This window comes from Nipponia nippon, unplaced genomic scaffold (assembly GCF_047370975.1).
Source record: "Nipponia nippon isolate SJK-2023a ecotype South Korea unplaced genomic scaffold, ASM4737097v1 scaffold_29, whole genome shotgun sequence".
NCBI lineage: Eukaryota > Metazoa > Chordata > Aves > Pelecaniformes > Threskiornithidae > Nipponia > Nipponia nippon.
The window spans coordinates 1,943,188-2,015,276 of NW_028262346.1; positions in this window are offsets into that span (position 1 = coordinate 1,943,188).

A 72,089-nucleotide genomic window follows, 5' to 3' on the forward strand; every position below is an offset into this window, starting at 1 on the left:
AAAAAGGGAGATAACTATTGAATGGTGTTAATTTAGTTTTGGCTTATTTATGGAAGGAAGTTGTGGACTACTATGGGATCTCTCAAATCAGGCAGTATCATATGGAAAAACTCTCTTCACGGCTTTAAATACAGTTCAGTCTCAGTTACTGAGTAATCCAATGTAACTTAAAAACTAAACACAGAGTCAATAGAACAATGTGAGGAGAGGAAACGAGAGCAAAAGTTAACAAAGGCATGGGGTTTTTTTTGGGTTGTTTCCACCCCCGGCTGTGCCACACATTTCTTAGACATGTCGTCTAGGTCCAGAAACATCCAATCTATTGCAGAGGGGTCTAATTCACATTGTAATTAATTCCTCCTGGTAGCTGATGAAGAAAACAGCACTTCCAGAGAGTGATTCACCCCATCTCTGAGCTAAATAACTGTCTGGAGACACCTATCCATGTTTTGTCCTGAAGACAGAGCTCAAAGGGACTGGACTTTTGTTTTAGTCTCTCAACTAAATGCATAAAATTAGGTAGAATAAATCTAGGCCACAGTTTCTTGGAGCCTCTTGGAACCGTTGTGGAGATGAATATCTAAAACTATACACTTATGGAAGCCATATAATTACTTTAGATGATGGCTAAATGTCATCTGAACAAGTTAATTGATGTCTGTGACAAAATAAGATCTTTAGTTTCTTTGAAGTGTTTAACATGCAAGACAACATTGCCTTACCTAAGTTATTGAGAATTCAGATATGATTAAACTTCCATGTGCATTTTGATCCCAGACAGTGCACAGGAAGCAGATAGATTAGAATCTGCACAATTAGAATTTGGTATAGCCGAGGTGTTGCGTGATGGATGCTGTAAGAAAATACTCCCTGACAGCTTCAACAATGAGCCATGCTTAAGGTAGTTTAGCGTGTTTCAGATATGCAAATATGTGTCCAGGCAGGTCTTGGGAGGCAAATTATAGCACAAAAGGGAAGTGTGGATGGGATTTAAATATCATACCAAGTTCTGGAGCCTCAAAACTGTACATATTCTGCAGAACATGAATGTTTGATTTACAGCAAGTTAATGGCTACAAATTTGTAGCAAACACTACACATCAAGGTTATCCCACCAGATCTCCAGCCAACACGGGCTTTATACCCCCAGCAGTAGGTGTGTCATTTTATAAGGGGCGGAGACAAGGGAGGGTCGACCCTTAACTCTTTCCGTACAGCACGTGATCTTCCGGTCGCCAGCCCTTATCTTTACTACATTTCCCCCTCCCTTAGCTCCAGTAGTTCTGGATCTTGCTGGGGAAGCTGCGTGTAAAATAATCGATATATGGTAAGACTTATACAGACACGCATCCATTACGTTCATAGATTTTGCCCAGTCCAGCCAGTAGTTCGTCGCGGCTCCCTCATTACTCCCCCACACCATCAGGATGCATAGGGAAACGGTAACCTGTCAAGATAAGACTCAATAAATTGATTAATGTCTATACGGTCGAATATTTCGACTGGGTACCCATTCTAGCGTCCCTTTCTCGGTTTGCACACACGCATACCCACGTCCCAAGCAACGGAGGGAATAAGGCCCCCCCCATTCACGGGTTTGCAGGTCCCGTACTTGAACCAAAGGGTAAGGCCCTTCGTTCTCATCGAGCCGGAAATGTGCCTGGGTTGCAGTCTGGGTTTTATAGGTGTTCCCTCGAATGGTATGATTTAAGGTAATTAGTGCCGTCGTCAACAGACGCTGTGCCCGAAATAAGGGAGGGTCAAGGGGAGGGGGAACCCCTGTTCCTGGGCTTATATTCTCCCCCTCCCTAAGTCGGTCGAGTAACCCTTTTAATGTGCGGTGCGCGCGTTCTACAATGCTTTGGCCCGTACTGTTGTAGGGAATGCCATGACTCAACTGAATATCCCAGCGCGCGCAGAAGTCCTTTGTCTTCTTGCTGACATATGCCGCTCCATTATCTGTTTTAATTTTTTGTGGGATGCCAAGTTGCGCCATACAGTCCTGCCAATGTAAAATAACTGCGAGAGCATTTTGTTTAGCATGCATAGTCGCTAAAATAACTCCACTGCAGGTATCAACTGTGACATGCAGATACTTACGTGGATTAAAGGGTTCATAAATCGTAACATCAGACTGCCATATTTGGTTGGGCTGCAACCCTCGAGGGTTTACCCCTGCCTCCCAGAGGGGACCTTTGGAACACACAGGACAAGCAGCAATCACAGAGCGAGCATCTTGCAACGTAATGCCAGCGAGCCTAGCTAAACCGCGAGCTCCACAGTGGAGCAGCTCATGCAGGCGGAAAGCTCGCCTTAGGTTAGAAGTTTCTTCAACCGCCAGTACGCTCTTTGCTAAGCTGTCCGCTATTTCATTCCCAGCAGAAAGAAAACTCGGTATGGAACTATGACTATTAACATGGATAGGACAGACAGGAGCGGTTCTCATTTGCAGTGCGGTGAGCAACATTCCGGCAATCTCTGACGTTGCCCCAAGTGCCCATCGGCACTTCTTCAGTAACTTATATACATAGCAAGAGTCTGTGATTAGATCCAAGGCCTCTTCGGGCCATTGAGTGAGAGCCATCCATACCGCTTTGGCCTCAAGATACTGCACGGATTGCCCTTGATCTTGATAACTAATGTGGGTCCACTGACCATCCTCCTGCCATGTAACGACAGCTTTCCCAGTAATCGATGACGCGTCGGTAAAAACCATGCGGCCTCCGGTGGGTTGTTCAACTATGGCACTAGCTGGCAAAAAATGGAGTACCTGGATTATCTCCCCACAGGGGTGTGGTCTTAGACCTTCAATACGACCCGTAAATTCAGCTATCGCCGCTTGCAGGAGCCCCACTTGTGGAAGTACCAACTCCCACTGTGCCAAAGAACAGGGCAATGCAATGACCTCCGGGTCCTTCCCTGTTAAGTGTTGAGTTTGCCTCCGACAGCGGAGAATAAGCTGGGATAATAATGTTGGCCAAGAAATTAAAGCCGTCTTTGGTTTGCCTTGATACAACCAAGCAAAAGGCCAGCCTTTTTCACCATTATTTTGAATTAGTAAACCATGGCCAGCGGTATCGGTCATGTAAATCAGGGCAGTGACCGGTTGTTCAGGTGTAAATCGAGCGAGACCCCAATGCTGGGCTCGCTCCATAATTGTCCTAAGAATCTCCTGATGGTTTCTTGAAAGAGTCCTTGGAGCTAGCAGGGAATCTCCTCCTTTCAGGAGTTGATATAAGGTAGTCATTTCTGCCTCAGATATTGGAATAAAGTTTCTAAGCCACAATAGTTGTCCAATTAATTTTTGTGCCTCATGGAGTGTTGTCACTGTAGCCCGAATTTCAAATGATTGTGCTGTCACACTTAGTCTCAGAGGGGACACAGGCTGGCTGGGAAGGAGTGGCCTGTGGGACACAGACGGAACCGTCGTTACTGGGGGCTGAGCCAGCGGAGGAAGGGGAGGCGCAGGGAGACTATGACGTAGCGGGAACAAAGGAGTTGGGAAAGGTGTTCCCGTTACAAGTGGGAAGTCTAGAGCAGTCGCCCACGGAACCTTCGGCGCCCCCTGCACCGGCGGATCTGCCACTTCCCCAATACCCCTGGGGCGAGTTGCAACAATATGCGGAAAGGGAGCTGACTGATAGGTTGCTGGATTGGGTCCCGGGGGCCAATGTGGGATCCCAGCGGTATTGCAAACTACGTGAAGGAAGATGGCGGGAAGGAGAAAAGGAGGGCAAGGCACCATCACCTTCTGAGGACGCCCCGTTGCATCCCAGTGATAGACGGGTACTGGACGCACAGAGAGCGGAGTGCAGGAAAGGATTTGAGGAACAAGGAGAACCGGTGTCATGGCTGACAACATCGGGGGGGGGGTGGTAGGGCTCCCCCAGCACTGCCAGTGATACCTGAGCCACCAGAGGGAACCCCTATCCCTGGGGAAATGGGAAAGCAAACTGGTATTCCCTCACAGTGGAGGGAGCCTGTACACGATTACCCCATGAGCTCTGATAGCAGTGAGGGCGAAGGGGGTGACGAGGGATCCTCGATTGTTGCTCATCCGCCCCCGCTTCCGAGACGGACTAATGAGGTTTCAAGGGAACTCGAGGCATTGATCAGCTGATTGAGAGGGGTGGTGGCAAATGTAGAAAGTCTTATGCCAGGGGGAATGCCGAAAGAGAGGGCAAACGGGACGGATTGGCGGATGATTGCAAAAAATTGTGTCTTGGAAGGAGTGCGATTCCAGGCCCTTCTGATTCAAGCATTTCCTATCCGAGCAGCCCCAGGTGGAGGATATGAGTGACAACCGTTAGATATGAAGTTGGTGAAAGAATTGGTCACAGCGGTGAAAAGTCATGGATTAAATTCCCCAGAAACCCAAGTCCTACTAGACTGTGTTTTTGCAACGCCGCTTGCACCTTTTGATATCATTCAGTTGATGCGGGCCGTATTGACCCCCTCGATGATGGTATTGTTTAGGGAGGAGTGGAGGAATCGGTGCACCCAAATTGTTTTTGAGGTGCAGCAGGCCGGCCATCCCATGGCAGGAGTGACTTTAGAGCAGTTGATGGGTGAAGGGCAGTTCGCAACTCCTCAGGCACAGGCTCAGCGAATGCGGGGGCACGATTTTGCTGCATCTTCGAAAGCTGCTCAGGAAGCGATACGCATCATCGCGGCTCTTGATAAAAGGGAGCCTCCATGGGTCCAAATACGGCAATCATTAAGTGAGCCCTTCACAGAGTTTTTAGACCGGCTGCAAGCGGCACTCCAGGTTGCTCGACTTCCTGAGCAGGCTAAGGAGGCAATATTGCTTGACTGTGCACGTACGCAAGCAAACCCACAAACTGCAGTGTTGCTAAGACAGTTACCCATAGGGACCATGCTTTCACAGATGATTTGTTACGTGCTGGAACAGGAACAGGCGCAAAGTATGCAACCGGTAGTGGCTGCGGTCCATGCGGCCTGCCGAGACGCACGACTTACGTGCCATAAGTGTGGGGGGCAAGGACACATGGCGCGACAATGCCCTTCAAAAATAAACACCCCCGGAACAGGGGAAGGAGAGAGAGACCTACGATGCCGGCGTTGCAGGCGACTAGGCCACAGAGCTCGACAGTGCAAATCGGGGAATCAGCAAAGGAGACCGGGCTGGGGAAACGAGAAGAGGGGATGGCCGAGGGCCATGCCATCCCCACCTGCCCCAGTGATCAGCTCAACAGGCCCGACGACAGCAGCGCAATGTGTGGCACAGGGAGTCTCTCCTTCCCTGGGACCAGCACAGTCGCCTGCGGTCCCAATGATGCAATATCCAACTCAGCTGCCTTGGGGAGATGGGAGTGCGCAATAGAGGAGGCTGGGGATAGAGCCTCGCCGTATGTGGCACTCACCCTAAACATGACCACACGACCAGAAGTAGATATTATAGTTACCCCATGGCTCCCAGAGTTGGGGGGAACACCACGCCTTGTATTAAGAGCCCTTTTGGATACAGGGGTGGACGTTACGGTAATCCCATCGCATCTATGGCCAGATGATTGGCCATTCGAACCGAGAGGTTTGCTGCAAGGCATGGGAGGCATGCAGACCTCTCATCAAAGCAGGAGCCCAATGCAATTTATGTTGAAGGATCCGGAATCCGGACAAGCTAGGGTAGCATGGTGTAACCCCGTCATTGCTGAGTTACCCATTGTCATCTTGGGACGATGTTGCTTGCAGAAGATGAATATAGTGCTGCGTACAAATTTATCATAATGGCCACTGCCTGTGTCCGCCCATTAAAACTCACCTGGTTGACAGATAAGCCAGTGTGGGTAGAGCAGTGGCCATTGACAGAGGAAAAGGGGGCGGCGGCTGTTCGACAATTGGTACAACGCGAACTTGACGCAGGACACATCGAACCCTCTACAAGTCCCTGGAACACCCCCATTTTCGTGATAAAGAAAAAATCGGGAGCGTGGCGACTGCTACATGATCTACGCGCAGTTAATGCATGTATACAAGACATGGGCCCGCTACAAGCGGGCCTCCCTTCTCCGGCCATGATTCCACCTGACTATCAGTAGTGGTTGTGGATATTAGAGATTGCTTTTTTAGTGTTCCCTTGCATGAAGAAGATAGAGTACGCTTTGCCTTTACTGTTCCTGAGCCTAACACTCAACACCCGTGCGCCAGATATCAATGGAAAGTGTTACCCCAGGGCATGAAAAACTCACCAGTCTTGTGTCAAATTGCTGTAGCCGCTGCGATACGCCCCATTCGAGAAAATTTCCCTACGGTCATCATTTTCCATTACATGGATGACGTGTTATTGGCGTCCAACCAAGAGGAGTTACTGGAAAAGGCACGTGTGCAGCTGATGGTCAGTTTGGAGCAGCATGAGTTACACATTGAGCCTTGGAAAACACAGGTAGGGCGTGCAGTAAAGTATTTAGGTACTCAACTGAGGCCACAAAGTGTGACAGCACAATCATTTGAAATTCGGACCACAGTGAACAACACTCCATGAGGTGCAAAAATTAATTGGACAACTATTGTGGCTTAGAAACGTTATTCCAATATCTGAGGCAGAAATGACTACCTTATATCAACTCCTGAAAGGAGGAGATTCCCTGCTAGCTCCAAGGACTCTTTCAAGAAACCATCAGGAGATTCTTAGGATAATTATGGAGCGGGCCCAGCATTGGGGTCTCGCTCGATTTACACCTGAACAACCGGTCACTGCCCTGATTTACATGACCGATACCACTGGCCATGGTTTACTAATTCAAAATAATGGTGAAAAAGGCTGGCCTTTTGCTTGGTTGTATCAAGGCAAACCAAAGACGGCTTTAATTTCTTGGCCAACATTATTATCCCAGCTTATTCTCCGCTGTCGGAGGCAAACTCAACACTTAACAGGGAAGGACCCGGAGGTCATTGCATTGCCCTGTTCTTTGGCACAGTGGGAGTTGGTACTTCCACAAGTGGGGCTCCTGCAAGCGGCGATAGCTGAATTTACGGGTCGTATTGAAGGTCTAAGACCACACCCCTGTGGGGAGATAATCCAGGTACTCCATTTTTTGCCAGCTAGTGCCATAGTTGAACAACCCACCGGAGGCCGCATGGTTTTTACCGACGCGTCATCGATTACTGGGAAAGCTGTCGTTACATGGCAGGAGGATGGTCAGTGGACCCACATTAGTTATCAAGATCAAGGGCAATCCGTGCAGTATCTTGAGGCCAAAGCGGTATGGATGGCTCTCACTCAATGGCCCGAAGAGGCCTTGGATCTAATCACAGACTCTTGCTATGTATATAAGTTACTGAAGAAGTGCCGATGGGCACTTGGGGCAACGTCAGAGATTGCCGGAATGTTGCTCACCGCACTGCAAATGAGAACCGCTCCTGTCTGTCCTATCCATGTTAATAGTCATAGTTCCATACCGAGTTTTCTTTCTGCTGGGAATGAAATAGCGGACAGCTTAGCAAAGAGCGTACTGGCGGTTGAAGAAACTTCTAACCTAAGGCGAGCTTTCCGCCTGCATGAGCTGCTCCACTGTGGAGCTCGCGGTTTAGCTAGGCTCGCTGGCATTACGTTGCAAGATGCTCGCTCTGTGATTGCTGCTTGTCCTGTGTGTTCCAAAGGTCCCCTCTGGGAGGCAGGGGTAAACCCTCGAGGGTTGCAGCCCAACCAAATATGGCAGTCTGATGTTACGATTTATGAACCCTTTAATCCACGTAAGTATCTGCATGTCACAGTTGATACCTGCAGTGGAGTTATTTTAGCGACTATGCATGCTAAACAAAATGCTCTCGCAGTTATTTTACATTGGCAGGACTGTATGGCGCAACTTGGCATCCCACAAAAAATTAAAACAGATAATGGAGCGGCATATGTCAGCAAGAAGACAAAGGACTTTTGCGCGCGCTGGGATATTCAGTTGAGTCATGGCATTCCCTACAACAGTACAGGCCAAAGCATTGTAGAACGCGCGCACCGCACATTAAAAGGGTTACTCGACTGACTTAGGGAGGGGGAGAATATAAGCCCAGGAACAGGGGTTCCCCCTCCCCTTGACCCTCCCTTATTTCGGGCACAGCGTCTGTTGACGACGGCACTAATTACCTTAAATCATACCATTCGAGGGAACACCTATAAAACCCAGACTGCAACCCAGGCACATTTCTGGCTCGATGAGAACGAAGGGCCTTACCCTTTGGTTCAAGTACGGGACCTGCAAACCCGTGAATGGAGGGGCCCTTATTCCCTCCGTTGCCTGGGGCGTGGGTATGCATGTGTGCAAACCGAGAAAGGGACGCTAGAATGGGTACCCAGTCGAAATATTCGACTGTGTAGACATTAATCAATCTATTGAGTCTTATCTTGACAGGTTACCATTTCCCTATGCATCCTGATGGTGTGGGGGAGCAATGAGGGAGCCGCGACGAACTGCTGGCTGGACTGGACGATTTTACGCGCAGCTTCCCCAGTGAGATCCAGAACTACTGGAGCTAAGGGAGGGGGAAATGTAGTAAAGATAAGGGCTGGCGACCGGAAGATCACGTGCTGTACGGAAAGAGTTAAGGGTCGACCCTCCCTTGTCTCCGCCCCTTATAAAATGACATGCCTACTGCTGGGGGTATAAAGCCCGGGTCAGCTGGAGATCCGGGGGGATAACCTTGATATCTAACAAATGCTAACCAGCGCTACGCAGTGGGGTCTGTCAACCTCTTTTGGAACAGTTTTCATAAGCATAGACAGCCATTGGGATTTATAGAACTAAACGGCTTGGTGAAATACAAGGATCCATGCCATGCAAGCTGAGAAAGAGTGATTCCTCATCTGTGAGCAGAGCTTGCTTTCTGTGAGTCCCAAAATATATCGCTGGAGCTGTGGCTCCAGCACAAGCTAACATCTGTGAAAGGATATGGAGTAAAGTATGGCCCCTTATGTCACTGCCAAAGCTGGACTTCCAGCATCTTAATTTGCCCTCTCAGCATGTTGCACTGATTATAAATACAATGCTGCGCTTGTTGCCAGAGGCCATGACATATCACTTGGCACTCTGCAACCCTCACAACAAATTTTTCCCTTTCCCTGTTCACCTCAGTCAATCACAGCTTCAGAAAGCAGCCCTCTGCCACCCAGCATAAAATTACACATCATTTACAATTTTACTCGCTTCCAAAAGCTAATGCTTAAGTTAATAAAGTGGAAAGATAGCGAGTACGGTGTCCTGACCAGGAAGAGGCAGATTGAAGTTGTTTTTGTTATTATTTGGGTTGTGGGGCATGGTAGGGGTGAGAAAAAAGGAGACATAAAAATAAAGAGCTAATAGCCTCTCTGGTGTCAAGAAGAAAGAGAAAAGGAAGCAGCTCTTGAGCGAGACATAAAATATTAATAGCTCTCATTGGAAAAAAGCTGCTTCTTCTTTTATTCATTTTAAAATATATATACATTTCTAAGTATAAAGTTTATGCAAGTGGAAGCTTTCTGCTGGGTGTTTTAATCACGAGAATTCAGAGAATTTCCTGTATTTGCTGGTAATTTACCTAATGGACAAAATGGTTGCATAAACTTTAAAAAGAATAGACACTTCTCTAATTTCAATCTGATTGAACTGAGAAACTTACAATTTGTGTGTGCATATGTTGTAGGGACTGGGGTTTTAGTAAATTTGCTGAAATATCCTTTCTTCACAAATTAGGTTAACAGAGATAAGATGCTGTAATTCAATCACTGACAATACCTGAAATTCAAATGTTTGGAGGCAAGGGGAATTGCTTTCAGTAGTACATGGAAAGAAAAAGTCTTTTCCAAACCATTTTAAATACCCCTGGATCAGGTTCACAATGAACTGAAAATTAGCAAAACTATTAATCGTATATCAAGACAAATATCTTATTGAAGCAGTAAACTTTATTGGGCAACTGAGATAGGATCTTAAATACAGCAGTAGAAGATGCAAATAGCATTTATAAGCAAACAAAACAATTAACCCTTGAAAATACATTCTTATTTTGCCTGCTAGCCAAAAGTACAGAGGAACTTACTTTCTTTTTTGATTTTTTTTTTTAAAAATCTATTTCTGTACATGCTTTAATTCATAGTGGGTCTAAAATGCCTGAATGTCAATGGACTGTAAATATGTGGTTAGAGTAGGTATGTACTTCAGTGGTTTTAACATCAAGATCTATGCTTAAGTGCATTGCTGATGTGACAAACCAGATCATGTCAACATATCATTTATTTGCTGATGCAGACCTAGCAAAAATATGAAATAAACTGTGTTTGCACTAACTTACCAAAGGAACAGAAAGCAAATTACTCCATATTTTGTCCATAGTGAATCTCCTTATTCACATATATTATTTTTGACTAATGAATAAAAGATATGTGAACGTATGCTTGGAAAATTGTAAAGACTGCATATTGAGTTCATAAATGTTGTACAAAAGTTTGTTTCAATGGTAACATCTATCCAAATTTAAATATATATCTTTATATGCAACATGTAGTAACAAATTATTATTTGTACTGCACAGCCACTGACAAAAATGCTATGTGACTAAATGAAGCAGAGTGTCCAGGGCACTGTTTAGAAGAAAACACAGAGATTCAACATATGGCTTTCTGAGGAAAAATAAGTTAATGGAAGTCTTGTTCAAGACTCCTGGAATTCCAGCTAGGTAATTTTGATTGGGGTATTCAGAAGGGAAGGATAGCTGATATGGAAGGCAAATCTCAGCAGAGTTTCACTCTGCTATGGGCTACTACAATAGAAACATCAGGAAAAACAGTAACCTGTTCCTCATCTAGATATTTGGTGTGAGTGAATCAGAGTAACTAAACAGACCGGTCCATTCATGCCATTGCATAAGTTTTGAGTACCCATCGCTGACATTTAGTGTTACAAAACTTGGAGAATTGTAATCTATAGTTACATGTGCTGCAAAGGTGGCTAATGGTTTCAGTTTGCACATTTCAGATTTAGTTAACTAATTGTCCTAATTTTTTAACGTATAGAATCATAGAATCGTTAAGGTTGGAAAACACCCTTAAGATCATCGAGTCCAACCGTTAACCTATCACTGCCAAGTCTTCACTATACCATGTCCTCGAGCACCACATCTATCCGTTCTTTAAATACCTTCAGGGATGGACACTCAACCACTTCCCTGGGTAGCCTGTTCCAATGCTTGACCACCCTTTTGGTGAAGACATTTTTCCTAATATCCAACCTAAACTTCCCCTGGCGCAGCTTGAGGCCATTTCCTCTCGTCCTATCGCTTATTACTTGGGAGAAGAGACCGACCCCCACCTCGCTACAGCCTCCTTTCAGGTAGCTGTAGAGAGCAGTAAGGTCTCCCCTCAGCCTCCTCTTCTCCAGACTAAACAACCCCAGCTGCCTCAGCTGCTCCTTGGAAGACTTGTTCTCTAGACCCTTCACCACCTTCGTTGCCCTTCTCTGGACACGCTCCAGCACCTCAATGTCCTTCTTGTAGTGAGGGGCCCAAAACTGAACACAATACTTGAGGTGCGGCCTCACCAGTGCCGAGTACAGGGGCACTATCACCTCCCTGGTCCTGCTGGCCACACTATTCCTGATACAAGCCAGGATGTCATTGGCCTTCTTGGCCACCTGAGCACACTGCTGGCTCATGTTCAGGTGGCTGTCAACCAACACCCCCAGGTCCTTTTCTGCCAGGCAGCTCTCCAGCCACTCCTCCCCCAGCCTGTAGCGTTGCATGGGGTTGTTGTGACCCAAGTGCAGGACCCAGCACTTAGCCTTGTTGAATCTCATACAGTTGGCCTTGGCCCATCGATCCAGCCTGTCCAGGTCCCTCTGTAGGGCCTTCCTACCCTCCAGCAGATCGACACTTCCACCCAACTTGGTGTCATCTGCAAACTTCCTGAGGGTGCACTCAATCCCCTCATCCAGATCATCAGTGAAGATGTTGAACAGGACCAGCCCCAACACTGAGCCCTGGGGAACACCACTCGTGACTGGCCGCCAACTGGATTTGACTCCATTCACCACCACTGTCTGGGCTCGGCCATCCAGCCAGTTTTTAACCCAGTGGAGAGTGCACTTATCCAAGCCGTGAGCAGCCAGCTTCTCCAGGAGAATGCTGTGGGAGACAAAATTTAAAAATAAACCTACGCTTCTCAGTAGGTATTTTAATGGTGAAATATGCTCTTTTCCTCAGAAAACATCTTTTCTCTGCAGCCAAAAGTTCTTGCAGAGTGCACTCAGCAGACTGCAGAGTGCCTCAGTTTTACTAGGTTTTGTTGGGAAATAATCTCTACAGAAATTTCTTGAGAGGAATGGCCTTCAGCGTAGCCCCCAACCCCTGATTTCCCTGGTTTTGAGTGGCTATGACTCTGTACTCCTCACCTGGTAGATGAGAACTCTAGCCACCATATCAACATTGCCAAAGACTAAACTACTTATATGCAATTGAACAGGCTTCAACAGGACAGACAGCATTTTATGCTACTGACAAGTGATGGCAAGAGAACATTGTCTAAAAGCTCTATGTCTCACATGTATGTAACTGTCCTTAGTCCTGAGTTATTGGATAATCCAGGATCACATACTTTTTCTTTTATTTTTGTTTGATTCCTTTTGGGGGGTTTGTTTGTTGGTTTGTTTTTTTTTCAGTAACAAATCCAGGAGTTTTATTTTACATCTAGAATAGAATGAAAACAAATTGTAGAACTTTTTTTTTCTTTTTTTTTTTTAAAAACAGAATTCTTGTTTCCAAATACTTGTATCAGGGCCTGATTGTTCTCTTATTTGACTGAGAGCTGTACTTGAGCAAATCTTCATCTCATGTTAATTGTGCCACTTCTGTTAATTTTCCTTGGGGCTGTCCTAAAAGATAGGAAGTTGTGATGTCCTTTACAATCTGTCATGTAGAAAATAAAACAGATTTTGAATCAGGCTTTTACTCATATTTACATTTCTACTTTTATTTTCTGAAACAAAGACTATAATATTTTTTAAAAAATATTGTGTACTGTACGTTTTGCACCTCACTTATCTCATTCGATCAAAGTAGACAGGTTAGATTCACTTTCTGGTTCGCAGTGATGAAGAGTACAGAAAGCATTTCTATTTTCTCAAACTTATGTAAAAGCCGCTGGCCTATGAATTCTAATTTAAAATTAGTAGTACTACTTTAACCTTACCTGAATTTAGAATATACAAATAACTATATTGGAACAGACCAAGGAACCATTTAGCTTAGTATCCCATCTCACACATGTACAATAGTCGAGTCCCAGGAAAGACTCCAAATATAAAATAAATATACTGTGATACCGTGCAGAATATTCTTACAGCTGCAAGGATTTTCAGAAAAAAAACTTTCTTCCCTAGAGCTTGTGTCTTTGCATCTAACAGATTTCAGTGAATTTCTCTTCCATGACCATATCCAATCATTTTTGTAATACATATAAAATTGCAATAACTGCTGCATCCTGAAGCAAGGAGTTTCACAATGTAATTATTTAGTGCACTTTTTAAGATTCTTAGGCATATATGCTTCAATAGAGGAAAGAAATTGCGTTATGTTTTATTAGAAGTCATAATTATTGGAGATGTGATTGATCTTAACCAGTTTTAGCCATCCAAAAGTAAGGAGCTCGTCCAAACTGGCTGCTTAAGTTCTGGTTATGAACAATGAGAGAGAGGGAACTGCACAGGACAACTCTTTCCACACACCTCCCTCTTACCATTGAATGAATCACCCTGTACGTATGTCTATTTGTCTCCATTAACTAAAACTGGAGCCAGGACAAGTAATTTCAGTGAGATGCCAGAAATTTTAATCAAGTGGATGTAAATGGGGTGAATCATTTTCCATATGACTTTGAACAGGATGAGTCTTCATTTGGCCTCAAAAATATCTAAAACTCCAAATATTAAATGAACTATTATTTGTGCTACATGGTCTATATATACCATCTAAAGTATGACTGTATTCGCAGGTATTTCAGAATGTATCGGTAAAACGTCACATCTTTTTGCCAGAGGACTATACAGGAACTCCTTTATTAGCAATGGAGAAACTTTGTATTTAAATCTTGGTGGAAGGTCATATCTTACATCTTTAATTCATCTTGAAAGAGAGAGATATTGATGTGGCAAAATTAGTTTAATTAAAGATTGTCCTATGTTAGTCAAAACTGACTTGATTATCTTGAATGGGGAAATCTTAAATTTACTGGCACAGGTTTGGCACAACCTTCTGAGACATTTTTGAAAGCCTTTTTGCTGCCTCTTATTCTTTCAAAACACTTGTTAGGGTAATCTCATTACACAGGATAGCATTTGCAATTAATAGATTTTCTAGGATTATCAAGAGGGTATTAAAGCAACATAAATGAGAGAAAATGATACTATGACAATCAAGTTGCACATACTTAAATATTAAAACCAGCCTGTAGGCTCCTTATTATGACAAATCCCTTCACAAACAGTCATGCAAGGAACACATCCTTTAGCTGTGCATCCATTAAAGGAAGCATCTGCAGGTGGCATTTAGGATATCGAATTCAGGTATTTAATTTGCACCTAATTTTAAAAATCTTAAAATAGTCATGGTTACTGTAGATCCCTTGCCTAAATGCCTGAAATAACGTGCAATGAAGAACCCAAGCCAAAGCTATTTTACAGTAGAAGAAAAAATATTTTAGTTTCATTAATGTAATAGAGAATCTTAACATAATAGATTATAAAACATAATTTGTTGACCTGAACATTTGCAGTCTTCTAGGTGCTAAAATTTATGGTCTTTCTACATTTAATTTTTTGTAATATCTTTCTAGTTATCTTTAAAACTACCCTGAAATCAAGAAAAATAAATGCTTTTTCAAATAATTATTGACAGAAGTTTCAAATCTGAAATAAAAACATTGAAACTATTTAAGCATATTCTGCATCATCCATGAGTAGTCAGATTCCAAAATACAGAAACTGAAAAAAGAGAGATTTATGATAAGTCATCCAATTTAAATCAAGATGTGAAAGACTGACTTTTTTTTTTCTTTTTTAAGTTTCAATATAAAAATTATGGAAATAGGGAAATATATGGTAAAAATATGGATTGCTAGTTAAATAATGTACACATCAGATAAGGGAATTCAAAGAAAAAAAATACTGTTGACTAATGGAGATTATGAAAGAAGAAAATATTTTAAAATATAATATGAACAAAAAAAGAACATCTGCTAGCTGCAGATGGTAAAAACAGAAATAAGGATTTAGAAAAAGCAGAAATATACAGTATATATTTCTGTTCTGTATTTGGAATGAAGTAGGTGGATATATCAATCCCATATGATACTGTGGATAAAATATAAAGTTTACCATCTGTAACAAAGGGAGATGTGAGGCAGCATCTAAGGGCTGAGAAATAGCTTTACAGATTGAGGCATAAACAGATCAGTTTAGCCATCTTGCCAAAAGGAAGAAAGAGAGGGACTTCACCTTTATCTGAAATCACTTACACAAGGAAAAGTGGAAGTTACTCAGGGGCTTTTCATTCTTACGAACCAAAGCATAACAAAAGTCAACTAGATATAGAAATTAACAAAGCAGCACTGGAAAAGAATCTAATTTCTCAGAAGGGAAAATAATTAAACAGAGAATTGCATGCAATGGGATGGTTAGTCTTCAAAAGCCAAGGAATTTAATTTTAACATAAGCAATTTAATTCTTGTTGCCAGGAGAAATGCCCTGAACCATATGCTCTGGAATAAGGGATAGATGTGATCCTGGGCTGTTCTGGTAGACCTTCCTGTTTTAACATCTCTCAAGTGTCTTATCTTCAGAGGTTTGGCTGCCCTCAGTGAACCTTATGTGTTAGTTAAGAGTTCGTTACTTGAGGATTGAAGTCCAATGTGGAAGAGGTGCAAGATATACTGGGAACCTTGAGTTGGTGACCTAATGGTCCCTTCTGGTAAAGTACAGGACGCAGGTGCCGTTTCTGGTTTGGGAATTTTTCAGGATGCTAAGTGGAAAACAGAGTTCCCCTTTCTGGAGCAGTAGGATGTACATAGTGATTCCTCTCAGGGAACTGCAGAGAAGGGGTTAGGTTTGATTCTAGATATTTCTTCATATCCAGAGAAGTTACGCAACCATATACCTCTTTAGAGCGACTCTCTAATATATATACACTCCTTAGGGTTACTATGAAAATATTAGTTAGGGATAAGCATTCATTGCATATGTTAATGTTAAGAAAATTGCTGTAATATTAGAAGAGATCCATCATTTTATTTTTAAAATATGGGGGAATAAAAGAAAATGAAAAAAAAACCCAAACAAAACACTTATCAAAGTCACTGTGCTAGTTGGATTCTTTCAAATCCCTTAAGGGTTTGGATGTATTAGTCTGGTAGTGGCGTTGTTTTCTGGGGCTTCATTAATTTGATCCATTCTTTTAGAACATGTGTATAACACTACAAAAAAAGTATTATTGGTTTATAAACTACACTTGTTTTTTCAGGGCGATAAACAGAATGATGAATGCAGTCTTTGTTCAATCACCTTTTTATTCATGAAAGGCGAACCCATGGATTCTGAAAACATTTATCTACATCAGGAGTAAGCCATAAACCTTTCAAAAATGCTCCCAGTAATCCAGGAAGGAGCTGCTGATTACTGTCATAACAAAGAGGATTCAATAATGCTAATGAATTTTCTTATGATAATCAATAACCTGGTGGAAGACACTTGAATCTTAACGAATCTCCCATATGTAGCCCCCTTCTTGCAAAAATAGAAATGGTTAGTGTGAGTTTGTGAGAATACTTGAGCCTGTCAGATTAATCATGGAAAGATGGACGTTTCCATGAATGAGAGCTTCATGCTAGTGGCAGATGAGCCTGAAAGAAAAGTTTCTAATTTCAAAGTTGGGAAGTGGGCCTGTTGTTTATCTAAGCAGTTTTTACTTACTGTCTCGTGGACTTTTGTGGGCACATTCAGAAATCAATCACATTTAGAAAAATGTAAGGTTAGGTACCTGATCTTCAGACCCTAAGATGAGTAAGGTAGTATTTGGCCTTAGCTTCTAGTTTTGCTGTAAATTATCAGTATGACTTGGGATTCAACATTTTCTTAACTCTGTGTTTTCCTTTCTGGATGCATGGCCAGGGTGACATATGTTTTGGTTAACTTCAGTGGTATACAACTGGGCAGTTCAAGTCAATGAAAAGGGAGGGGGCTGGGGGTGTGCCTTCCAGGGGCCATTTGTCCACCTGTCTTAGATAAATATTTTAGGAAGTAATGAGTAATCTTCTTGAGGGTCCTAGTCATGAAAGGTGTAACAAATTACTAGTTTATGATCGATACCTTTTAGATGCTGAAAGTTATGCAGTATTAATCCTGTTCATGGTGTGCATGCTGTGGCCTCAACAGCATTCAGATAAAAAAGAATGCTCTTGTAAGACACCCAACTTATATATCCAGTGAGGCACTGCAAGGGTTTAAAGCTATCTATATGCATATCAAAGCAATGGAGAATCAGGATTTGATTTCAGAAAACAGACAAGCCAAAGTAAACTATTTCAATTCAGTAATGGTAAAATATCAAAATACAATTGATTTTTGAATGCCAGTTATCCTGACTTTCTGATTCATAGAATCATAGAATCGTTTAGGTTGGAAAAGACCTTTAAGATCATCACGTCCAACCATTAACCTAACACTGCCACATCCACCACTAAACCATGTCCCTAAGCACCACATCTACACGTCTTTTAAATACCTCCAGGGATGGAGACTCAACCACTTCCCTGGGCAGACTGTTCCAATGCCTGACTACCCTCTCGGTGAAGAAGTTTTTCCTAATATCCAATCTAAACCTCCCCTGGCGCAGCTTGAGGCCATTTCCTCTTGTCCTATCACTTGCTACTAGGGAGAAGAGACTGACCCCTACCTTGCTACAACCTCCTTTCAGGTAGTTGTAGAGAGCAATAAGGTCTCCCCTGAGCCTCCTCTTCTCCAGGCTAAACAACCCCAGCTCCCTCAGCCGCTCCTCATAAGACTTGTTCTCTAGACCCTTCACCAGCTTCGTTGCCCTTCTTTGGACACCCTCCAGCACCTCAATGTCCTTCTTGTAGTGAGGGGCCCAAAACTGAACACAGTATTCAAGGTGCGGCCTCACCAGTGCCGAGTTCAAGGGGATGATCACTTCCCTAGTTCTGCTGGCCACACTATTTCTGATACAAGCCAGGATGCTATTGTCCTTCTTGGCCACCTGAGCACACTGCTGGCTCATGTTCAGGTGGCTGTCAACCAACACCCCCAGGTCCTTTTCTGCCAGGCAGCTCTCCAGCCACTCCTCCCCCAGCCTGTAGCATTGCATGGGGTTGTTGTGACCCAAGTGCAGGACTCGGCACTTAGCCTTATTGAACCTCATACAGTTGGCCTCAGCCCATCGATCCAGCCTGTCCAGATCCCTCTGTAGAGCCTTCCTACCCTCCAGCAGATGAACAAGAGAATGCTGTGGGAGACAGTGTCAAAGGCCTTACTAAAGTCCAGGTAGACAACATCCACAGCCTTTCCCTCATCCACTAAGCAAGTCACCTTGTCATAGAAGGAGACCAGATAAGTCAAGCAGGGCCTCCCTTTCATAAACCCATGCTGGCTGGACCCGATCCCCTGGGTGTCCTGTACATGACGTGTGATGGCACTCAAGATGATCTGCTCCATAACCTTCCCCGTCACCGAGGTCAGACTGACAGGCCTGTAGTTCCCCAGATCCTCCTTCCGACCCTTCTTGTAGATGGGTGTCACATTTGCTAACTTCCAGTCAACTGAGACCTCCCCAGTTAGCCAGGATTCATCTGTACCTATTTACATATAGAGATAAAACTCAATCAGTTTGGGGTAAAATATACATTGAAATATTGAAATTTCTGCTCCATATAGAAACTTTCACTTTCTCTCATATATCTGATTACACAAAGTAGTATAATCTCTAGACATAATGTGTATCCTGACATTTAGCTTTTGTTTCCCATTTGGTTCATTCCAGCTTTTTTTTCTTTTTCTAATTTTTTTTATTAGTATTGTAAATCTGAACTGTAAAATCATCATGAAAATACACCAAATCTGAAAAAAACCTTTCCTTCTCTAGGGGGATAATTTGCGGGGATAATAAATGTCCCTAGCCAACCTAATACATGTTACCATCATAAATGCTATCATCATCACTCTGAATTTAATCGAAGTCCAAGGGCAAGAATTTTTTTTCCATCCTTCCAATATTTCTAGATTATTATGGCTCTCCTCTGCTTTTCTTTGGTTCAAATGGGATCATTTAGCTCTGCAGAATCTGCCTAAATACAAGCAGATAGGTCCTCAGTCTGCAAAGCATGTGTTACAACTGGTGCCCAAAATCCTGATCCTGTATGGGGATTCCTATGTTCTTATATGAAAATTTAGATTAATATACGTAACTGTCAAATGGATCCACAGAAGATGAGGACTCAACTTTCTGTCTATTTTCATAGAATAGAATCATAGAATCATAGAATCGTTAAGGTTGGAAAAGACCCTTAAGATGATCGAGTCCAACCGTTAACCTAGCACTGCCAGGTCCACCACTAAACCATGTCCCTAAGCACCACGTCTACCCTTCTTTTAAATACCTCCAGGGATGGAGACTCAACCACTTCCCTGGGTATCCTGGTCCAATGCCTGACTACCCTTTCGGTGAAGAAGTTCTTCCTAATATCCAACCTAAACTTCCACTGGCGCAGCTTGAGGCCATCTCCTCTCGTCCTATCACTCGTTACTAGGGAGAAGAGACCGACCCCCACCTCACTACAACCTCCTTTCAGGTAGTTGTAGAGAGCGATAAGGTCTCCCCTCAGCCTCCTCTTCTCCAGGCTAAATGACCCCAGCTCCCTCAGCCGTTCCTCATAAGACTTGTTCTCTAGACCCGTCACCAGCCTCATTGCCCTTCTCTGGACACGTATAAAGGGATAAATCATTGGTATGAAAGAGACTAACCTTGGGAATTAATCCTGGTTTTTGCATTTCTCCAGAGAGTCACATCTTGACTGATCAATTGATTAATTGGTTGGTTTGTTTTGCTTTCTTTTTCTAAGAAAGGTGTCATTACTGATGGTGTCTTTTCCACCTCCATGCCTCAAGCCTCTCTCTGCAATCGTTGTGCTTGTTTTTAAACATTTGAAGAAGTGAGTAACCTCTTCAGTTCTTTTATTTTTTTCAATTAACTACATGCCTACTAGCCAAGTGAACAGCCAAGGATCATTACACCATTCTTGCCATATCTGAAAATCTGTATTTATCTTATAACACGCGTATAAGTAGAGAATTGTTGCTAATGCTATACTAGACATGGGGAACAGAAAGGGCATAAGTGTCTTGTCAATGTCCACTCAGTGGTGGAGACTAAATAAAGAAGAAATGACTACAAAAGCCAGTCCATTAATAAACACCCTTAAAAAACACCCCATCAACAAAGCAACAAAAAAAACAGCAAACAAACAAACCAAAGAAATGTAAAAAAACAAATGGGACTCAGGTTTGGCTAGGATTTTGGTTTTATTTGAGCTGAACCATAATTCTCTTCCCTTAAAAAAAAAAAAAAAGAAACATCTTAGAAGTGCCAAGACCCTACAGTTATTAAGAATTATTAAGAAACAGTGAGATTGGCATAAATATTAATTTTTCAAAGGAACGAGAGGGGAAAATTGAGGTCTTCATTTCTAGGACAGGCCTTTCAGAAACACAACCAGGATCCATTCCAAATCCTGCCTTGGGCTTCGTTGATGTGCAAAGAACATGAGATATTCTGGAAAAAAATACTTTTATCTAAATAAAATACCTTTGTCCACTATTTTTTGAACAAGACCATGGATAAATTAAGCTGATTCATCTGGAATCCACGGTTAAAAGCCTAACCACTATATCAGAATTACTGAAGTCACGAAGTCCCATCTAGAATTACTGCCTGATTGAATCTTGCCAGATCTCATAATGTGATATATCCCACAACCCTATATATCTACCCAATCTCCTTGCATGTAGAGGAGCAGCTGCCAAACTTTTCCTCTCTGAAGGTGGTACAGAGCTGGCAGTGAGACCTTGCTTTTTATTCCCTGCTAAATTTCCCATGAGACTTCAGCAAAAAATAACAAATAAATAAATAAATAAATAAGGCCTTGTAGTAGGCCATTAAACCAAAACTGATTGGGATGCCAAGGATATCTTTTCCTTCCATTTTTTCTAGAAAGGTTAGTATAGCTCTAGCGTAAGCAACTTAAATGGTCTCATTACTTACTCTTTAGCAGTAAATAAATTATCAACAATATGAAACTGAATGCTAGACTGGTTAGTTATTCCATCCTGTCCATCATGTATCTAATAATGCCTACTCAATGTAGCTCGTGCACAATGTATTTTCTGTGCCCTTAAAGGTGAGAGTATAATAATAAATTGGATGGTTTTCTGAATTAAGCTGTCTTTGAAATTAACTATTTCATTCACTTGAATATACCAAAGCAAATTTATGATTATGATTATGATTAATTGTATTACAATGAACACCAAAGCACGTAATAATGATTTGTTACTTATAAAGCTTTGCCAATATTTTGTAAACCCAAGCGACATGATATGCAAGAAATCCAATTAAACCCTCTTAAACAAACAAAGGAGAAAGGGAAGAAAGGACAGGTCTTGCAATGCTAAACATTTCCAAGGACAAACAGAGGCCACAGGAACTCTTCTTTACATGTCAAAACTTTGCCAGGTTAGCTCCCATTAAACTTAAGCAAGAGAGAAGAGGAGAGTTGACAAGAATTGATACACACTTTCACTCAATATTCAAGCTCTTATTCAAACAGAATCTTACCAAGTTACTACATTACTCCACTTCTTTTTACTCCGTTATTGCTTTTTTTCTTGCCATTCATAAGGTTATTCTCTTTTTAATCTTTTTCTGTTTGAACTTCCCTTGAAATCATTTATTAAAAATATATTAAAGCACGAGAAGCCAAATCAGTATCTACTTCAGCAACTTCAGTAAGATCCAGTAAATTACTCTCATATTCAACTCAATAACTACTACATATGTGAAAAAAAAAGAATATCACCCAAAAGTACGCTGTCCTCAGTTGAAGACTACTCAGTTGAGTAGTTACTCAGTTGGAGTTACTACTGAAAAATCTTTTCTTTCTCATTTGACAGGCATGAGGCTTTTGAACTAAAGTGAACTTCCTTTCCTGCCCTTATCAAATAAATATGTAAGAGGAAGCAGTTTAGCAAATTTTTCAGCCCACGCTCTAAAAACTTACAATTTGGAAAACATCTTGCTAGAGGTCTGCCTTTGCAGCCGAGAACCTATACCACTGCAAAGATTTATTCAGAGCCATAATATATCTTTACAAAGGATATATTCCAGTTCTTTAGGTAAAATGTACCTTATATTTCAGGGAAGTAAGGTGGGCCAGGAAATCATTATGGTGTAAAAGGAACACATCAACTGCTGTAACCTTTCTGGCTGGCTGGCTGTCATATCTACAGAGTGTTTAGAGTGTTTATCACCTCAGCTGTTCAGATGGGATGCGAATGCCTTAAGGGGATGAAATTTCTATATTCTTTCCTTAGTTTTCCTAGTAGGTAGTCTTAGACTTGTACTACTGATTTGACTGTGCAATCTGTACTAAAGCAAATATAATGTCAACTTCTTGCAGTACAGGAAATAATCAGAAACTATTTTTAATTAATGGAATTTCTAGAGTTGATTATATACTTATTGTTTGTGTCTAACACATTGAAGACTGGGGAGTAAGGGAAGAAAGCAGGAAGGGAGGGAGGGAGGAAGGAAGGGAGGAAGAAAGGAAGGAAGGCAAGAAGGGAGGGAGGGAGAGCAGGGGGGAGGGAGGGAAGAAGAAGAAAGAAAGATGGGGGAGGGGGTGGAAAGGGGGTGGAGAGAGAGAAAGGATGTTTTTTACAGTAGATAGTAGCTAACATGTCAAGGGAACAAAAACAAAGGTCAAACCAGAGTAAAGAGGCCAATTTATTACAACTGAAAGGAAAAAAAAAAGGGCAGGGGGAATAAAGGAAAACCTCTATCTTGTTCCCCATGGAACTGAATGAAAAACCTATCCCATCATATCTGCAGATTGTAGGCTGGTGAATTTTAGTGTACCTTACCTTTTGTCAGCCCATGCACTTGAGATAAAGCCTTCTGAAGAGAAAGACATATCAGTCTCACAGGCTTGGGAATTCTGGTTTTCTGTGGGAGTGTCTGGCCTTGGTCAAACAAAATGTATTGCAGTTTAGAGAGAGTGGACATGATAATGCAAAGTAACTTTGTGTGTGAGAAGTGCAGAACTCCCAGAAAGATTAAAAGAGAGGCAAAGAAAGAAAGAAAGGAGGAGAGAGAGATATTACTTGTGGATGAAGTAGAATGCATTGGAGGTTTATAACCTGCCCCTGGAATGTTATTTCTAGGAACCATAAAACAATCAAATAGTCATGAAGAGTGTCCAGTCATGTCTGGAACACCCACCTGAGGAACTGCTTAGCCTATTGGTCTCTGATCCATGCCTTTGTATTATCATGTCAGCTCCAGGGATGTCACATCAGTCCTTAGTGAGACACTTCTCAGGGAAATCTCTCTCACTATTTCTCATTTAGGTTATTTTCATTTACAAATGAAGAAAGAAATGTGCATGTTTTCTTTTAAACTGGGTATCTCTAGCTGAAATTAGAGATGCCAAAGAACTGAAGTGGAGCAACCAATATCTATAATTTTTGCATAAATAGAGAACTAGATTTTGCTTTTTTACAAAGAACACAATTTTATTGGCTCTCCAAATCAAAATCATTTACATAAGGATGAGTTTGGTTTGTGCTTCTATTCTGACAAGCTTTTTTCTTTTGTCTTTTAATTCTGTTATACTCCCACACTCTCTAAATGTGAAACAGAGATTAGTACTAAGCAATCTTTAGCAAGCTTGATCTCTATTGCCCACTTATTTATTTACTTTATGAAATGCATAATAACTTCTCTCTTTTCAAATTAAGTAGCCTTCATTCCCTTTGTCTCTTCTCCTGTGGAAATCCCGTGGACTGTGGCTACTCTCTACCTTAACAATAAAGAAGAAAACTTGGTAGTCAGATCTAAATTTTGTTTCTTATCTTTTCAAAAATTGTTTGTATTGTATTAGACACATCATTTGTGCATGCTTCTCTTTCACCAGCTATATATTGATATTATCCTACTCAAAAACTATGTGCCAACATTAATTCTTTAATCACTGTAAATTACTTTGAGAATCTACTGTGAAGCTATGTCCATATGTACTTAAGATTCAGAATATGTACAGATGCTCATAAACAATCAGGTTTCAAGGGATTAATGAATTACTGTTTGTCAGCTGAGGTGGAATGACTGGATATGCTCTTCAACTACAACACAAACATGTTTCCTTTAGCTAGCCTAAAGAAAAAAAAAAGCAAATGTAAAATCTAAACTTTGGTTGGATGATAGCAGAACATATTTAGAAAAAAGAAAAAAAACCATCAAGACTAGGATTTTTAATACCTTGATTCAAGGATTAGCTCTGCCAAAGATTTTTTTTTCATATTTTGGACAAGTTAATGTGTCTTTTAGCTTTCTACCCAGAGGGAGCTAAGCTTTTTGCAAGGTAAATCAATAAATACATGAAGAATGCTCAGGTAGTGTAATCAACATATGAAAAGAGATAAGTTTTTCTAGTCTTGCTGGACAGAGAAAAATGTTGCTTTATCTTTCTGTTGACTTTTGATTGACTTTGGAGCAGGTTGATAATCAGCTCTGTTCAAATAATGAAAATGTCTCTATATAATTAGAAAGTAGAACAACTCTGAAAAAATGTGGAAAAATCGCCAAATTACATTCACCTTGGCTGTTAATAGTTATATTTTTTTTCTCCCACTGTTTTTTGCAAATTTTTGGTAGGATGCCTCATAAATTGTGGATAAGGCAATCAGATAATGAATTCTCCCTCTGCTCCAAATTCCTGCTGGCAAATGTTATCTTGAGTTTATTCTATTTTGAGTTAATCTTCTATTATTTAGTCCTTAACTCTTCCTTACATTTTGTAGATACCTTACTATCTTCAGACAACTGCAAATTCCTAAATATACTTAGTTAATAACAGAATGTTAATAATTTGATTTACTGACATTTTACAGCCCACTACCTCTAAGTGCTGGAGTCCAACAAATTTTTTATCATAGATTCAAGGCAGGTGGTGTCTGTTTCCTGAGTAACAGCTATTACTGGCAAAAGATTGTCCTTCCCAGAGTAAGAAATGGCCTCCTTATATCACTCCCTCTATACACTGATGCTATAAAACTCCACATCCACACTGCATCAATAGAGCTCATTCTCTCTCTGTCCTGAGTCTAGATAATAACATTTTAAATTAGAGAACTTTAATTTAATCATTTAACTGTTGCAACCTTTATGCAGCTGACTGCCTGCCATTCCTTGGATATAGGAGGGAACTTACATATATACCTTTACTACAAGACAAAACAAAGACAAAATTAAAGAATGTGCCAAAAATTAGAAAGAAAAATCACCCATCCACTCCCAGAAAAGACATCTTGTCCTGGTTGCACCTGGGATAGAGCTAATTTTCTTCCTAGTAGCTGGTATAGTGCTGCATCTACGCTACAGAACCAACCAATGCCAGTATCAGTTGCCCCTATACACAAGAAAAAATACACAAGAAAATCATCTCGTTTAGTAAGGGCTGATGATGAGCCAGGGCCATTACGAGAACAGGAGGAGGAAGAGGCAGAACCCATAAATAAGATGGTAACCTCCCGATCCCTGTCCCTGAGCAAGCTGCGAGATATGTGAAAAGATTTCAGTCGTTGTCCGGGCGAGCACATCATCACTTGGCTGCTCCGATGCTGGGATAACGGGGCCAGTAGCCTGGAATTAGAGGGTAGGGAAGCCAAGCAGCTGGGATCCCTTTCTAGGGAAGGGGGCATTGACAAAGCGATTGGAAAAGGGGCAGAAGCCCTCAGCCTCTGGAGACGACTCCTGTCAGGTGTGAAGGAAAGGTATCCCTTCAAGGAAGATGTTACATGTCAGCCAGGCAAGTGGACCACCATGGAGAGAGGTATCCAGTACCTGAGGGAATTAGCTGTGCTGGAGGTGATTTATAATGACCTGGACGACGAACAGTTACCCAGAGATCCAGATGAAGTCCAGTACACATGACCCATGTGGTGGAAGTTTGTATGGAGCGCACCATCATCGCACGCAAATTCATTGGCAGTAATGACTTGGAAAGATGAAGAGGGACCAATGGTGGATGAAATGGCTGGCCAACTCCGACAACACAAAGAAAGTCTCTCTTCCTCCCTACGGGCCTGCATCTCAGCTGTGGTCCAGCACCTGTGTCCCAGAAGGTCCAGCAACTCGAAGAGGATATATCCTACTCCTCACCTGTATGGGCCAGTATCTCAGCCATCAGGAGCAAGCATCCCTCTGCTCAAGAGAGAAGATATAGTGGATACACACCACGGGGCACCCTGTGGTTTTATCTGTGTGACCATGGAGAGGACATGAGGCAGAGGGATGGAAAATCTACCTCGACCCTAGAGGCACGGGTACGTGAGTTGCAAGGAAAAACAACTACAAAAGGTGGTTCTCCCAGGAGAGTTGCGGCTCCAGTTTCCAGCGAGCAGTTCCCCAGACAGAGCAGAAGGGCTGATTTTGCTTCTGATCCTAATAAAGGGATTTTTGATTCGCATTTACAAGAAGGGAGTAACGAATGCTATGACCGGGACTAGAGGGGCCCTGCCTCCAGCCAGGTGGAGGAAAGGGACAACCGGGTTTATTGGACTGTGTGGATTCGATGGCCTGGCACATCAGACCCACAGGAGTATAAGGCTTTAGTAGACTCCGGTGCACAGTGTACCCTCATGCTATCAAGCTGTAAAGGGGCAGAACCCATCTGTATTTCTGGAGTGACAGGGGGATCCCAACAGCTGATTGTATTGGAGGCCGAAGTGAGCCTAACCAGGAAGGAGTGGCAGAAGCACCCCATTGTGACTGGCCCAGAGGCTCCGTGCATCCTTGGCACAGACTACCTCAGGAGAGGGTATTTCAAGGACTCAAAAGGGTACTGGTGGGCTTTTGGTATAGCTGCCTTGGAGACGGAAGAAATTAAACAGCTGTCTACCCTGCCTGGTCTCTTGAAAGACCCTTCTGTTGTGGGGTTGCTGAGGGTCAAAGAACAACAGGTGCCAATCGCCACCACAACAGTGCACTGGTGGCAATATTGCACCAACAGAGACTCCCTGATTCCCATCCATAAATTGATTCGTCGACTGGAGAGCCAAGGAGTGATCAGCAAGACTTACTCACCTTTTAACAGTCCCATATGGCCCATATGCAAAAGTCTAATGGAGAGTGGAGACTAACAGTAGACTATCGGGGCCTGAATGAAGTCACGCCACCACTGAGCGCTGCCGTGCCAGACATGCTAGAACTTCAATATGAACTGGAGTCAAAGGCAGCCAAGTGGTATGCCACCATTGACATCGCTAATGCGTTTTTCTCAATTCCTTTGGCGGCAGAGTGCAGGCCACAGTTTGCTTTCACTTGGAGGGGCATCCAGTACACCTGGAATCGACTGCCCCAGGGGTGGAAACACAGCCCCACCATTTGCCATGGACTGATCCAGACTACATTGGAACAGGGTGGGGCTCCAGAACACCTGCAATACATTGATGACATCATCGTGTGGGGCAATACAGCAGAAGAGGTTTTTGAGAAAGGAAGCAAATAGTCCAAATCCTTCTGGAGGCCAGCTTTGCCATAAAACAAAGTAAGGTCAAGGGACCTGCACAGGAGATCCAGTTTTTAGGAATAAAATGGCAAGATGGGTGTCGTCAGATCCCAATGGATGTAATCAACAAAATAACAGCCATGTCCCCACCAACCAGCAAAAAGGAAGCACAAGCTTTCTTGGGCATTGTGGGTTTTTGGAGAATGCATATTCCAAATTACAGTCTCATCGTAAGCCCTCTCTGTCAAGTGACCCGGAAGAAGAATGATTTCAAATGGGGCCCTGAGCAACGACAAGCCTTTGAACAAATTAAGCAGGAGATAGTCCATGCAGTAGCCCTTGGGCCAGTCTGGGCAGGACAAGATGTAAAAAATGTGCTCTACACTGCAGCCGGGGAGAATGGCCCTAGCTGGAGCCTCTGGCAGAAAGCACCAGGGGAGACTCAAGGTCAACCCCTAGGGTTTTGGAGTTGTGTTATCAGGAGCCTCAGACAAGAATGCACCCAAGGACCTGACTTTCCAACTGTGACTGGCATATCCTGGGGGAGTGCAGATAAACCCATTGAAACTAAGACAAAGAACCTGAAAAGACAAGACCACATGTGGAAGAAAAGACTCAGAGTTCATGAAAAGAACACTAAGAGACCCCTCTTCAATAAGCACTAGGAATCACCAGGGACCATCGAAGACCCCCCCATGGAAGCCCTCGGAGACTCAGGCCGCATGTGTAAAGACTATGCAAATATGATGATTAATTCCAGGAAATAGAATGAATATGTATAGTAGTTCTGGGAAACCTAATGCGTATGTATGTAACAGGAATATAAGCTTTGACTGATGCAACATACGGCATGCACATTAGGTGGAACTATCCCCCGTGCATCCAGCACTGCAATAAAGAGAATGCCTGCTTCTTAATGCTACATTGGTGTTAAGAGGTTTATTCCTGATTTCGGTGACAGATGGGGATACAGAGGATCCAAGGCTGGCTATACTCCAACTGAAAAAGAGATATTGGCAGCATATGAAGGGGTTTGAGCCGCTTCAGAAGTGGTTGGTACTGAAGCACAGCTCCTCTTGGCACCCCGACTGCCAGTGCTGGGCTGGACGTTCAAAGGGAGGGACCCCTGTACACATCATGCAACTGATGCTACGTGGAGTAAGTGGGTCGCACTGATCACACAACAGGCTCGAATAGGAAACCCCAGTCGCCCAGGAATCTTGGAAGTGATCATGGACCGGCCAGAAGGCAAAGATTTTGGAATATTGCCAGAGGAGGAGGTGACGCATGCTGAGGAGGCCCCACTGTATAATAAACTACCAGAAAGTGAGAAGCAATATGCCCTGTTCACTGATGGGTCCTGTTGTCTTGTGGGGAAGCATCGGAGGTGGAAAGCTGCTGTATGGAGTCCTGTACGACAAGTTGCAGAAACTGCTGAAGGAGAAGGTGAATCGAGTCAGTTTGCAGAGGTGAAAGCCATCCAGCTGGCTTTAGATATTGCTGAATGAGAAAAGTGGCCAATGCTCTATCTCTATACTGCCTCATGGATGGTGGCAAATGCCCTGTGGGGGTGTGTCCTGGTTTCAGCTGGGATAGAGTTAATTTTCTTCTTTGTAGCTAGTATAGTGCTGTGGTTTTTGGATTTAGGATGAGAATAATTTTGAGAACGCACTGATCTTTTGGTTCTTGCCAAGTAAGTTGTTGCTAAGTAGTGCTTACACTAGTCGGGGACTTTTCAGCTTCCCATGCTCTGCCAGGTGCACAAGAAGCTGGGAGGGGGCATATCAACAGTATACAGTAAGAATCACCCAAATTAATGAAGAATGAACTCTGATGAAACCAAGCAAAGTGCAGAGGTGATAGAACCAGAACTGGCTTCAGCATGCAACAATCCAACACCACACACCATCTCTCCTGCCCTGAAAGACTGTTATGACAGATGAAGCCCTAAGTCATGAACTAAATGAACTCAATGAATGTTTTAGAGGGATTGCCCATAGACTAAGGAAATGATACCTATGTGTGTGTGTATATCTATATCTATCTCAAAAGACTGGAAAAGTGGTGGTGATTAATTGGAATGTATTGGAAAGTGTAAGACCTGGGCATGACGTATATGGTATGGAATAAGGGGTGGATATTGTCCTGGTTTCAGCTGGGATAGTGTTGATTTTTCTTTCCAGTAGCTGGTATAGGGCTGTGTTTTGGATTTAGGATGAGAATAATGATAACACACTGATGTTTTAGTTGTTGCTAAGTAGTGCTTACACTAGTTAAGGACTTGTGCACTGCCAGGTGCACAAGAAGCTGGGAGGGGGCACAGCCAGGACAGCTGACCCAGACTGGCCAAAGGACTATTCCATACCGTATGATGTCATGCTCAGTATATAAACTGGGGGAGTTGGCCGTGGGGCAGTGATCGCTGCTTGGGGACGTGCTGGTCATTGACTGGCGGGTGGTGAGCAATTGTATAGTGTATCACTTGCTTTGTATATTATGAATGTATTATAATATTATTATTATCATTATTATTACTACTACTACTATTACTACTGTTCTATTTTATTTTACTTCCATTATTAAACTGTTCTTATCTCAACCCATGAGTTTTCTCCCTTTTACCCTTCCTATTCTCTCCCCCATCCCGCCAGGTTGGGGGGAGTGAGCGAGCGGCTGTGTGGTGCTTAGTTGCTGGCTGGGGTTAAACCATGACACATCTACTTTTTCTAAGTAAATATGTTCAGTATCTTCTGTGCCAAGAATTTATTGCAAGTTATAAGGTAATATTATAATTTATTGTTATTCAGTATTTGTTCTCTGTCATGGTCCTCATGCCCCAGGAATGTAATAGAACCATAAAATGAGCTATGCACTGTAAAAAGTCATCCCAGAAAAGACAGTCTATTGTCTCATGGAATTACTATCTACATATCAAGAGTTTCTATGAAGATGAAAATTTGGACTGCAGCCTTGTCTGGAAACCTTCAATGCCTCTTAAAAGACAAGGTTGAGAAAAACTGCAGTTTTCAGCCCAGCACATCATGGCCTGAAAGACAATGAGAAAACTTGAGTAAGTCACCATGTGGGATTTGGTACCAGATTCAAATATCTGTGAGACTCATGTTAGACTGGTATTCGAGCTCCTAGTGTTGTCACTTGACATTTAGTCATGAAGGTACAGTTCAACCACTGTAAATGACTAGTGACATTTTAAATGCCCTACTGATACTCCAGAAAAAACAGGTCTGCAAGAGGCCCTGTATTATATCTTCTAACCATGAACTGATGTTGCAGGTAGTCTGGAGTTATGACACTAGATGCTTGTATATATGCTGTGTAGACTATATTGTGTCTTCGGGACTGGACTCAATGGCAGAGTCTCTAATAGGGTCTAGATAACTAGGTGTCCTGGTTTCAGCTGGGATAGAGTTAATTTTCTTCTTTGTAGCTGGTATAGTGCTGTGTTTTGGGTTTAGGATGAGAATAATGTTGATACACTGATGTTTTGGTTCTTGCTAAGTAGTGCTAAGCTGTTGCTAAATAGTCGCTAAGTAGTGCTTACACTGGTCAAGGACTTTTCAGCTTCCCATGCTCTGCCTGGTGCACAAGAAGCTCGGAGGGAGCACAGCCAGGACAGCTGACCCAGACTGGCCCAAGGGTTATTCCGTACCATATGACGTCATGCTCAGCATATAAAGCTGGGGGAAGAAGAAGGAAGGGGGGGATGTTCGGCATCATGGCGTTTGCCTTCCCAAGTAACCGTTACGCGTGATGGAGCCCTGCTTTCCTGGAGATGCCTGAACACCTGCCTGCTGATGGGAAGTGGTGAATGAATTCCTTGTTTTGCTTTGTTTGCATGCGCAGCTTTTGCTTTACCTGTTTAACTGTTCTATTTTATTTTACTTCAATTATTAAACTGTCTTTATCTCAACCCATGAGTTTTCTCCCTTTTACCCTTCCGATTCTCTCCCCCATCCCACCAAGGGGGGAGTGAGCAAGCGGCTGCATGATGCTTAGTTGCTAGCTGGGGTTAAACCATGACACTAGGACATGTATAGACATCTATAATGCAGAAATTTAAATTTGTCTTTGAATCTGGATTGGAATATTACCCAATAAATATTTTATTTTCTACCAAGGTTCAATTAGGTTGGCTAATTCAATTAGATAAAGATTTTTTTGGGAAAAAATCTTTTCAAAGGGAATTTTTTAAGGTTTATTTATTTTGATATATCCCTCTCTGCAGCATGGAAGATGCCTATTTCCATCTTTGAGTGCTTCTGAATATTAACAAAACAAAACAAAAAAATTCATTAGCTGATAATGCAGCATCTCTCCACTTCCACAGCATAAATTAGCCAATGCAGAAAAAGAAATTATTACAGAATTACACAATAAATCACCTGTCCTTAACCAGTCAATATTAAGTAAAGACATGGCTATTGCAAATCCTGTCTGATCTCCTTCATGCCAAGAACAAAGCAAATTCTAAATAAGTCATTTAGATAAAAAGGTTAAAGTTGTGACAATTCCTTTCACTGAGACTCAAATAAAAGCAAGTTATCTGTCTGTAATGGTCTGTAATGGAACCTACTCTGCATAATTTAGGTTTCTAATTTGTGCCTAACTTTCAGGTGTTTTATGTGTCTTTGAAGGCCTGCAGGAAAAGATCCTATCTGTCCAACATAGATATCTAACTGTAGCCATGCAGAATCTTCTTTTGGATGTTTTCAAATACCTTTCTTCCTGTACTGATAGACAGCAAGATTAGTAAATTTTTTTCTGCCCATTGGGCAGAGAAGCTTCTTTTTTAAAGGATTTCCAGAAACAAAGTTTCTATAAGACACAGATATGGATCATCAAAAAAAGCCCAGCTTACAAAACATGAATTAAAAAGCCTTCAGAACAAAACCAACATTCTCAATTGCCCAACATTTGATGATTTTCTAGACCTTTGAACAAGCTATTTTGAACAAAAAGTGCATAAGCGGGCTTTAAAACTCTCTGGGACGGTATCATGCTAGCTATGAAATATAGACCTTCTTCAGAAGTTCTGACACTTGGGTGGTGGATGATTTTGCCAAATCCCGTAAAACTCAGTGTTAGTATTTCAAAAAATTTCATCAGCTCTGGAGCTGTAAGAATTTGGCAGCATAGTTTGGCAATCTATGCATTAAAACCAGTTTAGAGTCAATTAATTTCTGGAACAAAATGGATGTGATGCATTCATTTCAGATTTGGAATGAGTAATCCTCTTTATTTCCCTCTGGCCGCAGAGGACACAGTGCTTCTAGGCCACTGGGCTAACTGCCTATATGTTTCATGCACCAATAAATTAAATGTATTTATTTACTTTAAGCCATTGCCAAGTGTACTATGGGGACATATTTATCCAATAGATCCAGATCAAATAGATCCAGCCTGTTCACAGACTTCAGGAAAGTCTGAATGTAGGCCCTATTCATTGCCTGCATTTCGCATCAAAGGCAAGTCTGTATGGTTTTAGCCACTGAAAAGGTAAAGGGCAAAGCAGGAGCTTCACTCCCTGCCCTGAAGCCTTCTTTCAACACATACATATACACTCCATCATCATGTAGCAAAACTGTTCTTCAGGGATCATTTCTCAGAGCAAGAGGACAGATCCTCTACCGCTCAGCTGGGACTGCCAACCAGGGTACCAGGTAGTGCCAGCTGTGTGATGCGCACTTTGATGTTGTGCTCACTGGTTTGAGACTACCAGCTCAGTGGAGGATCACTGACAGCCATCACATCAGAAAGTGAAACAACGAGGTACAACAAAGCACAAGATTTTAAGTGGAGAGGTAGTGTGTTGTGAAGCAAAAGAAAGTGAAGGTAAGGAACAGCACATCCAGGCTCCTATCCTCTGTAGTATGTTGTCATTCAGCTGTCTTCTTTAAGATATTTCAGTGGAAGATCTGGCTTGTAAAATGTTAAGGCAGCAATTCCTTTAATGCTTTATGATGTATCTTTATTTAAAATTTGTTATGAAGCAAATCATTGCTATGTCACTTTGCACTCTTGTTTGCTAACGGAAGAGCAACAAGAGTACATGAGTACAAGAGTAGATGAGTACAGAGTACTGTTACATATAACAGTAAAGGATCATTTTCTGTAGGGAGTTAAACAATCCCCTGAGTTGTCCAAACCTGTTAAAATCTGAAAGGAGAAGTGCTAGAAGAACCTAGAGCAAGCATGTTTCCCGAAAATCAAAGTGTCCCTATTTTCCAAGGTCCTTCCGTCATTTCTGATGGTTTCCAGTGTCACTGTGGATCTTTAATTAACTGAGGTTCTGATTAATTGTCTTGTTTCCTTAAGAACCTCTTCAATGGCATTATATGGATGGAGGTTTAAAGGGATCAGTACAGTTACATCAGGATCAACAGAGATTTCTGTAATCACCAATTTTTGTGCTAGAAATGGCATGAAACTGGAAAGCAGTGATGACTGGTAGAGGATTGGGGATGGACTTGACAGAGTTAATCAGAAACATCCATGAGCCTTCATGTCTTCTTTTACCCCCAGGTCACATGCCTTCACATACACACACACACATGCACACACACACACACAGGCTGATCATACAGATACTCATATCTGCTGCTTGCACATGTGACAGTGATAAACAGGTTTCTGCTAGGAACAATTTAGCTGGTAATAAATCATTCTGGTAGGGGCTAGTGTGCACAGGTGAATAGCCATGATGCAAGGATATAATTGTGCGTAATCAATGCAAACATGCTCTAGTGGAACGTGACAAAGACTTACTTAAATACATTTAGCTAAAGCCTAAAGGTTAAAGCAGAAGCAAGGTGATGGGGGTCTCGGATAACACCAGGATATCTTCCTAGTGTCATGACAAAGGGAAGCATGAGACAAGCTTTGGCTGAACTGGTGTTAGGAAAAATATGAAGGAACAGTCTTTGTGTCAACATTCCTCAGGATTCCCCACCATCTCAGGAGCCTGGAAAATACAAAGTACAATACAGAGTACCTAGGGCAACTATAAATTATGATCAACTCCTGCAGAACAGAGAATAGCCTCCTAAGAAACTGCTTAGGACTTTGAGTTTTGGTGTTGTCTCCCTTCACTGCCCTCAGTTGAAAACAGGTTCTTTAATGAGAAAATGTTTTGTTAGAGTCATAAATTTCCCACAGAGACGTATTTGTTTCAGCTAAACTTTCATTAGGAAAAACATCTCAGGTCCTCAGTGGAATTTATGGGCAAAGCTCAAACTCTAGAAAAGATCCCATATCATAATAAAATATTTAGGGTATTATGTTATGAAAGATCAAGCTAAAAATCTGATCCTGATTAAATCAGATCAAGGAGAAAAAATACTCATGCTCCAGATGACTATTCTAATAGCCAAGGTAATTACGACAGTTCTTTTATTCTTTTCTGTAAGGGTTATTGTCATAGATTCACCCCAGTTAGCCTAGCCTGCAATCAGAGCAGAGAGGTGTTTTTCCTTCAGAGGCAGCTTCAGCCCATCCAAAATTTGACTGACCTTTCAATTGCTTCTCTTTTACATTTAACTCTCCAGGGATAACAGAGCAGCTAAGCATCCTGTATTAAGGCCTAAGAATACAGGAGATAGACTATTCCATTTTAGGAAACTATATCAACACATAGTGGACTGAGTGACCGATAGATGTTAACCTGCAAGAGTGATTAGAAAGCTCACTTGAGAGGTGGGTGACCCAGTGTCAAACCTCTGTAAATAAATCAGACATTCTGCTGGCCTAATGCAACAGTCCTTCTTTTCCTGCTTTTGAGTGCCTTTTTTTTTTTTTTTGAACTATTGGTTTCAGATTAGGACAGGACATGAACATTTTTGGGAATATCAGGAAAATAATTATTACAGTACAGGAAAACCATCTCTTTCTTGGATCTATATACAAAGAAACAGACACATCTTTGCTCTTTCTGGTCAGTAAGATAAAAAGGTATTAAAAGCACTGTTCTGGTGCAAGATGTTGTATAGATTTCTTTTAAAAAAATGCAAGCTATGATCTACAACTGGCAAATTGCCCTATTAGTGTAAGTTTAAAGAAAAGGATTGAAAGGTGCAAATTGGAAGGAAGCTTGCTCCCAGGAATCAATAGGTCCAGAAGAGTCTATTATAATAACATCATGTCCCTGAGAGGGCATCAGGGATAAGCATGTTATTGTTAAATTAGGTGGCGCCATCTTTGCAAGGAAAACAGAAATGTAATGTTGCTAATTGAACTATAAAAATAATAATTACCTTTGATGTAGGGGAAGGCAAAGTCACTTAGCAATGGCTCTGATTGTAGAAATTGAAACTGTTATCATCAGAGCCCAAACTAGATTAGAAGTGAGCTCTCAAATTATATTTGGATGATACCAAACATACACAAGGCTTTAAATGTTTTCACTACATGAGAAACAGCTTTTCTCTTCTCCCCTCCCTCACCAAACAGCCATATGTTCTTATCTGTAGCAGCATCTTCTTTGCAGTAGCATACATTTCTTTAACCAGCTTCATTCCAGCTGCAAATTTTTCCTGTGGAAAATGCAGTTTACAAAACAGTATTAACTTAGGGGACGTTCTGCTTTAGTGAAACTATATTGGCTGTGATTCTTTCCTGGCTCAGGATTTGTTTAAGGAATGTTGCCATGATTTGAAATGGGGGATGGTGGGTGGAGGTGGTGTTTATTCAGAATGCTGGGTCTTAATTTCACTTCTGATGCTGTCAATCAGTTATTAATTCTCTACTGTTTATAAAGGGGTAGAGCCAAGGATTGAGTGTTACTGAATAAGCCAGTTGTGAAAGGAATTTATGAGGAATCAAACAGAAGATTTTTGCAAAGGATTATGATGATTTTTTTTCAGTTCAGTGTTATGCACAATACTGTGTTACCTTGTGGTGAAACATTAGTTCTGACTTGGAACACTGAAGCCATTTATTAATTTTCTTCTCAAAAGCATAAAGAACTTCTGTATTTGAACTACATTCAAAACCAAGAGATTTTACACTGGAAGAGTAAACACCAGATCTCTTTGATTTTATGAAGAACCATAAAGTGTAAAAATTCTTGGGAAAACAAGGACTATGCTCTTTGATTCTAGGAAGAAAAATCCATTAAAAAAAACAGAGGGTGAGGGAAGCATTGGAGTGGGAGGTTGGCAGCTAATGGCCAGCATAAACAACACATTGAATCACCATTCCCTATGACTAGAGACAGAGTGGTGAGCAGATGTACTGTCAGAAAGAAAAGGACTAGCAAGAATTCTGCATACCTGGCCATTTCTGGTCTCAACAGATCTTCAATATGGAAAATGAGGAAAACAGTCTAAAAACATGGTTGAGCAATAAACTGGAAATATATAAATATAATGTACAGTTGTAGATAATGGTTCCACTCAAATCCTAGTAAAATGAGGTGTCCATCTGAATGAGACAACCAAAGTTTGTGAGATATTTTTTACTATGGGGAATAGAAACAATATTCTAAAATGCAAAGAGTAGGACAGCCTGATGCCTTCCCAGACCAAGGCACTAGAGACATGGATAAAAACTTGTGGAAAATTCTGAAGTTTGCGTGCAAAGGTCTTTTAGGTGTTACTGATGGTGTACATTCTTTTTAATGGCAATGCTTCTGGAACATTGCACAATGTATATAAGAGATTTCAGGGATCTTAAAAGAAGGCTACAACAGAATACTACTCATTTAATTTTCTCAGAAATCCTTTCTGTCTTGTAAAGGTAAAACACATAAAAGAGAAGTTTCTGGAAGTGAAAAACAGTGTAAGTATGGTCCTCTTAAATTTATAACACTTTGCTTGACCAAATTTGTTCATGTTTTGTGTTAAATGAGAGCTCTGAAACTTTGGATGACTTCTCTTTCAGAAATTAAAAAAAACCTTCTGGACCAGCAAGCTGCCTAGAAAAGACCAGAATGCAAAATTATTTCCCCATACGACAAAATACCCATTTAAAAACACTTCTCTATGCCATATTTGACTGAAAGTTTCATATTTGTGTGCATGTGTGTGGGTATATATTTAAATGAGGGTAAGAGTGTCAGTGAGGTGTGCCAAAAAGACATGCCAAAATTGTATTGGCTCAAATATTTTTCTTATACCATATAGAATATCAAACCCTACTTTAAATTATTACTTAATTTGTATATCCACAACTAAACATATATGCAAGCAAACATGCCCACTGGAAAACCCATAATAAGAAAGACTGAAAGCTGATTACTTAAAAAGAAAAAAATTCCTGCAGATTAGAACACTCTCATTGGAAATTGTATTCAAAACCAAATATATGTCTTAGCTAGTGGCTACTCTAGACTTGTGCTTCTGACCATAAATTATCCTGGGAATTAAAATCTTTTTAGATGAGAGTTTAATTGAAACCTGTATATCCTTGTGTAAATTTTTAGGTTTTGCCAATTAGTTTATTCTGATTAAAACCAAATTAGTACAAAGAAATAATTCTAAATAATTGTAGTCAGGCAGGTGTTAAAATAAGAGAAAAAAAAAGGTGAAAAGCAGGAACAAACATGTACTCATAACAAAATTGGAATGTTGAGAGCCAAATTAATGAAGACACCAAAGGACATGAGGAGAAGAAATTATTTAATTGCCTGTACACCACTGCTTGGAGCCTGGATAATAAACACAGGGAACTGGAATTGCTCATTTATGAGCATAAATTTGACCTAGTTGGTATTACTGAAACCTAGTGGGAAGAGTTGCATGACTAGAATTTTAAAGTAAGTGGATATAACCTTTTAAAGAATGATACAGTGGACAAGGGAGAAAGGAGAATGGCAACCTATCTGAAAGAAAACCGAAAAAAAGAGGAAATTTTAATTGACTAGTATTTATGAATCAATGTATTTCTGCCCTGTAGTTGGGGAAAAGATAGAAGTTGTTTTCAGATCACTGGATGATGGAACTGAATACTTTGCATTGAAACAGTAATTACAGAGAAAGTGAAGGAGGAGATGATTGCCAAAAATCTCAGTACTTACACTCAAGAGTTTCAAAAGATCTGGATGAAGTTTCCTCTGGAATGTAATGGACAACAGGGACTCTTGTGGCACAGAAAAATCCCCAAAGATCTGAAAAAATGTAAGGTACAGAAACATTTTGAAAGGAAAATGAGATGACCCTGATAAATGTCCTTTTATCAGTTTAAAGTTAACCTAAGGCAAACAATGAAATTGCTAATATGAGTTTTAATTAACAGAGAATTAAAGGAAGGTAATATAACTAATATCAAATAAAATTGGTTTATAAAAATAGACCTACAGTAATTTGATGCCTTTTTGTAAAGTACAAGTGAAGAGTGATGATGCCAATTCTGGTTATCTAATGTTTAAACTTCCAAAGATTCAATCTGATATCAGAAATGGTTTTGTCAAGAAATGAGAGCACTACAAAGTCAACATGTTATCTTCAAAGTAGGCTAGGTCTCAAACTGAAATGAAATCAAGGCATCCCCATAAAGCAGGCATACTTTTGAGCAGAACATCTTTCCTGGATACGTTTTCGTAATGGGAAGCATTAAAAAACAAACAGCAAAAGCCTTTGGAACTGGTTGCTTGACAAGTGAACAGAACACACACAGAAATATATGCATCTATATGTATATTAATGTGCGTATATGTATGAATATACATTGTGAAATATAAAACTATACTTCTAGAAATTAGGAACATAAGCTAATATTAAAGAGCAAGGAAAATCAACTTTGAGAATGAGTGATTCTGGAAGGGACTTCATCATAGTGATCATAAGGGTTAGTGTGAACACTGAACATACAAAGAGGGCAAATTAGACCAAACCAATTGCAATATTTCTTTATTTGACATTGGTATAGCTGTAATTGGAATACTGTGCACATTTCTTATCTCTGCAGATCAATGAGGAGATCTGCAAATTAGAAAGAAAGCAGAGAAGAACCAAAAAAATTCAGTGAAAGCCTGCTTTTATTGCTATACTCGGGGAGATCCATCTGGTTTGTAAACAGAAAAAAGTTAAAGGCATGATTGGGCCTAAGACAGTCATTCACCTTTGATCTACACTTCTAACAGTTATCAAAGTGTAAGACTGTTTGCTTTATCATAGAGGTGTCTCTAGCAGTGATTCACTAGGCTCTATGACAGCTGAAATGAATCACCCTCCGGAGGAGCCTATTTCTGACTGCACTGACTACAAAAGGAGATGAGCCAACTAGCTTTGGCTAAGCCAACACTTGAAGTTAACTTAGATGAATCCTACTTTAAATGTCCTCACAAGGAGCAGAAGTTTACTAAGAGAAGGCTCTTCATCTTAGTTAGCAGACGTACGAAATGCAGACACTGAGTGCTGAACAAATGTATTTTCCAGCCACCTGGTACCTTAACCATTCTTGATAAGTCTCTATATTTCTCCTCCAACTACTGGGGAAAACAGAGGTGATTACACCTGGAAGTATTTCATTTTGGTACTTGAGGTTAGATCAGATCACTTTAAGCTATTCAGACTAGAGGTGGTGTGCATTTTTTCTTCCTTTTTGTTCTACAAAAGCAGTGTTCCACCGTTCAACACATTTACAGTGCATTGTTATGCGTGCTCCCTTCCTAAGAGCTTCTAAGTGAAACCAGTAAGGTTTTCATTTGTTTCTCTTATCTAAAATAAATCACCTAATTTAAATGAGTGTTGATTTAGTGAATTTCTATAGTTTGTGTTTTTCAATAAGTCTTACTACAATGGTCCCACCTGACTTCAGAGGTCATTTTCTCTGCTTATTGGTGAGCTTGAACCCCAATTGACAGAACAGCATCAAATATGAATCAGTTTCTAGTTCAAGTATATTATGAAATGACACTTTAAAAAAAAAAAAGTCCAGTAAATGGAAAGGCTGGTTTTTGTTTGTTTGCTTCAAGACAAATAACATTATTACTGCAATAGTTGTTTTTAAAGGACATCTTGCATTTTTACTCCAAATTTCTCTCAGTGTCTCAGGCTGTAATTAGCGCTAATCATCCTCTACTCCTGGTAAAATAACCAAGCAAAATTCCATTACCTGTCCAGCCAAAAAGGGTTTCTGCTTGCCAGCTTCTTTATACTAATGCTTTCAGCCTTGTAGATGGAATGGAAGCCACATAAATAAAGTGGAAATCTGAAGAGAGCACTTCTGGACGTTAAGGGTAGTTTGAAGCAGTTCCATAAATGTGGGGGCGTGTCTCCATGGGCAGAGCCCCTACTTGAAACTTAAAAGACATAAACCATTACAGGTACAGAAGCTGTGTAGTTGCATTAACACACTGCAGTAACCAAGATAATATGTAATTTTCTAGGTACCAAGTTACTGCAGTGAGGAGCTTTTGAGTCAGATTTGGCTGAGAGCCAGTCAGCTGGGAGCATTACTACATACTGCACAAGACTTTCTCCAGCAAGCCATGGACACATGGTCGTTGTGGTTGTTTGTTTTCATGAGAATATGCAGGAAAATTAAGGAAAACTAACAATGTGTGTGAAGGCAAAGCACATAAATCGTGTTAAAGAGTTGCTTGGCTTTGCAAAGGTGCTTCAATTCACATGAAGCCTGTATTTCCAGAGGTATCTTACCCTGTTAATAGAGAGTTCTTTTAGCAAAGTAGAACCTTCTAAACTTGTTTCCGCGTCTGCCTGGCAGTTCAGTTCAACACAAATTGCAGCAATTGTTAAGGCCATTAAAATGCCTGATGATCATCACAGCTCTGAGTGCTGTATCTTAGTTTGAATCCTTCAATTTTCTTTAATCTCTCTTTTGATTTCTAGGAAATGCCATTGATTTAAAACCAAATAAAGCAAGTGGAAAAGTTAAAGTACCCTTGCATAATGGTTGGATTAAGTTCTTATTTAAAATTAACCAGCAACATTCTGCAAGTTTACATTAAAGAATGAGAATATATCTCTTTGGGCAGCCCCAGGAACAGTGCTGCAAACTTATCTGAATGAAAAAGGTTAGATTTTGTCCAAGGCAGGACTAGACAGCCCTTGTTTCTAATCCAGTTTGCAAATTGCCATGTTCCTAAGAGCCTGAAAAGTTCCTTAAACGTACAATAAATAATTTCTATTTTCTTTTTTGCCCTATAAATATTTTCCTTCCTGAGATCAAATATTCACTGCTGTAGAATCCTGATAATCAGAATCTACATTGTCACTGCTGTGTCCTTTTATAAATCCCCACTTAAAACTCTACCTTTTCTGTGATGCCTACAAATCACTGCCATCTAGTATTGTTTAGAGATCAATAGAGCTGTGGCAGTTTAAGGAGTTATCACTTGTCAGCTGAGCAAAGTAACTGTTTGTTCATATATTCTTAGCCTACTCCAAATGAAAAGTGAGTTAACATAACTTTCTTTGGTGAAGTGAAAATTAAGCGATATCATTACCTAGCAATTTGAGTGCACAGAGAATACAAATTTTAGGTACTTACCAGAAATAACCTTGTTACATTACATTTGGCAACCCAAGCTGCTGGTATAAATCTACCTATATTGGATTCCTAAATTTGGTGCTATTTACAACCACTTAGACAAGCAAAGAATTTAAATTAGACAAATTCTTTTTTTTATTGTAATGTATTTTCCTCTCTCTGGACCTCATTTGATGCTTTACTTACTTGTCTGATATTATTGAAATCTTAATTTAAGAATTTTAACAGAAAGGATTGTTTTTGTGTTTGCTGCTTTGTTTGATAATTATGCTTCAAATCATCAGCAAGGTAAAGAAATTTCCTAGTGATGCACAATTAAAAGGCAATGCCAAAGAAGAAAAGTCACTATTTACAATCCAAAAAGAAAGAGATGGCCTCAGAAGCTGAAGTCATAGAAATAACACTGGGTCGGAGATCGCATGCTGAAGGATTAAAAAATTGTAAATTTACAAAAAGCCAGGAATTTACTTATTTGTTGAAGTCCAAAGGAAGAGAAAAACTCCAGATACAGAAAGAGGATCTCCAGAGCAATAGAAAGACTGTTATAAGGAGAGAGATTTTTGAGATCGGAAAGGAAACCTTGGGAGGATCCACAGAACATAAAGGGCATCACTAAATGCTCTGTATCTCTACTTCTAGTTTCTGGAATTAAAAATTGATATCAAATTCCATCCTTGCCACTTTTACTCAGAAAAAGACTTGGATACAGAAAGAGTGGTGGTGAATGGAGTCAAATCCAGTTGGCGGCCAGTCACGAGTGGTGTTCCCCAGGGCTCAGTATTGGGGCCTTTTCTGTTCAATATCTTCATTGATGATCTGGATGAGGGGATCGAGTGCACCCTCAGGAGGTTTGCAGATGACACCAAGTTGGGTGGAAGTGTGGATCTGCTGGAGGGTAGGAAGGCCCTGCAGAGGGACCTGGACAGGCTGGATCGTTGGGCCGGGGCCAACTGTATGAGATTCAACAAGGCTAAGTGCTGGGTCCTGCACTTGGGTCACAACAACCCCATGCAACGCTACAGGCTTGGGGAGGAGTGGCTGGAGAGCTGCCTGGCGGAAAAGGACCTGGGGGTGTTGGTTGACAGCCACCTGAACATGAGCCAGCAGTGTGCTCAGGTGGCCAAGAGGGCCAATGGCATCCTGGCTTGTATCAGGAATAGTGTGGCCAGCAGGACCAGGGAGGTGATAGTGCCCCTGTACTCGGCCCTGGTGAAGCTGCACCTCGAGTACTGTGTTTGGTTTTGGGCCCCTCACTACAAGAAGGACATTGAGGTGCTGGAGCGTGTCCAAAGAAGGGCAACGAAGCTGGTGAAGGGTCTAGAGCACAAGTCTTCCGAGGAGTGGCTGAGGGAGCTGGGGTTCTTTAGTCTAGAGAAGAGGAGGCTGAGGGGAGACCTTACCGCTCTCTACAGCTATCTGAAAGGAGGCTGTAGCGAGGTGGGGGTTCGGTCTCTTCTCCCTAGTAACAAGTGACAGGACTAGAGGAAACATCCTCAAGCTGCGCCAGGGGAAGTTTAGGTTGGATATTAGGAAGAACTTCTTCACCGAAAGGGTAGTCAGGCATTGGACCAGGCTGCCCAGGGAAGTGGCTGAGTCTCCATCCCTGGAGGTATTTAAAAGGCGGGTAGACGTGGTGCTTGAGGACATGGTTTAGTGGTGGATTTGGCAGTGATAGGTTAACAGTTGGACTCGATGATCTTAAGGGTCTTTTCCAACCTTAACGATTCTATGATTCTATGGTTCTATGATTCTATGATTCTATACCATGGACTGGTATTCAATTACATTTAATGGGAGTTGTATCATTCTCATTTAACTGCCACCCTTTTTTCTTTCATTCACTGTCTGTCCCTTGTCCTGATTTTCAAACCATCTGGCATTGTCAGTTCAAGCAGTGTAGTTTTATTAATACTTTTCTTTTCTTTCTTTTTTTAAAAAGTGCTGTACTGCAAAAAAAAAAAAAAAAATTGTGGCATTTTCCTTTTAGGTTTCTGACATATTTAGCCAGCAGAAATGCACACTGCATCAGAATCACAGAATCATAGAATCGTTAAGGTTGGAAGGTGGAGGAGCAGGTCGGTGACTGTTACCTCTTCGATAACTGGGGCTTCATTCTGCATCCTGTCTCCATCTCCCAGATCAGGGGCCTGAATACCCTGAGGATGACCAGTCTGACTATTAAAGACTGAGGCAAAGAAGGCATTAAGTACCTCTGCCTTCTCCTCATCCTTGGTGGCAATGTTTCCCTCCACATCCAATAAAGGATGGAGATTCTCCCTGGCCCTCCTTTTGTCGCTGATATATTTGTAAAAACATTTTTTGTTATCCTTAACTGCAGTGGCCAGTTTAAGTTCTAGCTGGACCTTTGCCTTTCTAATCTTCTCCCTGCATAACCTCATGACATCCTTGTAGTCCTCCTGAGTCACCTGCCCCTTCTTCCACAGGTGGTAAGCTCTCCTTTTTTTCCTGAGTTCCAGCCAAAGCTGGAATTATGCTTGGATTATTTAGTCCAACCTAAATCTCTTCCAAAGGAAAAGTTCACACTGAGGAAAATTAAAGTCAGAAGAACAATTGTCCCCAATCACATTCCGAAGTTTGAGAGTCCATTTATCACAGCTCACTCTTTCTCTGTGCATGCTCATGTCTACATATGAAAATCAATGTTTCTTACACATATAAACACCGTGGATCTGAATCAATTTCTCAAAGCCAAAGAGGGTTAAATATTTAAACAAGCTATGTATTGAAATGCATTTTTAATGCTGTGAAGTCATTCTGATGAAAGATTACTCAAGAGCCTTCATTACTGAGTTTAGAGAGGAATGTGGTATTATTGGAACAGATGGCACAGCTGTGTGCAGCCTCAACCTCAACCCTCCCCCTGGGTTAAATCCAAGTGCCACTCCTGTGCAAATTCATTCGCTGTCAGCCAATGGACTGAACAGATAGATGGCTTCGTCTAGCTTGCACATCCATACATGAGAGCCAGGATGGTTAAAGTTTTTAAGAACAGGCTCCTTAATGAGAACGGCACCTTCTGTAATCCCTTGTTTCCTACATGCAGCGGAAGGCAGGGAGGGGAAGAGGGAAAGCAATGCCCCAAGCATTGAGAATGAACTCGCTGTGCTGCTCTGTGACTTAATTGCTAGGATTATGTAGTATCATTATGTCAACTGTAATTGTCTCCGTTAATTTCAAGCTGGCATCTCCCCCACCCCCACCCCAACTTTCTTTCTTCTCTCCCACTTTTTGAGTGAGTGAGTGTGGGTGTTGGGAGAGTGGCAAAGAGAGGGGAGAACCATCCGGACACATTTTGATGATTATTAATTAAAAAATACAAAGGAAGAAAGAGGCGAGTGTGAAGTCTGGGTCTGCGATGTGCCAGTCCAAGAAAGGATTAGCTGCATGGCTATTAACACTGTCACAGCTGCAGGGAAGAGGAGCTTCACGCCTTAGGAGAGTGATTCTGGAGCTTTCCCTTGTATTGAGTTTTCAGTTAGATACAAAGAATGTCAGTTTATGATTAAGGCCCTGGCTTCCAGATTTATATGACAGGATCAGATTAACCACATTCCCTTTAGTCCATGTTTGCAATACTGCATATTGAGGGTGCACAAAGCATCAAAATGCCTCTCTCCTGGTCTTGCACTAATGTAATTTAATTGGTTTCTGTGGAAAGATTTGTAGTTTATGTGTGCACCTCTTTATTCACCTAGTAAATAGACTGAGTTTTCTGAAAGGTTTCTATTACAGCTAAACAACATTCAGCCATATGGCATGGTATTTTGGAATAGAAGCCAGAATCCAGATTAAAGAAAAGTTATGTTCGGGCAGTGTCTGCTGAGGAACAATCAGCCTGGTAGACTCCATCAAAGCATCCTCCCATAGATGTAAGTATCTTCTGTGAGCTGAAGCACCTACCAGGGTGCTGAATACCCAGGATGGAATTAACATGTCAATTTGATATTCTAGAGGAGATCACATAAATGACTTGTATAACATTAGCTCTTCCTTACCACTACTACAGAAAATTCATTTCACATCTGTTAGGACCGCATTTACAAAGGGGGAAAAGGATTCTGGCTCAGGACCTAGCAGGCCTCATTGAGAGAGCTTTAAACTAGATGCGAAGGGGGAAAGGGATAAAACCAGGATTGCTAGGGATGAGCCTAGGGCTGGCATGCCTGTGTTGGTGAAGAGATCAATAGCCCAATTAAAGTGCATTTACACCAATGCACACAGCACGGGCAATAAACAGGAGGAGCTAGAAGCCATTGCACAGCAGGAAAACTATGATGTGGTCACCATCACGGAAACATGGTGGGATGACTCACACAGCTGGAGTGCTGCAATGGATGGCTAAAAGCTCTTTAGAAGGGAGAGGCAAGGAAGGAGAGGTGGTGGGGTAGCCTTGTACGTTAGAGAGTGTTTTGACTGTCTAGAACTCAATGACGGTAATGATAAGGTTGAGTGCTTATGGGTAAAGATCAGGGGGAAGGCTAATAAGGCAGATATCCTGGTGGGAGTCTGTTACAGACCACCCAACCAGGACGAAGAAAGAGATGAAGTATTCTACAAGTGGTTGGCTGAAGTCTCACAATCCCTAGCCCTTGTTCTCGTGGGAGACTTCAATTTACCAGATATCTGCTGAAAATACAACACAGCAGAGAGGAAGCAGTCTCGGAGGTTCCTGGAGTGTGTGGGAGATAACTTCTTGACGCAGCTGGTAAGCGAGCCAACCAGGGGAGGTGCCCTGCTGGACCTGCTGTTTATGAACAGAGAAGGCCTGGTGGGTGATGTGGTGGTCAGAGGCTATCTTGGTCACAGCGACCATGAAATGATAGAGTTTTCAGTTCTAGGAGAGGTAAGGAAGGGGGTCAGCAAAACCGCTACCCTGAACTTTAGAAGGGCAGACTTTGGCCTGTTTAGGAGTCTGGTTGAGAGAGTCCCTTGGGAGGAAGTCCTGAAGGGCAAAGGAGTCCAGGAAGGCTGGATGTTATTCAAGAAGGAAGTCTCAAAGGTGCAGGAGCAGACCGTCCCCATGTGCTGCAAGTCGAGCAAGCGGGGAAGAAGACTGTCCTGGCTGAACAGAGAGCTTTGTCTGGAACTCAAGAAAAAAAGGAGAGCTTACCACCTGTGGAAGAAGGGGCAGGCAACTCGGGAGGATTACAAGAATGTTGTGAGGATATGCAGGGAGAAGATCAGAAAGGCGAAGGTGCAGCTGGAACTTAAACTAGCCACCGCCGTTAAAGATAACAAAAAATGTTTTTACAAATATATCAGCAACAAAAGGAGGGCCAGGGAGAATCTCCATCCTTTATTGGATGTGGAGGGAAACATTGCCACAAAGGATGAGGAGAAGGCTGAGGTACTTAATGCCTTCTTTGCCTCAGTCTTTAATAGTCAGACTGGTCATCCTCAGGATATTCAGCCCCCTGATCTGGGAGATGGAGATAGGATGCAGAATGAAGCCCCAGTTATCGAAGAGGTGGCAGTCACCGACCTGCTCCTCCACCTGAATGCTCACAAGTCTATGGGGCCAGACGGGATCCACCCGAGGATACTGAGGGAGCTGGCAGAGGAGCTGGCCAAGCCACTCTCCATCATTTATCAGCAGTCCTGGTCAACCGGGGAGGTCCCAGATGACTGGAAATTAGCTGATGTGATGCCCCTCTACAAGAAGGGTCGGAAGGAGGATCTGGGGAACTACAGGCCTGTCAGCCTGACCTCGGTGCCAGGAAAGGTCATGGAACAGATCATCTTGAGTGCCATTACGTGGCATGTGCGGGACAACCGAGGGATCAGGCTCAGCCAGCATGGGTTTATGAAAGGGAGGTCCTGCTTCACTAACCTGGTCTCCTTCTATGACAAGGTGACCCGCTTAGTGGATGAGGGGAAGGCTGTGGATGTTGTCTACTTGGACTTTAGTAAGGCCTTTGGCACAGTCTCCCACAGCATTCTCCTGGAGAAGATGGCTGCTCATGGCTTGGATAAGTGCACTCTCCACTGGGTTAAAAACTGGCTGGATGGCCGAGCCCAGAGAGTGGTGGTGAATGGAGTCAAATCCAGTTGGCGGCCGGTCACGAGTGGTGTTCCCCAGGGCTCAGTATTGGGGCCTTTTCTGTTCAATATCTTCATTGATGATCTGGATGAGGGGATCGAGTGCACCCTCAGGAAGTTTGCAGACGACACCAAGGTGGGTGGAAGTGTCGATCTGCTGGAGGGTAGGAAGGCCCTACAGAGGGACCTGGACAGGCTGGATCGTTGGGCCGGGCCATATGAGATTCAACAAGGCTGAGTGCTGGGTCCTGCACTTCGGTCACAACAACCCCATGCAACGCTACAGGCTTGGGAAGGAGAGGCTGGAGAGCTGCCTGGCGGAAAAGGACCTGGGGGTGTTGGTTGACAGCCGCCTGAACATGAGCCAGCAGTGTGCTCAGGTGGCCAAGAGGGCCAATGGCATCCTGGCTTGTATCAGGAATAGTGTGGCCAGCAGGACCAGGGAGGTGATAGTGCCCCTGTACTCGGCACTGGTGAGGCTGCACCTCGAGTACTGTGTTCAGTTTTGGGCCCCTCACTACAAGAAGGACATTGAGGTGCTGGAGCGTGTCCAAAGAAGGGCAACGAAGCTGGTGAAGGGTCTAGAGCACAAGTCTTATGAGGAGTGGCTGAGGGAGCTGGGGTTGTTTAGTCTGGAGAAGAGGAGGCTGAGGGGAGACCTTATTGCTCTCTGCCTGAAAGGAGGTTGTAGCGAGGTGGGGGTTTGTCTCTTCTCCCCAGTAACAAGCAATAGGAAACGGCCTCAAGCTGTGCCAGGGGAGCTTAGGGTTGGATATTAGGAAGAACTTCTTCACCGAAAGGGTAGTCAGGCATTGGACCAGGCTACCCAGGGAAGTGGTTGAGTCTCCATCCCTGGAGGTATTTAAAAGGCGGGTAGACGTGGTGCTCGAGGACATGGTTTAGTGGTGGACTTGGCAGTGATAGGTTAACAGTTGGACTCGATGATCTTAAAGGTCTTTTCCAACCTTAACGTTTCTGTGATGCTATAGTAATTCTTGGTCTTTATATAGCACTTTTCACTCTTAGGTTTCACAGCACTTTTCAAGGAAGTAGAAGAGTCTTTGACATAACCATATTCCCATCAGGAATGCACAGTTCACTCAGAAATGAAACACTTTACAAAACTGGGTCAGCTTCAGTATTGTTCTGAACAAAAATGGAATAAAAGCTCTCACAATTCAAAATACTCCATTTTGACATTGTTGAAATAAGCTATTTCTTTCTTTTTGGCTCGCTCTTCTGAAATTACTTTCCATTCCTGTGTTTTAATATTGCATAACATACTATATAATACCATTCCATAACATGGTACATCGTAATACAAATGATAAAAAGTCAGTTGAAATGTTTCAAATGCGTCATAACGATCTAAACCAGATTCTTTTCTTGATGAGCAATTAACAGTTTCGGTTCTTCTTTCAAGCCATATGCAGCTGAAATTGGCAATTCTGTCGTTTTTCATTAAGTTGTAATTACATCTGCTGTATAACCAGAGCAAGTATACTTATTCCTGTTTTACAGATGAGAAATTTGAGTCACGGAGAAGAAAAGAACTGAAGCTCAGAAAACAGATGTCAGCAGAGCTGGAGGTAGAAATTCTAGTTCTGAATAGAACTAAACATCTGGGGGTTATCTGTGCAGACAGACTTTTTTCCAAATTTCAAATATTTTTCTTGCAACGCATAGCAATAAAAGCAGTATTTATTTATTTATTTATTGCTCAGTGCCTCACTAAATGGATCAAATCCAGAACCTCTAGTAGCCCAAAATTTGGAAAATTGATCTAATATGTCAAAGAAGAAAAGTCCATAGAAATTCTGTCTGGAACAAAGAAGATTTGCACAAAAGAAAATTTACGAGAACTCCAAGGTTTTCAAGTTAATGTATCAGCATTTTCAAGTGAAAAATAATTTAATCTGACTATTTCCAGCTATATTCCTAAGTCTTTGTTCCCTGCAGGATTTAAAATCACTACTTCTCTACACATTTGTGAAAGAAATAGGATTATTGAGTGAAATATGCAGTAGAAGCTGATTTGAGGGTGGTATAGCAATTTCCAAGAGTAGAATTCTGATCCACGTTGATCTGATATGATAAGTTAATTACATTTGAAAAAAATCCAGAAGTCCAGATCAAGAACAATAAAGAGGGGTCATCAGTATTCAACAGGTGTTTCAGAGAAGCCTGCTGGTTAAACCTTGGTGAATTTTTTGAGCTCATACATTAAGAAGAGGATTCAGACTGTCAGCAGTAAATTGCATTGCCATCATTTCACTTAGGCTTTCTTGTTTTGTTATCTCTTTTTTGGAGAAAATAAAAACCTTTTTCTTTATTTTTTTATGTAAAAGTTTTGGATTTTCCCTTTGAAAATACCTATTCAAATAAAAAATGTATTTCACAATTTCTTTATTTCAAATTTTGTTGTTGAAGTGTTGAAAAGGTGGATAAAAAGGAACATTTACTTCAAATTAAAAACATATTTTTAACATTTCAATTTGTCAAAATTTTCAACCAAAAGCTATATCTGGCTCACCAAATAGGTTTTCTTTTTCACAAGCTTTGTGTAAGTGTTATCCACGCAAAAAATAAATCCATTACTTCCACTTTTTCCAATAAGTTCATTCCATCTTTCTATTCTTGCATGTCCTCTAGAATGTCTAAACTGAAGAGGAACAAAACTCTCAATTTTTTAGTTTTAATTGATATATAGCCTGTGCTCTTTAAGCATACATCTGTAATATGAGTCTATGTTGAATACATGCAACAAAATTTATATACATATTTTACTGAATGTCTCTGACTGTGTATAGAGTCTAGGTGTAAGGGTGCAGATGTGGATCTCAGGTTGTATTTTGTCCAGCACATATCTAGAAGCAGTTCCTAAGGTGGAGGTTGCTATGGGCTTACACAATGTGTGGAGAAAGACCTTTGAGAGGCTAAGGGTAGTGTCTCAGCATGTGTAATTTTGGGTGAATAGGCCTCGTGTTTGTGGAGGCATTTGGGTGTGAGGTGTGAGGGGACAGGTTTCGTTTTGAATTCTGTGCATGCGAAAAAGATGTAGCCTTCTGAATACTGAATACTGAAAAGATAGTGGTGCCCACAGGGAAGACTTAATGCACCCTCTGGTTCAGACACTCCCAGGTCTTAAGTATCTTCCTGTGCAGCGTTCAGGAGCCTAGAAGTGTCTGCACTCCTTACATAGTCAATAGAAAGAAGCAAATATCTCAGCCAAGAGTTCTGAATTACTTGCATCATGTCTGCTTTTTAAGGGCTGCAGGGTCTGAATAGGCTGCTAATATTTTTCCTCCTAATCATAACTTATCTTGCAGACTCCCTGACGAAAACAAGATTTTTTTCATGTTGAAATGTCTATACAAAGTAAAACAGTCCCATATACTAAGCCAGTAATTACTTCTAATGCATGGTCTAGGACTACAATTGAAATTTCATTTTTGGCATCTGTCACATTTTTCTCCTTCTTCTGCTCAGCCCCCGGAATCAGATTTGATTCAACACAGATGATACAGAGGTTTAATTTTCAAGATTTCCTGCAATGCCACCCCTACTCTGTTTAGCTTATAAGAGCTGAATAATACGTAAACTTCAACTGGGTGTACATAAAACTGGGAGTTGTTGAGTCCTCTGAAGTCTGAAAATCCACATTGCACCAGGTCTCTGGGGCTGTTTACCACTGGGCATTAATGTGCTTAGGAGAAAACACTTGCTTTACATTTTTACTAAATGACTTCTTTGCATGGTTGCATTGCTACTCAGGAGCACAAGTCACTGCCTATGCAATGTGTCAAAGCAAAGGGCTGAGCTTGGGTAAGAGTTTCCTCTCTGAACACTGTTCTGAAGCAAGAAGGATTTCACCATAGAAAAGCCACTGCTGACAGGGTCCTAAAGTTGTGTATTAAGAGAGGAGAATGGGATCAATATGTGTCATTCTTTAAAATACTTCTAAAATGGTGTATAGGACAGGATGAAGCTCCATGATCTTTCACTAAGGTAATTCCTTGTTACTTTATCAACTTTTCTTAGCTATCCATATGGTCTTCTTACAAAAGATTTGTCATATAAAACATTACAAACTGAAAGTTAAGTGAGTAGGACAAGCCAAGGGTCTTTCAATTGTTGGAGGAGGGAGAGAGTGCCATCCAGAAAGTCATTCACCCACTTTAAAATAAATGTCTAAATTAAATCATTTTCTGGAGGCATCCAGTTAGCTTCATTGACCTCATGCAGAAATGGTCTTCTATTTGCTAATATTAGACATATAACTTTGATGACTAAATTTAGGTGAGATGAAACATGCCTTCAAGAAACTCTATGATAATTCTGTAAACCATATCCTTTTGTGCTCCCTCTCTCCCCTGACGTTTCTTTTGTTCACTTGTCACTTCTTATTTCCATGTCATGCATCTTAACTTAGACAGTAAGCTCTTTGAAGCAGAAACCAGGCCTGAATATTTGTCTTAACACTGAATAACCAGCTTAATCTACTAGTAGGATAGGTGGCTGTAGAGTGCCTAAAACACTAAACAAATTAACTGTGTATGATTAGAGTTTTATTAGAAAATCTGCTCCCCCTTTGCAGTACACCAGAGGAAATTCCACTAAGGCCAGTAGAATGTACTGGGTTTTAGTTTTTAAAACTGAGTACAGTTTTAACTGTTTAGGTTTTTAACCAAGTTTAGTTATAAAACCATAGTTTTATATAGATTATAGTAATAAACAACAAAGGACTCCTGATCCTGACAACTCACCATAACACCCCACTACAGCTGAATGAAGCCAGTGACCTTGGGATCTTGAGGAACAGTAGAAGGGTCAACATAATACCACAAAAAGAAGTAAAAACTAAGTGTTTTATAACATTATAACTCTATTGCCACTATTGTTGAAACTTTTTCTGCACAAAAGTATTCTTTTTCTGTAATAATTAGATCTGAACTAATAATTATAAGACTGATAAGATTTCAGTTATACTAACAATAAATTCTTGGCTTTATGTATAGATAGATACAAAGAAGATATGACCTTTTCAGTGTTCAGATTTTCTTTAGGTTAACTGAAAGTGTTGCTATAAACAAAACCGTGACTCTAACCAACTAATCACTGGAGTATTTACCTGCAAATTCTCAGAACATCCAGCAAGTAACATCCAAAAAACTTGAAACTTGACCTAAATGTAAGGTCTCACAGTGTCTTTAGGGATTTTCCCCCCTCCCCCCCAGTATTATTTTTACTGTAAGATTTATCAGACACCTGTAAAGACCTGCCCTTGGTTCAGGTAACATCTGAATATGAATGTAAATGTCTTCTTTTTATCTATTAGGTATCTTTATGTCAACATCTTATACCCAGAAAATACCTTCAGGTCATACACTTTGTTTAAGGAGCAAATGAAGAAACAACACTACCTTTCTAGAGAAGGTTTTGTTGTTTTTCCTCTGAATACAGAACTTTTACATCATCAAGATTGTTGTTTCTCTGATAAACAGTTGTAATATTTTTATTCATGGGAAGGAAGTCCTACACAATCCTCCAAATCCACCCTCACATGCCATAATCTGGGCCAGGCAATGTATTTTATACTGTGATTAGAAGGGGAGTCTAGGATGATTAGTTCAGCCTTAGCCACCATATTTTACATGCCTACATTTAGGTGAAAGGAATTCTAACATAAGTTTATGAGGCTTTTTCATCTTGTTCTCTCTGTCTTGGATTCTCAGTTGGACTAGAGGGGCAAGGAAAGCTACCTCATATATAAACTGGCCCAGATAACAGTAACAGCTCTAGAGATCAGGAAGACTATTTCCACCAAAGCACAGAAATTTTGTGACCTTCTGAGAGGTTTAGATTCCAGACATACTTCAGGTAAGTAAACTTGTGTACTTATTGGAAATAGGCACATGTTTCATGGAATCATAGAATCATAGATTCATAGAATACCAGGTTGGAAGGGTCCTCAAGGATCATCTGGTCCAACCTTTCTAGCACAATCTAGACAAGATGGCCCAGCACCACGTCCAACTGAGTCTTAAACGTGTCCAGCGTAGTGGAGTCAACCACTTTCCTGGGGAGATTATTCCAATGACTGACTGTTCTCATTGTGAAAAATTTACCTCTCGTGTCCAATCGGAATCTCCCTGGGAGTAACTTGTACCCGTTACCCCTTGTCCTCACCATGTGACTCCTTGTAAAAAGGGAATCTCCATCTTCTTTGTAGCTCCCCTTTAAGTACTGGTACATGGTGATGAGATCACCTCTAAGCCTCCTTTTCTCAAGGCTGAACAAACCCAGCTCTCTCAGCCTATCCTCATACGGCAGGCTTCCCAGACCTTTGATCATCTTGGTGGCCCTTCTCTGGACCCCCTCTAGCCTGTCCACATCTTTTTTGTATAACGGGGACCAGAACTGTACATAGTATTCCAGGTGTGGCCTGACAAGCACTGAGTAGAGAGGGATAATGACTTCTTTATCTCTGCTGGTGATGACCTTTTTGATGCAACCCAGCTGCAATTGGCCTTCTTGGCCACAGCAGCAGGTGGTTTCCTCCGCCATAACTATGTGTACTCTTTCTCTCTCAAAATATCCTCCTGGCATTTCTTGCTGCCAAAGACCACAGATAAATGGTTAGACAGACATGGATGGGATGCCATCCAGAGGGACCTGGACAAGCTTGAGAAGTGAGCCTGTGTGAACCTCATGAGGTTCAAGAAGGCCAAGTGCAAGGTCCTGCACCTGGGTCGGGGCAGTCCCTGTTATCAGTACAGGCTGGGGGATGAAGGGATTGAGAGCAGCCCTGAGGAGAAGGACTTGGGGGTACTGACAGATGAAAAGCTGGACATGAGCCGGCATTGTGCTCTCGCAGCCCAAAAAGCCAACCGCATCCTGGGCTGCATCAAAAGAAGTATGGCCAGCAGGTCGAGGGAGGTGATTCTGCCCCTCTACTCTGCTCTGGTGAGACCCCACCTGGAGTACTGCATCCAGCTCTGGATCCATCCTCAGCACAGGAAAGACCTGTTGGAGCGGGTCCAGAGGAGGGCCACAAAAATGATCAGAAGCCTGGAACACCTCTCCTATGAAGAAAGGCTGAGAGAGTTGGGATTGTTCAGTCTGGAGAAGAGAAGGCCCCGGGCAGACCTTATTGCAGCCTTTCAGTACTTAAAGGGGGCTTATAAGAAAGATGGGGACAGACTTTTTAGTAGGCCCTGTTGTGATAAGACAAGGGGTAATGGTTTTAAACTAAAAGAGGGTAGATTTAGACTGGATATAAGGAAGAAGTTTTTTACAATGAGGGTGGTGAAGCACTGGAATGGGTTGCCCAGAGAGGTAGTAGACACCCCATCCCTGGAAACATTCAAGGTCAGGTTGGATGGGACTTTGAGCAACCTGATCTAGTTGTAGATGATCCTGCTCATTTCAGGGGGGGGATGGACTAGATGACCTTTAAAGGTCCCTTTCCAACCCAAACTATTCTATGATTCTATATTTTGTCAAGGCTCAAAAAACCCATAATAAGCATCCAGTCTGACCTCCTATGTAACAAGCCAAAATATTTTACCAAGTAATTCTTGCATCAGGCCTTATTCTTGGATGTGCTAGAGGCAGTCTTTTAGAAAGATATCCAGGTCACATTGTCACCAGTATTCCCTGAGGCTCATCACATATCTGACTCCCCAGGACATCAGCAGGGGCTTTGGAAAATCATCAGAGTGTCCTTTCAAACATAGATGCTTGCAGTATGATTATAGCTTCCAAAAACAGTGACGCAGACAGCAAGCAAGGGGAGCGGATCCACCCTTATTTTCTGAATGTCTTGCAACAGAAATATTAAGTCTTACAGAGTCTCTTCGTTGAAGAACAAGGGATGTAATTTAGCATGCAGCACTCCCAGGAAGGCAAATGACTGAAAACTAATTGTTTTTCCCATTACAGAGAACATCAGTGATTGTACCAGTGTCAGTCTCTTTCAGAAAACATTCTAAACAAACATTATTTGTTATGTGCAGCAATAATAATAGTAATGATACATTGCATTTGTACAATGACATCCATCTTGATGGATACTAAAGTGCTTTAAATTCTTGGTGATCTGTTTCTTTCATATGGCTGACCCAGACCTTGGATATTTGGATAACGAATTGTTATCATAGTTAGCAAAGAACTGAGCAAATCTCCCTAACTTTGCTGACTTGTGTCCAAAAACTTCTTGCCAAGGCTCACTTGTTTGTCTTCTTCTGTCAAGTATTTCCCCTGGTGAACATTAATACTTAACATTTAGTATCTAAATCTTCCAGGATTGGAGAAGAGACAGTTTGTTCAGTATCACCTTGGTTCAGCTCTAAGTTGTAGCATAGTATGATTATTCTAAGTACTACTGTCAGTGGTTATTCACAGCATTGCTACTATGATATACAGTGATCATTGTTATTATTTTGACAATGATTATTGCTATTATTCAACTTAGTGTTTTAATTCTTGTTGCTGTAGTGTGAATGTTAAAATTGAAATTATACTAAAACTAACAGTAACATTAAAGATAATAATAATAATAATATTCTACAGAGAAGCATACTTCATTAAAGAATCCTAATGCAGTCTCTTATAATAAGGGTTCCTAACAATCCAAGATGCAAATATGCCCTCAACTTAAAATAAAGAGATACCCAGATTTGGGCAGGAATATAATAAGTTTTCAAATGCCAGTGACAAACTCCCATTAGTTTCAACTATGCAACACTATGCTTTAATAATGCCAATCATCAATTACATCTGGAAAAGAAAAGGAATAACATTTGAGTTAATACATAAGGTGGTATGTACCTTCAGTAGGTGAACCAAGGAAGTCAATTAGTGTTTCATCTCACCTACTTAACTGTGTAAATGCTAGATGTTGAGTCTAAGTTGGTCATATAGGCTTTCTCTATTTGCCATGGAGACATCCCCTCCTAAGAACGCTGCTTAAGATACACGAGCTGAAGCATCTCTGAAGGTTTCTTCCTCTATCAATTTGCTACAGACAGAGCCTAGGTATACACACCTCACTTCTACAGAAGGAAAGTTACAGAAAACAACTTGAAAGTCTTTTCCTGAGTGACTGTGTGTTTTCATATGGATTTCACAAGTGTCTGTATAATTCTCCTTTTTAACCCATTTTTGGTTTACTACCTAGAGGCAAATTAATATGACAAGGTACGTATTCCTTGTGCATCTCAGAGGTCTGAAGTATTTTATGGGATGAGACAATGGAATGAAGGGTTTCCAGCTAAAGCCAATGGAGTCACTAATCAAGGAAGAGGTCTCTAGGGGTGATTGCCATCTGAAGCATCCATCTCCAATACCACCTGGGTCCTTAATTTTTTTCCATTGAAGTACTGCTCCAGCCCACATTTGAGAGTGAAAAGGACCAGAGAATGCAGCAATGTGACCTCAGTTCAAGAAATGAGAACATTTCAGACTTTTTAACATTTGATCTTAGAGGGTATGATCGAGGCAAGAAGCCCTTTGAAAGAAATTTTATCTGTTCACATTGATCTATCTGCATCAGACAATGTGAAACAGAACAGAAATTGAGATAAAACTCAGCAGGGCTCTCAGGTGGCTTGACATAGAACAGAATACAGTTTCATGTGACTGAGTCCAGATGCAAAGCTGTTGTGTTTATTTGATGCTGCAGTCTTTCTTTTGGACTTAAGATGGTTAATAAAGACCCAATTTTGTTATACCTTCAGTGGGCCTTCAGATCCAGGAAGGCCTATACCTAATTTTGTTAAGGAATGCCTATACTCGATTTGCATTTTTTAAGTACATAGGAACCTATCCTACCAGGAGCATCAAGTAGCATGAACCAGCATCTACCAATCACCCCACCAGCACTCAGTCTCCTGTTTCACTTGTTTCATGTACTTAAATTTAAGGGTTTTCAGGATCACAATAGAAATCAGTTGTTCCCAGATAGTTGAGAAGCCTGTAGCTGAAATGAAGGCTGAAATTTGTCCTATATGTCATTCCAGCCACAGCCCTTCTGCCGTGCATTAGAGCAAAATGGGCAAGAAGAAAGATACAAGTTGCAAAATGATCAAAGGAGAAGGAATAATTACTTTTTCAGGTTTAAAAATGACAAAAATATGAAAGACTAAGTGAAGAAATACTGTGGTTTTATACCTATTGTGATTTTTATACTTTTCTAAACCTATACTAACTGGGTTTTAGAAACAGTAGAAAACAACCCCCCCCAAAAATTATTAAAAAAATAAAATAATTTCATTAGACAATCTTTGCTTTTCTGCTAACATTTCTGGATTCTAAATTTTAGTTAAATGTGTTATTGTTTCAGTTTAAGTCTTGAATGTGAAATATACGATTTAGGTTAGTTAAATGCACTGAAGCCTCTGAAACATCACCACCAGAGCTTTGAATGAAATTAACAAGTGCATATACAAATTACATCTTATTATTCAGCAGATGAATTTTTGCAAGGTTAAATTTTCAGTTATCAAGGTGTCCTGGTTTCAGCTGGGATAGAGAAGATTTTTCTTCCTAGTAGCTGGTATAGTGCTGTGTTTTGGATTTAGGATGAGAATAATGTTGATACCACGCTGATGCTTTAGTTGTTGCTAAGTAGTGCTTACACCAGTCAAGAACTTTTCAGCTTCCCATGCTCTGCCAGGTGCACAAGAAGCTGGGAGGGGGCACAGCCAGGACAGCTGACCCAGACTGGCCAAAGGGCTATTCCATACCATATGACGTCATGCTCAGTATATAAACTGGGGGGGAGTGTGCTGGGGGGCAGTGATCGCTGCTCGGGGACGTGCTGGGCATTGGTCGGCAGGTGGTGAGCAATTGTATAGTGTATCACTTGCTTTGTATATTATTATTGTATTATTATATTATTATTATTACTACAATTACTACTATTCTATTTCATTTTACTTCAGTTATTAAACTGTTCCTATCTCAACCCACGAGCTTTTTGATTTTCACCCTTCCAGTTCTCTCCCCCATCCCACTGGGGTGGGGGGAGTGAGCAAGCAGCTGTGTGGTGCTTAGTTGCTGGCTGGGGTTAAACCACAACACAAGGTTATCCATCTTTCTGCCTAGACGATTTGTGAGGGAGATATAGAGCCCCTATTCTCCAGGGATTAAAACTTTTCTGATGAAAGGAACATCACCTTTAAACTCAACTAACATAAGAATGTTGTGGTCTCAGGTTATCTTGATGCACAGATGAGACTGAGATTACAAAACAGAATATGATTAGGAAAACCTCTTTTTCTGGCTGCACACAAGCACAAGGAATAAACCAATGCTGTCTGAAACTCACGACTCCATTTTGCAAGAAAATATGAGTGTAAAAAAAGGAAGAAAAAGTGTACATGTTGGTGTGAAGACAAAGAATTTCAGCATTTCCTGCAGAAAGGATTCTTCTACTTTAGCAGTCAATACACTGCCCTCCTAAGGTAGATAGCCTAAAACTAGAAGCTTAAAAGTTTTGAGACCTCGGGATTAATTTGGGGGTCCCAGACACATCATGACCCAATGGGAAGCCTTGAAAAACTGAAAAGCTATCCAAAACTGTCAGTGAGAAACAATCACAATACCCTACACTTAATTTAGTTTCCTGTTATGTTTATGTGTTATGAATTCTTAAAGAGAAATTCAATTGAGTGATACTACTGTGATTTTATGCAATTATGTTTAAACTACATAATTGGTACAACTAGATAAGTGGAACTGTGGATTGTCTTAGGATGCACCAGAGAGATGTGAGAAACCAAGCCTTTCAATTAGAGTATAAGAATCAAACAAATAGCCCAAGTTAAGATATTTGCATAGCCACTGAGTTCTGTGAGTAAACAGGTTCCTTGGCTTTCTTTGATGATTAGTTTTAATTAGCTAAGTTTGAAATCCAACTACTGTGAGTTCCACTAAAGTTATGAGTGAAATAGAAAGCAGAGGGTCATTTTTTGGTTACTCAGCCCTGAGAGGAAAGAAAATTGTATGTTAGTAAGTCCTACATAGAGTTCTGATGCATGTAAGCAGGGCTCTGAGGGGTGTAGTGACCACAATACAGTTTAGAAAAGCATGCTTCTGACAGAAGTAGTGGTTGTTAGCATTGTCCTCAAATTTAATGGATGAAGCACACTTTTAAGCCGCAGGCTCACTTGTCAGCCTCCAAACACAGGTCTGTCCTGTGTGGCGTAGCAAGGGAATTTGCGTAAGCTTTGTGAATGGAGCTTGTGTCCTGTGCTGGGTGACATCCCACTGAATGAGCTGGTCTCTGACAAAAGCATTATGAAGGAGATATTGATTCATTCCTCAGTGAGAGGGGTCTCAAAGAAATTTCTGACAACAAGCCTCACTAATGTTGTGCAATCAGTGTAATTATCAGATTTACTTTTGCAACCGTCATACCAAACATTAAAATCTTCCTTTAACATTTACTTCAGACAGAAGAAAATTAATTATAGAATCATAGAATCATAGAATATCCTGAGTTGGAAGGGACCCACAAGGACCATCGAGTCCAACTCCTGTCCCTGCATAGGACAACCCCAAAATTCACACCATATGTCTGAGGGCATTGTCCAAATGCCTCTTAAATGTTGTCAGGCTTGGTGCCATGACTACCTCCCGGGGGAGCTTGTTCCAATGCTCCACTACCCTTTGGGTGAAGAACCTTTCCCTAATGTCGAACCTAAAACGTCCCTGGCATATCTTCCTGACGTTCCCTTGGGTCCTATCATTGGTCATCAGGGAGAAGAGATCAGCACCTGCCCCTCCTCTTCCCCTTGTGAGGAAGCTGTAGATCGCGATGAGGTCTCCCCTCAGTCTCTTCTCCAGGCTGAACAGACCAAGTGACTTCAGCCGCTCCTCGTATGGCTTCCCCTCTAAACCCTTTACCATCTTCATGGCTCTCCTCTGGACACTCTCTAGTAGCTTCATATCCTTTTTGTACTGTGGTGCCCAAAACTGCACACAGTACTCAAGATGAGGTTGCACCAGTGCAGAGTAGAGCAATTAATCATTTTTTAACCATGTCCCATGATAAGCATGAACTTATACAAAACTGAAACATGAGAAAAATTAGGTAGTAGGCAGTCTGACATCCTTTCTGCATGCCTTCCCCACAGCAAAGTTCATTAGGATTGGGCAGACATTTTAGATGTCACTACACTTTTGGGGGACAGGTGACACAGGAATATCTGTACAGACTGGTCTTCATGATTGAATCATCTACCACACCCTTGAGTGGATGCCGAGAAGAGTATGAAATGGCCTATAACTTAAAAATTAATTTTTTTTCTCATACCTGTGTTCTTTGCTCCTGGGAATCCTATTTAAGATCATAGCTAACAAAACAGGTCTGCATGTAGTGAAAGTTAGATGAAGAGAGATGTTTCCATGAAAAAACATTCTGGAATGATGTGATTCCAGAAATTGGTGCCCAGCATATTGATAGAGCTAAGAGTAACACTTAGCTTTAAACACTCCCTAGAAGCTGGAGATAGATAATCCAGACCAGTTTTACTCTGAATTGTGTCACATAAACATGTAGTAATATAGACAACTTCAAAAGATAGGACGGTCTTCAACCAAATAGATTTGTTCAGAAAGATTCAGAGCTGCTTATCAATCAGCTAAGTAAAAAGGCAATGCCCTAGCAAATACATTGAATCATAGAATCACAGAATGCTTTGGGATGGAAGGGACCTTTAAAGGTCATCTAGTCCATCCCCCCTGAAATTAGCAGGGACATCTACAACTAGATCAGGTTGCTCAGAGCCCCATCCAGCCTGGCCTTGAATGTTTCCAAGGATGGGGCATCTACCACCTCTCTGGGCAACCTGTTCCAGTGTTTCACCACCCTCATTGTGAAAAATTTTTTCCTTGTGTTTAGTCTAAATCCACCCTCCTTTAGTTTAAAACCATTACCCCTTGTCCTGTTGCAGCAGGCCCTGATAAAAAGACTATCACCATCTTCCTTGTAGGCCCCCTTTAAGTATTGAAAGGCAGCAATAAGGTCTCCCCGCAGCCTTCTCTTCTCCAGGCTGAACAACCCCAGCTCTCTCAGCCTTTCCTCATAGCAGAGGTGTTCCATCCCTCTGATCATTTTTGTGGTCCTCCTCTGGACCCTCTCCAACCGGTCTATGTCCTCCATTGAGGGCCCAGGTCTAAGGAGCTATTGCTTCCCTGGACAGTTTAGGGGAGGGTATTAACAGAGGAAATTGATGCGTTCTTTGTTGAAAGAATCCTGCACATCGGAAGTTAACCTGAAGAAAATAGTCTTAGCTTTTCCTCCAGAAGAGGATTCAAATGCATACCCATTTTGTCCCAGATGATTAATTTTTAGGCATGTAACTTATATGCTTAGCAAAGTATACAATCATCTGAGTTCCTTTAAAAAGAAGATATTTAAGGGGAAGTTTAGTGTACTGAATCATTTTCTACAGGTCTTTTCCTTTCTGTCTCTGTAGAAAGAGCTTAGATGACTTATTTAGATTAAACACCGCTAGACAGATCTTGTTCATACTTGACTAAAGAAAGTCATCAGTCTACAACATTAAATGCAGATGGAGGCCAGAGTAACAGTATGTCTCTGTTAAACACTTAAATTCAAACTCTGAACTTTATGTTGATTGAAAAAGTCAGCTTGGGGACCAAGGTGAAAACAGATATCCCCCTAACTGGCAAAACATGCCCATCAAAAATGCAGTGCAGGTACCAGCATATAGGTCATTCTTGCATATTATTATGCTTATACATATGTAGGTATTTAGATATGAGGGTTATGAGAATGGAATATAATCATACCCAGGTGCACTTATAACACTATTCCTCCTAGTCAGTGACCATACATATTGGTTAGAAATGTGCCTTTTGTTTCTCCACTAAATTGGTAGTTTTATCTGTATTTAGACAAACATAATGACTTTATAGGAGCTATAGTGAGTATAGAAGAGTGAGTGTGTGAAAAGACAAAACAAGTGTGTTGTATTGTGAGTCTGCATGTGTCAATCAATCACATCAATGCTTGTAAAACAGAGAAAGTTTCTGTGTGTCAGTGTAGGAGAGGGAAAGGTAGTTCCTATAACTATATGTGCAAGGAAGTCTGTGATGAGCTAATATGTAAAACCCGAGGGGCAAGTTGTTTGTGTATGACAGTTTGCTCATGCTTAAACCCCCAGCTTTTTAGGGGGGTTCTTGTTGCAAACAAAAGAACCTCTGCATTAGTCCGTGAGCACAAGACAGTGTGATCACACGTGTACTGCACAGAAGAAGGAAGAAACAGTGCATGTGATGGAAGGAGATTCTGTGCATTTCTGTGTGTGCACGTGCACATCTTTGCCCTAGGCAAGTTCAGTTCTTAGTTGGAATCTTGAGAAATTGACTTTACTGGGATTTGAAAGAGATCTCAGGTGAACTAAATTTGTCTGCTTTCTTTTCCCACTAGTGCAGCCGAAATGGATTCTCAGTCTAATAAGGTTTGACAAGACCTGGCACTGGAGGCAGATGCCAAGGAATCCAACTAGTCAAAAGCATTAGAGACACCATGGGCACCAGAGGATAGAGGTGTTGCCATGGGAACAGAGCAAAAGACGCTCCATGGTGGCTGGTTAGGAGGTTTGTTTAAGAGGGAGCCAAGCAGCTGCAGCCTTGCTATCACCCTATGCTTGAACAATGGTAGGTAAATTCCAGCCTCCTCCTTGCTCCACGAGGAGCCGAGGAATTTGATTCTGCCTCCTTACATGAATAATGCTGAAATCACTGACATGGCTGGCACCTCCCAAAAGGTATCTGCTGCAAAAGAAGATGGCTGGTTTGGTACTCAAGGCTACAAACATCTGATCTGCAATGGGCACTTGAGGGCATGGAAGATATTTTTTTAAAGGATTTGACGACATCATTTTTAGTTACAAAGCTATCAGCCTCCCTTCCTCTGCCTTCCTTTCCCTCTCTCCCCTGCAAACTCTCCCCCACTCCCTGAAACATGTGCAGCCCCTTGTGAGGAGCACTGCCAAAAAAGAAAAACTTATTATGAAATCAAGTACTGCTTCAAGGGGGATTTATAAAAGTATTGTCCCTTCCAGAAAATAATCACAAGGGCTTTTTATTGTTGTTTTCCTCTCTTCTTTACATATGCAAATCTATAAAGATGGAAATAGGGTGTGAGGAAAGCAGAGGGGAACTTTTTTGGCTCCAAATTAAAATACCAGCTGAGCAGCTGCAATACTGTAATTATCATAATTTGTGTTTCAGTAATGTCTAGAATCCCCTGAAAATGCCACATCTCCACAGTGCTAGGTGCAGTACATAATGTAATAGGAGACAATGGGTAGCCTGCAGTGCTTGAAAGGAAGAATAAAAAGAAAACAGCAACATCAAACTAAAAACTATATCTGGAAAAATGCATCCTTATACAACCTCAGAAATGGAAGGGAGAGAATTAATAGGGAAGGGATTGAAATTATTTATTAAAGAGCACTTAAAGATCATGTAGCAACATTAAGCAAAAACTAGGCTTTGGATACAACCTCTCATCCAAGTTGTCTCTGTCAGCAGCTAGAAGTGTCTCAGGTTAATGATCACAATACACATACATATATATCCATACCTCTGTCCCTCTATGAATGTGTGTTTCTATCTGCTCATTTATTTTCTGATAAATGCTGCCTCAGCACTGACCACTGCCAGAGACAAGATAACTTTTGTCCAAACCAATGCAAATGTTCTTAATTAAATGGTTGTAGCTTCTGTTTATGAAGCCCTACTCAGTACATCAGGTTGCTACCCTCATTTAAACAGATGTTTGTAAGTGGGCATAGGACCTAGAAAGGCATAACTTTAGTAACAAGTCGGCGAGGAGCACAGCGGCGGCAACGGTAAGTTCCGCGGCTGAGCGCGTGTTGAGGAGGAAAGGGGGGGTTCCCGGAGCCAGGGAAACCCGCGGATGTGCAGAGACGAGCCGGCAGCTCTCGCGAGCGCGGATGACGCGGCGGAGGCGTTGCCAGGAGCAACCGCGGGAGATTTAAAGGGCCCCTAGGGAGCGCAAGCGACTAGGGTGTGGCATGGCAGTTCGCGCAGGCAGGGCCCTGCCATTTCAAACGGAGGCTGCAACCCACTTGCAAGGAGCTGAGAACAGCAGGAGCCATGGTATCCACCCGGCAAAAAGCTGTGCTCTCAGGGTCCCTCGCAGCCCCTCCAGCTGCAAGAACTGATGCAGCCACCCAAACAGAGCCTTCAAGGGAACATGCAGCTGTCCAGGTCCCCAGTAGCAGGGAGTGCCCGAGTTTCAGGTCAGTATGTGATGGCAGCAGTGAGCTTACCTGTGGGAGATGTGCCCAAGTAAAGGAGCTGCTCAGCCTGGTGATGGAGCTTTGAGAGGAGGTGTCCAGGCTGAGGAGTATCAGGGAGTCAGAGAAGGAGATTGACTGGTGGAATCATACTCTACCATCCCTGAGACAGATGCACCAGCCAGCTGCAGCACAAGAGGCAAAGGACCCCCTACTCTCTCACCACCAGGCAGAAGGAGGAGACCCAGGAGATAGGTGAGAATGGAAGCAGGTTACCGCTTGGGGCGGCAGGCCAATCTGCTCTCAGCCTGCCTCACCTTCCCAGGTGCCTGTACACAATAGGTATGGGGCCCTGGAATCGGATGGGAAGACAAGCGATGAAGTGAACACAGGCCCTTCTGGGATGGAGGGGTCATCTAGGCAGCCTCCACCCTGCATCACAACCACCCATGTTAAGAAAAAAAGAAGGGTAGTTGTCATAGGTGACTCCCTTCTGAGGGGAACGGAGGGTCCCATATGCTGACTGGAACCAACCCACAGGAAAGTCTGCTGCCTCCCTGGGGCCAGGATAAGAGATGTCACTAGAAAACTCCCTAGTCTGATAAGGTCCTAAGACTACTACCTGCTATTAGTTCTCCATATCGGCAGATATAACAAAGAAAAATCTTAAGTCAATCAAAAGGGATTTCAGGGCCTTGGGGGCAGTTAGTTGAAGGATCAGGTGGTGTTCTCTTCGATCCTTCTGGCAGCAGGGAAGAACAGTGAATGGAACAGGCAGACCCAGATAATCAACACGTGGCTCCGAGACTGGTGTCATCGGCAGAACTTTGGGTTCTTCAATCATGGGATGGTCTATTCATCCCCAGGTCTACTGACATCCGATGGGATGCACCTCTCTCAGAAGGGGAAAAGGGTTTTTGCCCAGGAGCTAGCAGGGCCGATTGATAGAACTTCAAACTAGATTGGAAGGGGGAAAGGGACAATACCTGGCTAGTCAGCGACAAGCAACGGGATGGCACGCCAAAATTCGAGGAGCTGTGTGCTAGTGAGATTCCTCAGGCTGCTCCACAAGGTAACAAGCACAATGAACCGCACTTGAAGTGTTTTTTACACAAATGCACGCAGCCTGAGGAACAAGCAAGAGGAGCTAGATGCCTCGGCCCAGTCCCAGAGATACAATGTCATAGGCATAAGCGAAACCTGGTGGGATGAGTCCTGTGACTGGTGTGCCATGATGGATGGTTACAGGCTCTTCAGGAGGGATAGGCAGGGCAGGCGAGGCGGGGGGGTGGCATTGTATGTAGCGGAGGGGCTGGAATGCATGGAGCTAGCAGTTGGCGATGGCACAGTTGAGAGCCTCTGGGTAAGGATTAAGGGACAGACAAATAAAGCGGATGTCGTTGTGGGAGTCTACTATAGGCCGCCCAGCCAGGATGACGACACGGATGAGTTAGTTATTCTTTAAGGAACTAAGGGATGCTTCCAAGTCATCTGCCCTTGTCCTTATGGGGGACTTCAACTTGCCAGATGTCAACTGGGAATACCACACAGCTGGTACAAGCAGGTCCAGAAGATTCTTAAACCATCTGGATGATACCTTCTTGGTACAGGTACTAAGGGAACCGTCCAGGAAAGGTGCCTTCCTCAATTTGTTGCTTCCTAACAGAGAGGGTCTCGTGGGCAAAGTGGCGATTGGTGGCTGCCTTGGCCACAGCGACCACGAAGCAGTCACATTTAAAATCCATGGTAACAGGAGGAAAACTGCCAGCAGGACCTCAACTCTGGATATGAGGAGAGCTGACTTGAGGCTGCTCAGGGAACTACTTAGTAAGGTCCCCTGGGAAAAAGCTTTTGAAGGTGCCGGGGTCCATCAGTGCTGGTCACTTCTTAAGTACTGCCTCCGAAGAGCCCAGGAGCAGGCAATTCCAAAATGTCGGAAGTCAAGCAGGCGAGGTAGAAGGCTGGCTTGGCTGAGTAGGGATCTTCTTCTAGAACTAAGGTGAAAAAAGAAAATGTATGAGCAGTGGAAGCAAGGTCAGGTGACATGGGAGGACTACAGAGAGGCTGTTCGCCACTGTAGGGAGGAAATACGCGCGGCCAAAGCTCAACTAGAGCTGAAGCTGGCCAGTACTGTGAAGGACAATAAAAAGGGCTTTTTTAAATATGTAAATAGCAAAAGGCAGGTGAGAAATAACATTGATTGGCCCATTACTTGACGAGCATGGTCACCTCACAAACAGGGACATGGACAAAGCAGAGAAGTTTAATGCTTTCTTTGCCTCAGTCTTCAACACCGATGATGGCCTCTGGGGGTCTCTGGGCTAGAGAACCATGACTACGAGAACGACAAACTCCCAACCAACCCCAAACTTGTGCGGGATTTGCTGCTCCAGCTGGATCCCTATAAGTCAATGGGGCCCAATGGGATTCATCCGAGGGTACTGAAAGAGCTGGCTGATGTCATAGCATGACCTCTCTCAATGATTTTTCAATGCTCTTGGGAATCTGGGGAGGTCGCAGTTGACTGGAAGCTGGCAAATGTTGTCCCAATCTTCAAGAAGGGCAACAGGGATGACCCTGGTAACTACAGGCCTGTCAGTCTCACTTCTGTGCCTGGCAAAATCACGGACAAGATTATTCTGGGAGTTATTGAAAAACACCTGAAAGACAACGCAGTCATTGGCCCCAGCCAGCACGGGTTCACGAGGGGAAAGTCCTGCTTGACTAACTTAATTTCCTTCTATGACATGGTTACCCACCTAGTTGACCAAGGGAAGCCGGTCGATGTAATCTTTTTGGACTTCAGTAAAGCCTTCGATACTGTCTCTCACAGTATCCTCCTGGACAAAATGTCCAGCATACAGCTGGATAAACACAGAATGCAATGGGTGAGCAATTGGCTGATGGGTCGGGCTCAAAGGGTTACAGTAAATGGGGTTACATCGGGCTGGCGACCAGTCACTAGTGGGGTTCCGCAGGGGTCCATCTTGGGGCCAGTGCTCTTCAATATCTTCATAAATGACTTGGATGCAGGACTTGAAGGTTTGTTATCAAAGTTTGCTGATGACACAAAACTGGGAGGAGCCATTGACACTCTCGAGGGCAGAGAGGCCCTGCAGAGAGATCTGGACAAATTAGAGAGCTGGGCAATCACCAACCGTATGAAGTTTAACAAGGGCAAGTGCCGGGTTTTGCACCTGGGACATGGCAACCCTGGATGTACATACAGACTGGGGAACGAGAGGCTGGAGAGCAGCCTCGCGGAGAGGGATCGCGGGGTTCTGGTCGACAGCAAGTTGAACATGAGCCAACAGTGTGCCCTGGCAGCCAAGAGGGCCAACTGTGTCCTGGGGTGCATCAAGCACTGTATTGCTAGCCGGTCGAGGGAGGTGATTGTCCCACTCCACTCTGCACTGGTGCCGCCTCATCTTGAGTACTGTGTGCAGTTTTGGGCCCCACAGTACAAAAAGGATACAAAGCTACTAGAGAGTGTCCAGAGGAGAGCCACGAAGATGGTGAAGGGTTTAGAGGGGAAGCCGTACGAGGAGCGGCTGAAGTCACTTGGTCTGTTCAGCCTGGAGAAGAGACTGAGGGGAGACCTCATCGCGGTCTACAGCTTCCTCACAAGGGAAGGAGGAGGGGCAGGCGCCGATCTCTTCTACCTGATGACCAACGATAGGACCCGAGGGAATGTCAGGAAGATATGCCAGGGACGTTTTAGGTTCGACATTAGGGAAAGGTTCTTCGCCCAAAGGGTAGTGGAGCATTGGAACAAGCTCCCCCGGGAGGTAGTCATGGCACCAAGCCTGACAACATTTAAGAGGCATTTGGACAATGCCCTCAGACATATGGTGTGATGTAGGAATAAGTGAGATAGTGTTTTACTTTGACGAGATGCAGCTGTGCCCTTGAGGCTTGTTACAGGTTCGCAGGAATGCAGCTGTGGCCTTGAGGCTTGTTACAAACAAGTTTGTGAAACTTAGAGGCAGAAAAATAAGGATGAGATTGGATTCATCCCTGAAAGAGGAATTCGCGCGCACCAGCTTGAAGAACCAATAAGTAACGCTGAAGAGACGCGTGGATGCAAGACAGTAGCCAATGAGATGGGTTTTGCTTGCTCGTGAACGCTAGATCATATTATAAAAGGGATAGATTGTAAAAATAAAGGGTCTTCGCTTGTCTTCGCCTGAACTCATATGCGGAGTTCGTGTCTCATTCCCTTCAAATGGTGACCCCGACGTGATCCAGAGGAGGCAGCGCTGCAAGTAGCGTCCAGAGGGAACCCCAGCTGAACGACTCAAGCTGACGGCAGGACCGCAGCTTTAATCCCTGGACATCACCTTAAGAAACAGGTGAGCAGCTGGGCAGTAATCATGGGAGCTAACATATCAGCTGAAGAAGAAGCTATAGTTAAACTTTTAACGCAGCTATAAGCGAAACGAGGAGTGAAGTATGACGCATATAAAATAAAATTATTACTGAAGTTTGTACAAACGCAAGGGGCTCCCTCTACAGTCTCTGCAGTATTTGATGTGAAAACTTGGGAACAGGCAGAGGAGATGACTTGGGAGGCGGCGTCCAGAGGGGACACCACCGCCACCGAAGTCATGACCACTTGGCGATTAGTGACTGAGACCTTGTGCTCATGGCAAGCTGAAAAAAAAAAAAGAAAAAAAAAAGGAAAAAAAAGAAAAAAAGAAAAAAAAAGAAAAAAGAAAAAAAAAAAAAAGAAAAAAAAAGAAAAAAGGTACAAAACGCAGTCGCTCAAGCAGCGCAGATAAGGAATGATGAACAGAGTGAAAGCAAGCCCCAAGACAAGGAAGCTCTTATAGACTTGGGGAAAATGAAAAGAATGAGAACTTGGGTGAAACAAACAAGGGAACAGGACTCAAGACCGCCTCCCCCAAGTTCCATTCCAATGAAATCCACTCCGTCCTGTCCCCCGTGTCCGATGCAGCCGCCCGCGCCGCAGGCTGTACCACAGCCTGAGCGAGCCTTCGACCCCCGGGATCGGTGGGAGCAGCTCCGTAGGGAAGCGCTGAAAGATGGAGAAACCGCGGGGTTCGCGTTTCCGGTGCGGGTACAAGATAACAGACCAAATGAATGGATCCCCTTTCAATGGGATCTGATTAAGGAATTAAGGAAAACCGTCACTGCATATGGTTTAAATACGCCGTTTTCTCCTTCACCTGCTCCTATGCCTTCAACACCTCTGCTAGACCTTCCGATCCCTGCAATCAGTACCCCTCCACTTCCCTGCCTGCCCGCCCCAGCCCCTGCCCCTGCTGCGTCGGCACTCGTACCGCCTTTCTCTACCTCTCCTGATGCCGTTACTCCACAAACCCATAATCAATTGCCGCCCGAGGAATGGGGGGCGTCAGCTGCCTGCTACAAGGTGGCAAAAGATTAGACACCAAGCATTGCAAGCGGGGGATACAGCTTTTTGTTCAGCGATAGCGTGTCCCATCATACGCAGCAATGCAAATGTCCCCGATGAGCATGAACCTTTTGTCTATAATGTTTTAAAAGATCTACAACAAACAGTTGCCGCACATGGACTGGGTTCTCCTTTTACACAATCCCTGCTACGGGGAATATTTACAAATGAAATAGTACCATTTGATATATGCACGCTTACTAATCTTATATTGACCCCAACGCAAAAGATGATCTTTGAAAGCACCTGGCGTACCGCCTGCCAAAACGCTACAATTGTTAATATGCAGCATCAACAAGGCGACCCTTTACAAGGGGCAGGACTCCCACAGCTTATGGGGGATCCGCCGTTAAATCACCCAACGTTACAGGCACGATTACGACCAGAGATATTAGCACAAGGCAGAGACCTTGCTTTACAGGCATTACTAAGAGTGCCAGATGCTGGAAGAGCGACAAAATCATTTACATTAATAAAGCAAGGAAGAGGAGAGGGATATGTCTCATTCTTAGATCGTCTTAAAGAGGCTTTGGAAAAACAAGTCAAAAATGCAGAAGCAAGAGAGGTCCTACTCCTAAAATTAGCCTTTGAAAATGCGAATACGGACTGTAAAAAAGTGCTTTTGCCTCTAAAAAAATCCCTCCTTAATGGACATGATAGAAGCCACCCAAAAGGTGGGGTCAATGTCCCATCATATGGAAACATTAGCTACAGCTTTTGCCACCACAATGAAAGTACAGAAATCATGTTTCTTCTGTGGAAAAACTGGACATTTTAAAAGAGATTGCCCACAGCTAAGAAAAAGAGATACGACGAGCTCTAAACAGATATGGACTTGAAATAGCCCCTGAAAAGGTGCAAAAACCCAGCCTTGGAAATATCTGGGCTGGAAAATCTTGCAACAAACAATTGAACCTGCAAAAACAAAAAGGGGGAACGCCAGGAGCCACTCCAGCAGACAGACTAAGTAAAGCCGTGTATGTGTTAAGCTACC